This window comes from Orbicella franksi, chromosome 6 (assembly GCF_964199315.1).
Source record: "Orbicella franksi chromosome 6, jaOrbFran1.1, whole genome shotgun sequence".
NCBI classification, from domain to species: Eukaryota; Metazoa; Cnidaria; class Anthozoa; order Scleractinia; family Merulinidae; genus Orbicella; species Orbicella franksi.
Window position 1 is genome coordinate 16,854,159 of NC_138150.1, and position 70,949 is coordinate 16,925,107.

Here is a 70,949-nt window from a genome sequence, read left to right on the forward strand (position 1 = left end):
ACGATGAAGGTGTGTTAAACGATGACGAACTTCTACTCTTGTACGATTTAACTGAACCGGTCTAATGATCTCGACCAACCTTATGATTCCTTTCCTGATTTTAACTTCGATGGTTTGAAGACGACGAATGCCTGTCCGAATTTCGCCTCCACAAACGCAACTTGCCCCTTCTCGCTGAGTTGTACAATGAAGTAAATGAACTTATTATCAGCAGATGTTTAATCAGACTGGCGCGACAAATCAGTGTGCCGACTGATAAATATCTAAGTAAACCACTGATCTTACGACTGAAAATGGAAACAGCTACACGAGTTTTAATGGTATCTACCCTTTTACATGTGTTAGAATTTCACCATAATGAGCCATTTGACATTTGAGTATTTCTTGAAAGGAAAAATTTCGATTGAAATTCGTGTAAGTTGTCTTTATTTACATAAGCTTTCAAAAAGATATTTCGCGGTACTCACATGTTCGTCGACTGGCTTGAGTTCGCTTGAGATTTTTCGACGTTTCTATATAAAATGAAATATCTCACGTAACAAGAGAAAACAAGCATTAAAGTTCCTCGAAATTAGTAACACGGGTTATTTAACGTTGACACAGCAGAGGAAACGAAAGCGAAAACTCACGTTTTCAGACAACGCGAAATGAGCTTCCCTCGCGTCGAGCCCGAACACAGAACGTCAACCTGTTTCCCGCCAGTCATGCGCAGTGGACCTTTTGGCTTTTCCCTGATCTTACGGCGTTCCCGTCGCCGTCCGCGTTGTTGTTGCTTAAAGTCCCTAATGATATAAACCTCAGTACGTTGGTGTGACGGGTAGAACTGAATTAGGCTGTGTTTAACTTAAATCTATCCAGGACGACCCACAAACAGACAGAATTTTTTACTCACCACCACTTATTTCCCTTAAACACGACAAGAATATCGGCAACTGTTTAGCCAAGCTCTCGCAAAGCTGAAGAATAGCCAGAAACGTTATTTTAAAAGCTCTCGCGCGCGTGATCTAATACTTCTCGCTTTCTTCTGAAATCTGTCAACGTGTCCGGTCCGAAACACTCAATCAAAATTACCGATGGTTTCGCTTGCACATTCATCTTGCAATGTCAGTCTACTGCATAAGCTTGCACTCTGCAGAAAATGCCTTATGTTAGTGGAACGGGAAGAAGACTGATACATCCACCTTCAGTATCATCATGATCAACCCTGATCATGTGAATATGTCGAGAACGTTGGGTTTTACAATAAATTTTCTTTTCCAGTTTTAAACGTTATACATATAAATTTACCATCACAATCTTTTACCATTTTCGAAAATGACAAGAGTTTTTAGGTTCTCACAATTTTTCAAAATGTCTAGCGTTTTAATGTCAACGTTTCGAGACCGTTACAAACTCTGGCCGACAGTTTATGTGCTCTAACCATACATTACATTACATTACATTACATGCTTGTATACAATGAAGACATAATTTACATATGCGGTTACACATGCAGTCACTCCGTTACAGGCCTGGCTCCATGAATAGGATCGTATCCAAAGACTCAAATGGATATCTATACTTTTATTGTCGCAGGGCGATTAGTTACACAAAAATCTCAAACAAATACACCTTTGAGTAATAATTTTTTTAACACTTTATTTATAGGGATAATTGAATAACTCATTAACCAAAGATTATTTCAAATTATCAACAAGTTAGCTTAAAGGAAAATAATGATACTGATATGATATCATACAAAGTACGATCGCTTAGCAATATGTAAAAGCAAGCAAGGCAAGCAAATAGAGTCAACCAACAGGGTAATCTTTGTTTGCAATATTGTACATAAGCATGAGCACTTCATTTACTGACCGAGCTACAAAAATATCAACTCTGAATATTGAAAGGTCATGACACAGCAGACTATATCAAGGAATTGGTCAGAACACTTATCCAAACTTAATTTTATGGCAATCGCAGAGCTCAGTCAAAGCAAAACGAAAACAAATACTCTGTTTACAAAGTCAGTCCAAACTTTTCTAAAGCCATTAATTTGCTAAGCGATTTTTCTTACGTGCAGTTTAATACATTGTCATCAGTGGAAAAATAATTGGAAACCGTTATTTGAAGTGAATTTTAGTTGGAATTCTACAAAAAATTTAGATTCTTCCCTCTCGATTTCTACCAAGTGATAGTTGATTCGACCATAATTAGCTTCGGCCTCATCAGCTATCACCTCATAGAGCCTGATCTCGAGCTCATAACCTTATTGTGAAATATTTGAGTTATGTTAGCACTCGCATACCTAAAGGAAACAGACTTTATGACGCAGTCTTCATTCGGCGCGCCCAAAATTCTTCCATGGTCGAGACAAGTCAAAGATTCAATGCGGAAATTGGCAGAACGCCGAGCCGTTTAGTGTTTGATTTGCTTTTACTCCAGTAATGGCAGGAAAATACACAATCCATTAGAAGGCTACAACCAGAATCACGGATCTTTGTGGTCAGGAGTGTGGCATTTAGCCTGCGTAGCAAGCGTTTCCGTGGGGTTTGGGAGTAAAGAAAGACCGAGGAACGGGATTTTCGGTGTTTTGCCCGCGCGAAAAATGGGGCGAGAGCCAAAAAACGAAAGACGGGGTGGGGGAGGGGAAGGAAGGAAACGCTTGCAGACAAACCCCTGGATTTTGAAAACCTTCGTTCATCAGCGAACGGAGCTCGTGATTGGCTCGGCTTGTGGAACATTATTGACATGTGTCGATCCCACCCCCCTCTTTCGGTTTTTGGCTCTCGCCCCATTTTTCGCGCGGCCAAAACACCGAAAATCCCGTTCCTCGGTCTTTCTTTACTCCCAAACCCCACGGAAACGCTTGCTACGCAGGCTATGTGGCACTGTTCGGCTCGAGCGGCTTGCAGCTCAAAATCTTTGTGATCTCCAGTTTTAAGCAAACGGCATTTTACAAGGTTGATTTAAAGGGTCTTCAAAACGCTCATGTGCCATATCTAAAAGGTTTTCGCTACTGGCCCATATGGCTGATGAAATAGTAGCTACAAATGCCATTAAAATGTGTCTTTTCCATCTTCTTTGCCAAACAGCCATGACAGCTATATTCTGATAGCGAGTCTCGATCGCTAGAGACATGCTGGTGAATAACCACTCGATCACCAGTTGAACTGAAGTTGTCATAGCAAAAGACTGCAGCAGTTTTAAAAAGGAATCGTCTTTTAAGTATGTATATTGATACAAATACAAAACGCCGTTAACAGACACTATAGCAGTTGATTCATACAACATGCTCATGATAGCGATATCAGCCATTAGTCTCTCACGGCGAGGAGTACGAAAACTTCCCCAAGGAGCTGATGTTCTTTTGCAAATCACATGACAAATGTGATCAATCAAAACCATTGTGCTTCGTTCTATGACTTCTGTAGCGCCGTGAATCAATCCAAGGACAGACATGGATTGTAAACTGTCAAGATCTGCCTGCAGCACTCGGAACATAATCGCTGAATGACAATATGCGAGGCAAGCAACCAGAATCAATTTTCCTTTCACCCCCATTAACTGGTGTGGGCGAAAAAGAAATAAGGGCCATAAAAAAAACGAAGCGTATTGAAAACCAGAGGCGATTGCATCAGAAATTAATCTCATCCATTGGACGTTTACTGGAATGGACATCTTTGGGAGAAATTCACAGTTGTGTATAGTTTTATAACACAAATACGAGATCAACAAGTATACTGAACCTATGATTGTAGCAGTCAGTAAAGAAATCAAAGCTCCAATGTACATTGATTTACAAACCGTTCTGAGAGCGGATGGTCTGAGTCGCTTCCAAGCCATTGCTCTATCTTCATCTTGCTGATCTTCTTGTGTTTCTTCGTTCTCTTCTGGTAAACTTGCGTCTGTAAGGCTTGCATTAATTCTGCTGGAGCTTATGAAGTCTAAAGTTGTGGCTTCTCTGTCGCTGTATTCTTGATAAATACATTCCTCATTAGGATCTCCGTGACGATACCATTCATGGCCTGCCCTTTCTAGAGGACTGTAGCCAAAAGACTCTACTGTGTATTCAGGTTCTTGTGGGTTGTAGTGCTCTGTCACTCCTCGTGTAAAACTGAACACGATATGACCAAACACCTCTATCAGTGTTCTGCTACTCATTGCTCCTCAGAGACTCGAGCCGGACAAATGCTATAAATAATGAACTTCGTCCAAAGTGAGAAAAAATTACCAGTGCAGGATGTAACATGTTCGTCTTATTTACTCCCTCTCATTTCCGCCTCATGTGATCAGTTTCGTTTCGAAAGTGATATGAAAGACATCATCGTGGTATCAGCTAAATTCATAAGAAAGTGTAAGTTAGCGAGTACATGTATACTTCAGTTGACTTGCTATCGCACTTCGATCAATGTGTTGCTACTCATTGTGTTTGGTTAGGAGATCATGCAGTTGAACAGATATTTTAAAACCCAAGGAGTAGATTTGTCAGTTCAGGAGCCCGTTTCCTAACCCACACTTGGTTAGTGATGGTCTTAGGAGTACAGCAAGCAGCTTAAATGAAATTCGGTGACAATCGCAGTTGTCAAACTATGTCTTCCTGTGTTATTTGCTTCAGTATCGTTCCAATCCTTTTGTGGAGAAACCAGCGGGCCGTATCACTGTTGTGTCTGTTGTGTCTTGTGTAGTTATACTTTCGAATATTCACTTTTAATAAAGCGGGCTTTTGTGACAAACTATGTCTTCCTGTGTTATTTGTTTCAGTATCGTTCCAATCCTTTTGTGGAGAAACCAGCGGGCCGTATCACTGTTGTGTCTGTTGTGTCTTGTGTAGTTATACTTTCGAATATTCACTTTTAATAAAGCGGGCTTTTGTGTTCCGCCTGTTAATTAAACAAGTACGAAAACCCTCAATTTTCGACTTTAAAAGCTAAGAAAAAGCATTTATACAAATAATGATCAATTTATTAGCAATTAATGTTAGGGTTTTTTATTCGGCAAATCATAGAGTATGCATTTTCTTGCTAGTCTAGAAAGTCGTTTTCACACAAAGTAAAGCCAGGTCTTCGTGTATCCTACATTCAAAATTTCCAGCCAAAAAACTTGAATTTAATTTGTCGATCTGATAGCATGATAACTTGGAATGAATGGTTAAGCAAAAGGAACTGTCTTTCCAAAGTGCTCTCAAACACCTGTCAGTGTTTCGAACTTGGCTGCATTTCTGTCAGTCGCTAAATTAAAGTCCGTCTAGGTCTCGACCCGTGCGTCCATGGATCGAAACTTATTTTTCTTTTCAGTTTTTTCTAGCTTTCTTTCAAGCATGATGAGGAATTTTGCCTCACGTAAAACTTAACACAGTGAACCCTGATCATGAGCAACTTCATCAGCGTGTTACTCGTGTCCGGCTGGTTTAATAAAGAAACATTGGAAGTCACGGTTTGAAGTTTTCAAAGTGGATTGACTGTACCCACAACAACAATACCTACTCTTACGTTTAGCTGAATAACTGAACAATTCCGAGATTCAAAAACGTTTTTTAAAAACTTATGGTCGTCAACTTTGAAACCGTTATCTTTCAGGTGAAGTTGACGTGACTTACAAAGAACGTGAAATGTTGAACTATAAGTTATCCTTTTAGGCGATATTCGTTCGTAGCTTCCTTTGTCACGTAAAATCATATTTATCATTTTGAAAAACTATTTGATTAGCATTCAGCTTACGAAGTTTCGATCAGTATCGAAGCTGTGAATAATAAAGAATCGCTTCATGCTTGTCATTTCTACTTAGCCTGCTTCAGTCAAATTTTGTCTGGATGCAGTAGGAGTTTGTTGAGCCCGAGAGAGGCACTGGGGAAAAGTGGGTCAGGAGACTTATGATATGATCAGCTACCTGTTTGAACTAAGAACTTCAGTGCCGGCTAAGATGGACAGGTATAGACATGCGGCTCTAGATCTGGAGACGTAAATGAGCGTAGCCAAGAGTAAATCTAGATTTTCGAGTGCTCTTTAAACTTTCAAGTGTATCTATAACTCGATATAAATCCAGTTATCAACGTGAAGAATCCGGCCTTTGAGTAACAATATCTCATGACAGTGACAAGTAAAAAGCTCGGTATATTACATATATAAGCAAAAAAAATCAACAAGTTGGCTAAAAAGAAACTAATGGTAGTGATATTATGTTTGATACTATAATCGCATGGCAATATTTACAAATGTAAAACCAGCAGATAAATAGAGTCCGCCAACAGGGTAATCATTGTTTACAATATTTGCACATAAGCATGATTATTTCATTTACTGGTGACCGAGCTACAAAAATATCAGTTCTTAATATAGAAAGGGCGCGACGCTTGTCGAAACTTGATTTTTTTAAGCCAATCGCAGAACTCAACCAAAGCAAAACCAAAACAAATAATCCCTTTACAAAGTCATTCTAAACTTTTCTAAAGCCACTGATTTAAAATTAATCAAATAACAATAACAGCTTTATTGAAGAGTCAATGTATTTAGTATTAACTACCAATTGGGAATACAACAACAACACCAACAAAGTTAAAATTATTTACAATTAAAAAAGTAAAAAAAAAAAAAGTGTATATACAATCAATCTGCAAAAATGCATGTATAAGTAGTACATGAAAACGGTAGGCATATTATAGGTGGTCTTTAAGAATTACAGAGGTTACAACAAATATTGTTGTTGTACAGAAATGACGTGAGGTCTTTTTTCCTAATGTTCTTTTTGAATGATTCGATATCCAGAGAGCCTTACAATTTATTATCTAGTTTCGATCATATGCGCGGTCCTTGATATCTAAGAGAATGTTTTCAACAGTTTATAGTATTAAAAGTAGGGATATCAAAATCACTATTTCTAAGTGAATAACTAGTTTCTTTCTTCTTATATAGTTCGTTAACAATACTCGGCGCAAGGCCATATTTTACTTTGTATATTTAACATTGCTATTTTAGCCTAAAGTACACCGAACTAAGGATCATACTAGGAAACACCCCATCAGAAAAGTCACACTAAAAGCCGGCGTATTTCTCTAACTCGACTTGAAAGACAGAAATAGCACGAGGTCTTAACGTGGTGGTCGCATGGGAAACTAGAATTTACATTTTGGTACTCGAAATAAACGACCAACTTTTCGTTAGTTTTTTTTTTTTTTGTCTCTCTTTTTTTGTCTAAGAGTAACAAATAACATTTTCTTGGTGTTTCTACTGAGTTATAGAAACACTTGTGAAAGCTTGAGAGAACCGTAGAAACACTTAAAGGCTTGTCACCTGTCCCATGATTCTGACCTAGACAGTATTTCTCAGGCTTGATCTGCAGGAACGTTTCTGTTAAACCTCTCACACTTAACATGGCACTAAATACAGAACAAGCTTTAAGAGACAGCCACCATCAAGGCGATTCTGCTGTATGTTTGGTCCAAGCTGTGTTAAATTACGACTGAGAGGTTTTAATAATAGTTATGCAATGCTCTCTCGTGTTATTAACAATTATAATCCATCAAATATTTTCGCTCCCGCGCGATTGGTCTAAATGCGTCACGTGACTGAATATTCTACAGCAAAAATTGGGAAATGTCCGAGTGATATTCCCTAATTTTCAAAACCGCAGGTGTTGCGAAAAACATCTGAAGGATAAGATACACAATAGCCTCCATTTGAGGCGAAAATATGCTCGTATATTTGCTCTTGGACATGATCTTTTCCTCAAAACTCACAGTTTTCTTTCACACTTTTCAAAAATTACACTTTTCTTCCCGTCGTTTTCGCTTCTCGGAACAGCTAATTTTGGCGGACAAATATCCGAGAATATTTTCGTATGAAATGGAGGCTATTGTTTATTTATTCCACGAGCGCGCGTTGGATTTGAGATGGAAAGTAGCCAAGAGGCACCTAGCGCCGAGTTGGCTGTAATTATCTCATATCCAACAAGCGCGAGTGGAATAATTGTCAGTAACTGAAAACGCTCCAGTAATACAGAAAACTAATCTGAAATAAAAACGCCCAAAATAATCACGCGTATACGTACGCTTATCATATTTGTAGAGCACGGTGTAATAAGCACTTAATGACTAGACTACGAGCAGTCCCTCTTTCGCTTAGTCCGTAGTGGGTGACGCGAAAGAAAACCGCGAGAAAAAAATGGCTGCGCGAAATCCTGGGGGCGAGGAGCGCGCGAAAGGAGGGACTACCACCGGCACCTAAGCCCAAGAGTTTGCCCTTTCACGGGCGAGTGATTTTTCGGTGTAGGATTTCTCATCTTGACGTCCTCTTATTATCGCTTGTTGTCAATAAGCCCGGGAGACATCCTGAATAAAATTGCAAAAACATATGCCGTGAGAATTATATCTTCGTTTAGTGTTCTTTCAGCGTAATTGCCAAAGAAGTTTTAAAAAGAAGACTGCGAATGAGGCATCTTTTAGCGATTTTCGCTGCGTCTGTAGGTGTAAATCTAAAGGTTATTGCGAAAATTTCAAATGCAGAGTGTCAACCGAGAATTTACATTATGCATTTGACATAGGAGACCAACCAACTGCGGTGAAATGTTTGCCGATAGCAGCGGAAAATTTCAGGTGAATGTCCGGTTTCAAGTGAAAGTCCGGTTCAATCTTTCAACTGGACGGCAGAAAGGCCAATCTCAGAAAACTTATATTCGCTGACTTGGACGATGCTGTTGAACGGCGAAATCATTAACACGCTTGCAGCCGGGTTGGAGACGGAAAGCTTTGCCAAACAAAACACTGGATAAATTTAAATCTTTCGAAAGCCTGCTGGCAGATTCGCAAGAACATCACGGCTTGCAAAGCGCGATTCCAACGCTTCGCTTTGCTCTGGTACCGCCTCGATTTGCTCCGGTTCCAAAACATTCCTGCAAGACGTCATACGTATCTCGAATGTTGACAACACGTTGTCAACGCCCCTAACATAAGCCAATAATATTTTTGCGTTGTGAGAGCAACGCATAATTCAAACACTTGGGCTTAGGCGGTAGTCCCTCCTTTCGCGCGCTCCCCGCCTCCAGGATTTCGCGCAGCAATTATTTTCTCGCGGTTTTCTTTCGCGTCATGCACGACGGACTAAGCGAAAGAGGGACTACTTGTAGTCTACTTAATGACTGGCCCTAAGGGAAATAGTGAGTTTTGTTTCCCCGAGACCCTCGATGTACCCCTCGGCTGCGCCTCTGGGAACATTGAAGGTTTCGGGGAAACAAACTTCACTGTTTTTCTTGGCGCCAGTCATTAGGTGTTTTGTCATACCGCCCAAATTAAAAGATAAAAACAAAAAAATTTGCCACACAAATTTTTCACAAATTTGCCGCTATTTCAAGGAGCACGACTTGATCACGTGCTAGTCGAAAGTTCAAATTGTTGTTTCCCTAAGGAGTTTGTGAGTTTTGTTCGTCCTAGGGAGTTAGTGAGTTTTGACCCACGACACGGGACACGCTCTTCTCCAATCGGAAAACGTATTTGCGTTGCGAGGTATAACAATGGCTCATAACCCATGATGGCTAAGCCAATGAAATCTCTCGAATTGCATTATCTAATGATCCAGTTTTTAATAACATGGAATATCCTAAGAGACATTTGTATTTTCTCGGTTGACACACAAGCCTTTAGGCGAGTGTGTTTACCAAGAAAATACAAGCAACGAATGGCATATTCAATGTTATTAAAGATTGCATCATTAAATAATGATGTTTGAGAGTTTTTATTGACTTAGCCATTATGGGTTATGAGTTATTATACTACGCTCTACAAATATGGTAAGCATGCGCGTAGCATTTGGGGGAAGCTTTTATATTTGTTTTAGTTTATTTCTCTATCTTTTGAGGGTGTTTTTAATAAAACAACTATTCCACTAGCGATTGTTGGATATGAAAAGATTATAGCCCACCCCTACGCGCCTCGTTGGCTATCCACCATCTTATATCCAACGCGCGCTCGTGGAATAAATGTTAAGCATACCACGAGAGAGTGTTGCATTAAGTGGTTTTTAATTGAGTGTCGTAAAACCAAAATCAAACCAATTACTTACCAATTAGACTACTCAGCCAATCTCAAACCGTAGTAAAACCAAAACCAAAACCAAAACCAAAGTAATTGTCTAATTACTTTCGACACTTAATTGAAAACCGCTCTATTACTATTATTACTAACAATTAAAATACATTGGCCAACACAGTCAATGCGACATACGCGCGGCGCATGATGGGAATGTTGAATGTAACACCGTCCAATATAAAACGGCTCTCCTGTATTCTGATTGGCTGTATTTTCTATGGCATGGTATAAATCGTAATATTTGAGTTATGCTCTCATACAACAGCAAAAGGACTTTAAAGTTCCCTCGCGGGCTTAGATTCTTCCTTACTTAAGAGACATTCCAGGCTTGGGACGCACCAGTACGCTGAGACGTTTTGCGTCTGGTTAACTGTTTACTAACAATTTCAAGCCCATTAACAACCAGAATCACGGTTCTCTGTAGTCAGCCGTGTGCCGGTACCGTTCGGATTGAGCAGCTTCCAGATCTTTTCGAACCCTAGCTTTAACAAAAGGGCATATCACAAGGCGGATTTAAGGGCTCTTTAAAGCGCGCATGTGCCATGTCTAAAAGATTTGAACTAAACCATAGTCCTGAAGACATATTAGTTACAAATGCCATTAAAGTATGTCTTCCATCTTCTTTGCCAAACAGCCATTACAGCTATATTCTGATAACGAGTCTCGATCGCTAGAGAGAGGCTGGTGAAAAACCACTCGATCACCAATTGAACTGAAGTCGTCATAACAAAAGACTGTAGCAGTTCTAAAAGGGACTCGTCTTTTAAGTATACATATTGATACAAGTACAATAATCCGTTAACAAACACTATAACAGTTGATTCATACAACATGCTCATAATAGCGATATCAGCCATAAGTCTCTCACGGCGAGGAGTACAAAAACTTCCCCAAGGAGCTGATGTCCGTTTGCAAATCACATGACAAATGTGATCAATCACAACCATGGAACTTCGTTCTATAACTTCTGTAGCGCCGTGAATCAATCCAAGAACAGCCATGGATTGTAAACTGTCAAGATCTGCTTGCAACACTCGAACAAAATCGCTGAGGCACAATACAATGGCGTTAACAAGACACACGAATATCCCGGATGCATAATACTCCCTAGCCGTTGAACAACTATTCGTGAGATTACTTTAAATAGCACTCCAATGAGAGGAGACCCCTGAAAACGACAAGAATCTCGGCAACTGTTTAGTCAAAGCCGGGGGGGGGGGGTACTCCCTTATATGGGCTATATAGGTATATGCGGCCCCAAAGGGTATGGTTTTTCAGCCGTTTTGGTCATAAATAGGGTATAGACTTTAGCTGATTTTGGTCATAAATAGGGTATCGTTTTTGCACTCTAGCCTTCATATGGGTAAGTTTTTAAGAAGAAGCCACTTTTTCATCATTATCGAAAAGAAAAACAACAAAAGCCCTTCACAAATTATGTTTATGGTAACTTAACATTGGTCTGAACTAGGGAACCAATAATAACGCAGGTCTAAAACAAGGTTTTGATTTAAGGGTCAGGTCATAAATAGGGTTTCGAGTTTTTGGTCAGGTCATAAATAGGGTAGGGAATACCGCAGAGTTTGGTCATAAATAGGGTAAGGGTTTTGAGAAGCGGGCCGCACACCCCCGCTCAATTTTTCTGGAAGTACCTCCCCCCACCCCCTCTCCCCCCCCCCCCCCCACGAAGTCAAAGTTCTCGCAAAGCTGAAGAATAGCCAGAAACGTTATTTTGAAAGCTCTCGCGCGCGTGATGTAACACTTCTCGCTTTCTTCTGAAATCTATCAACGTGTCCGGTTCGAAACATTCAATTAAACTTACCGATGCTTTCGATTGCACATCCATCTTGCCATGTAATCTACTGCATAAGCTTGCACTCTAGCTGTAGAAAATGATTTACATTAGTGAGACGGAATGAAGACTAACGTATCCACCTTCAATGTCCTCATGACCAACCCTGATCATGAGAATATGTCGAAAACGTTGGGTTTTACAATAAATTTTCATTTTTAGTTGTCAGCGTCATACATATAAATTAACCTTCACAATCATTTGCTACTTTCGAAAATGACAAGACTCTTTAGTTTCTCGGAATTTTTTAAAATGTCTAGCGCTTTGATATCAACGTTTCGAAACCGTTACAAACTCTGGCCAACTCTTTATGTGCTCTATCCATACATTATATTGCATGCTTGTATACAATGAAGACATAATTTACACATACGGTTACACATGCAGTCACTCCGTTACAGGCCTGGCTCCATGAATAGGATCGTATCCAAACACTCAAACGGATATCTATACTTTTATTGTAGCAGGGCAATTATTTACACAAAAACTCTCAAACAAATACACCTTTCAGTAATAATTTTTAAACACTTTATTTACAGAGATAATTGAATTACTCAGTTACCAAAGACAATTTCAAATAATCAACAAGTTAGCTGAAAGGAAAATAATGATACTGATAGGATATTATACACACTACGATCGCTTAGACAATATTTAAAAGCAATAGAAAGGCAAGCAAATAGAGTCAACCAACAGCGTAATCTTTGTTTACAATATTTGCATATAAGCATGAGCACTTCATTTACTGACCGAGCTACAAAAATATCAACTCTGACTATTGAAAGGTCCTGGCATAACACACTACAACAAGGAATTGGTCAGAACACTTATTCAAACTATGCTTTAATTTTTAAGGCAATCGCAGAGCTCATTAAAAGCAAAACAAAAAGAAATCATCTATTTACCAATTCCGTCCAAACTTTTTTAAAGCCATTATTTTTCTACGCGATTTTTCTAAGGTAAAAAGTTTAAGGGCCCATTAACCGATTCATGCGCGCGCTCGTGCGCGTTGCTAAGAAGGTGAAATTTCACTTCCGGTCACTTACGTCAGCCTGAGCACGGAAAATAAAAACAACTCAAAAGCTTGCAAATTCGCATACATTTTAGATGTTTTTCTTTGTGTTTCACAAAATGCAAAGTAAGAAAAGTACAAGCAAGACAAAATAAGAGAAATACAGAAAAACAAGAGCAATAGAAAGAGAAAAACTAACTCCGCGTGGCTTTGTGTGAGCTCACCGAAGTGCGCTGGTAGGGTAAATTGCGCACGCGCTGATAGGGTAACTTCCAATAGATATCGGGCGCACTTCCGGTGTCTTTAAACGCTAAAGGAAACGCGGTTTTTCATTAAATCCAGCCTTTTTCGACGAATTTCGATTAAAACCAACGTTGGCAACATAGCTATGCATTCCTTTTTCGAAATCATGCTTTTTAAAGAAAATTACGAATTTTTCAATATTTTGAAATGCTCCCAAAATCTGACCTTTTAGAAATGAAACAAAATCGATGCATGGCGTAATCAGGATTTAAATTAAAATATTAAATCAATGGAAACAATCCCGAGAAAGTAATTTGGCTGGGAGCCTTTGCATTTTTTCTGTATTAGTCACATGTTCAAGGGCGTGGCCTGATGAAGTCATCACTAGTGTTACTGGTCATGAAAAAGTTGAAACACATGAAATAACTCTGAAGTAACTAAAAATGAGGAGGTTAGATGAGACTGGAGATCACAATATCGGTTAATGGGCCCTTAATACATTGTCATAAGTAGAAAAATAATCAGGAATCGTTATTTGAGTAAATTTTGGTTGGAATTGTACAAAAAAATAGGTTCTTCCCCCTAAATGAGCCAAGCTAATGACGTAGCAGAACGCCGAGCCGTTTAGTGTGTGATTTGCGTTTACTCCACTAATGGCACAAAAATACAATCCATTGGAAGGCTACAACCAGTATAACGGATCTTTGTGGTCAGCAGTGTGGCACTGTTCGGTTAGAGTGGCTTGCCGCTCAAAGTCTTTGTGATCTCCAGTTTTAAGCAAACGGCATTTTACAAGGCTGATTGGAGGGCGCTTCAGAACGCTCATGCGCCATGTTTAAAAAGTTTACGCTAACCCATGGGGCTGATGAAATAGTAACTAAAACTGCCACTGTAATGTGTCTTTTCCATCTTCTTTGCCAAACAGCCATGACAGCTATATTCTGATAGCGAGTCTCGATCGCTAGAGAGACGCTAGTGAAAAACCACTCGATCACCAGTTGAACTGAAGTTGTCATAGCAAAAGACTGTAAAAGTTCTAAGAGTGAATCGTCTTTTAAGAACATATATTCATACAAATACAAAACGCCGTTCATAGACACTATAGCAGTTGATTCATACAACATGCTCATGATTGTGATATCAGCCATTAGTCTCTCACGGCGAGGAGTACGAAAACTTCCCCAAGGAGCTGATGTTCTTTTGCAAATCACATGACAAATGTGATCAATCACAACCATTGTGCTTCGTTCTATGACTTCTGTAGCGCCGTGAATCAATCCAAGAACAGACATGGATTGTAGACTGTCAAGATCTGCCTGCAGCACTCGAAACATAATCGCTGAATGACAATACAATGGCGCTAACAAGACACACGCATAACCCGGATGGGTAATGCTCTCTTGCTGCTGAACAAAAATTCGTGAGATTACTTTAAATAAGACTCCAACGAGAGGAGCGAAGAATGCGATTACCAGGCGTAGTACACTTTCCTTACTTTGCTTGTTATAAAGTGGGTAAATAATACATTTCACAGCATCGGCAAGAATTATAATAGATCCGAAGGGAACTGTCATTTGTAAAAACAAAGCCATCTTCTCTCTCCTTGTCCGTCGCTGACGGAAGTGATTCGTTAGAAGATAGGCTTGCCAACATACACCCATAAAAAACAAAACATAGAGTGGAAGTTTTTGCAAAGTCGAAAGCTTGGAATGAGATATTCCCAGGCCTTGTAGAACCACTCGATAAGTTGTGTCCAAGAAATATGCGAGGCAAGCAACCAGGATCAATTTTCCTTTCACCCCCATTAACTGATGTGGGCGAAAAAGAAATAAGGTGCATAAAAAAAACGAGGCGTATAGAAAACCAGAGGCGATTGCAGCAGAAATTAATCTCATCCATTGGACGTTTACTGGAATGGACATCTTTGGGAGAAATTCACAGTTGTTTATAGTTTTATAACACAAATACGAGATCAACAAGTATACTGAACCTACGATTGTAGCAGTCAGTAAAGAAATTAAAGCTCCATTGTACATTGATTTACAAACCGTTCTGAGAGCGGACGGTCTGAGTCGCTTCCAAGCCATTGCTCTATCCTCATCTGGCTGATCCTCTTGTGTTTCTTCGTTCTCTTCTGGTAAACTTGCGTCTGTAAGGCTTGCATTAATTCTGCTGGATCTTACGAAGTCTAAAGTTGTGGCTTCTCTGTCGCTGTATTCTTGATAAATACACTCCTCATTAGGATCTCCGTGACGATACCATTCATGGCCTGCCCTTTCTATAAGACTGTAGCCAAAAGACTCTGCCGTGTATTCAGGTTCTTGTGGGTTGTAGTGCTCTGTCACTCCTCGTGTAAAACTGAACACGATATGACCAAACACCTCTATCAGTGTTCTGCTACTCATTGCTCCTCAGAGACTCGAGCCGGACAAATGCTATAAATAATGAACTTCGTCCAAAGTGAGAAAAAATTACCAGTGCAGGATGTAACATGTTCGTCTTGTTTACTCCCCCTCAGTTCCGCCTCATGTGATCAGTTTCGATTCGAAAGTGATATGAAAGACATCATCGTGGTATCAGCTAAATTCATAAGAAAGGGTAAGTTAGCGAGTACATGTATACTTCAGTTGACTTGCTATCGCACTTCGATCAATGTGTTGCTACTCATTGTGTTTGGTTAGGAGATCATGCGGTTGAACAGATATTTTAAAACCCAAGGAGTAGATTTGTCAGTTCAGGAGCCCGTTTCCTAACCGACACTTGGTTAGTGATGGTCTTAGGAATAGAACAAGCAGCTTAAATGAAATTCGGTGACAATCGCAGTTGACAAACTATGTCTTCCTGTGTTATTTGCTTCAGTATCGTTCCAATCCTTTTGTGGAGAAACCAGCGGGCCGTATCACTGTTGTGTCTTGTAAAGTTATACTTTCGAATATTCACTTTTAATAAAGCGGGCTTTTGTGTTCCGCCTGTTAATTAAACAAGTACGAAAACCCCCAATTTTCGACTTTAAAAGCTAAGAAAAAGCATTTATACCAATAATGATCAATCTTTTAGCAATTCCTTTTTAGGGTTTTTTATTCGGCAAATCATAGAGTACGCATTTTCTTACGAGTCTAGAAAGTCGTTTTCACACAAAGTAAAGCCAGGTCTTCGTGTATCCTACATTCAAAATTTCCAGCCAAAAAACTTGAATTTAATTTGTCGATCTGATAGCATGATAACTTGGAATGAATGGTTAAGCAAAAGGAACTGTCTTTCCAAAGTGCTCTCAAACACCTGTCAGTGTTTCGAACTTGGCTTCATTTCTGTCAGTCGCTAAATTAAAGTCCGTCTAGGTCTCGACACGTGCGTCCATGGATCGAAACTTATTTTTCTTTTCAGTTTTTTCTAGCTTTCTTTCAAGCATGATGAGGAATTTTGCCTCATGTAAAACTTAACACAGTGAACCCTGATCATGAGCAACTTCATCAGCGTGTTACTCGTGTCCGGCTGGTTTAATAAAAAATATTGGAAGTCACGGTTTGAAGTTTTCAAAGTGGATTGACTGTACCCACAACAACTATACCTACTCTTACTTTTAGCTGAATAACTCAATGATTCCGGGATTCAAAAACGTTTTTTAAAAACTTATGGTCTCAACTTTGAAACAGCTATCTTTCAGGTGAAGTTGACGTGACTTACAAAGTACATGAAATGTTGAACTATAAGTTATCCTTTTAGGCGATATTCGTTCGTAGCTTCCTTTGTCACGTAAAATCATATTTATCATTTTGAAAAACTATTTGATTAGCATTCAGCTTACGAAGTTTCGATCAGTATCGAAGCTGTGAATAATAAAGAATCGCTTCATGCTTGTCGTTTCTATTTAGCCTGCTTCAGTCAAATTTTGTCTGGATGCAGTAGGAGTTTGTTGAGCCCGAGAGAGGCGCATAACTTGGCATAACTTGGCACTGGGGAAAAGTGGGTCAGGAGACTTATGATATGATCAGCTACTTGTTTGAACTAAGAACTTCAGTGTCGGCTAAGATGGACAGTTATAGACATGCGGCTCTAGATCTGGAGACGTAAATGAGCGTAGCCAAGAGTAAATCTAGATTTTCGAGTGCTCTTTAAACTTTCAAGTGTATCTATAACTCGATATAAATCCAGTTATCAACGTGAAGAATCCGGCCTTTGAGTAACAATATCTCATGACAGTGACAAGTAAAAAGTTCGGTATATTATATATATAAGCTAAAAAGTCAACAAGTTGGCTAAAAAGAAACTAATGGTAGTGATATTATCTCTGATACTATAATCGCATGGCAATATTTACAAATGTAAGACCAGCAGATAAATAGAGTCCGCCAACAGGGTAATCTTTGTTTACAATATTTGCACATAAGCATAATTATTTCATTTACTGATGACCGAGCTACAAAAATATCAGTTAATATAGAAAGGGCGCGACGCTTGTCGAAACTTGATTTTTTTAAGCCAATCGCAGAGCTCAGCCAAAGCAAAACCAAAACAAATAATCCCTTTACAAAGTCATTCTAAACTTTTCTAAAGCCACTGATTTGAAATTAATCAAATAATAATAACAGCTTTATTGAAGAGTCAATGTATTTAGTATTAACTACCAATTGGGAATACAGCAACAACAACAACAACAACAACGTTAAAATTATTTACAATTAAAAAAGTAAAAAAACAAAGAAGTGTATATACAATCAATCTGCAAAAACGCATGTATAAGTAGTACATGAAAACAGTAGGCATATTATAGGTGGTCTTTAAGAATTACAGAGGTTACAACAACTTGTTCTTTTTTAATGATTCGATATCCAGAGAGCTTTACAATTTATTATCTAGTTTCGACCATATGCGCGGTCCTTGATATCTAAGAGAATGTTTTCAATAGTTTATAGTATTAAAAGTAGGGATATCAAAATCACTATTTCTAAGTGAATAACTAGTTTCTTTTTGCTTATATACTTCGTTAACAATACTCGGCGCAAGGCCATATTTTACTTTGTACATTAAAAATTGCTATTTTAGCCTAAAGTACACCGAACTAAGGATCATATTAGGAAACACCCCATCAGAAAAGTCACACTAAAAGCCGGCGTATTTCTCTAACTCGACTTGAAAGACAGAAATAGCACGAGGTCTTAACGTGGTGGTCGCATGGGAAACTAGAATTTACATTTTGGTACTCGAAATAAACGACCAACTTTTCTTTAGTTTTTTTTTTTTTGGTCTCTCTTTTTGTCTAAGAGTAACAAATAACATTTTCTTGGTGTTTCTACTGAGTTATAGAAACACTTGTAAAAGCTTGAGAGAACCGTAGAAACACTTAAAGGCTTGTCACCTGTCCCGTAATTCTGACCTAGACAGTATTTCTCAGGCTTGATCTGCAGGAACGTTTCTGTTAAACCTCTCACACTTAACATGGCACTAAATACAGAACAAGCTTTCAGAGATTGGCACTATCAAGGCGATTCTGCTGTATGTTTGGTCCAAGCAGTGTTAAATTACGACTGAGAGGTTTTAATAATAGTTATGCAATGCTCTCTCGTGTTATTAACAATTATAATCCATCAAATATTTTCGCTCCCGCGCGATTGGTCTAACTGCGTCACGTGACTGAATATTCTACAGCAAAAACTGGGGAATGTCCGAGTGATATTCCCTAATTTTCAAAACCGCAGGTGTTGCTAAAAACATCTGAAGGATAATATACACAACAGGCTCCATTTGAGGCGAAAATATGCTCGTATATTTGCTCTTGGACATGATCTTTTCCTCAAAACTCACAGTTTTCTTTTACACTTTTCAAAAATTACACTTTTCTTTCCGTCGTTTTCGCTTCTCGGAACAGCTTATTTTGGCGGACAAATATCCGAGAATATTCTCGTGTGAAATGGAGGCTATTGTTTATTTATTCCACGAGCGCGCGTTGGATTTGAGATGGTAAATAGCCAAAAAGACGCCCAGCGCCGAGTTGGCTGTAATCATCTCATATCCAACAAGCGCGAGTGGAATAATTGTTTCATTAAAAACGCTCCTGTAATATAGAAAACTAATCTGACATAAAAACGAACCAAAAAATCACGTGCGCGCTTACCATATTTGTAGAGCTATCATGGTATAATAAACACTTAATGACTGGCGTCAAGGGAAATAGTAGGTTTTTTAGTGTCGTAAAACCAAAACCAAACCAATTACTTACCAATTGGACTACTCAGCCAATCTCAAACCGTAGCAAAACCAAAACCAAAGGAATTGTCTAATTTCTTTCGACACTCAATTGAAAACCGCTCTATTACTATTATTACTAACAATTGAAATACATTGGCCAACACAGTCAATGCGACATACGCGCGGCGCACGATGGGAATGTTGAATGTAACACCGTCCAATATACAACGGCTCTCCTGTATTCTGATTGGCTGTATTTTCTATGGCGTGGTATAAATCGTAATATTTGAGTTATGCTTGGATACAACAGCAAAAAGACTTTAAGGTTCCCTCGCGGGCTTAGATTCTTCCTTACTTAAGAGACGTTCCAGGCTTATGACGCACCAGTGCGCTGAGACGTTATGAGTCTGATTAACTGCCTTTTACTTACAATGTTAAGCCAACAACCAGAATCACGGATATCTGTAGTCAGCAGTGTGGCAACGTTCGGGTCGAGCAGCTTGCAGATCTTTGCGATCCCTAGCTTTAAGTAAAGGGCATATCACAAGGCTGATTTAAGGGCTCTTTAAAGCGCTCATGTGCCATGCCTAAAAGATTTGAACTAAACCATAGTCCTGAAGACATAGTAGTTACAAATGCCATTAAAATATGTCTTTTCCATCTTCTTTGCCAAACAGCCATTACAGCTATATTCTGATAGCGAGTCTCGATCGCTAGAGAGACGCTGGTGAAAAACCACTCGATCACCAATTGAACTGAAGTCGTCATAGCAAAAGACTGTAGCAGTTCTAAAAGGGACTCGTCTTTTAAGTATACGTATTGATACAAGTACAATAATCCGTTAACAGACACTATAGCAGTTGATTCATACAACATGCTCATGATAGCGATATCAGCCATTAGTCTCTCACGGCGAGGAGTACGAAAACTTCCCCAAGGACCTGATTTCCTTTTGCAAATCACATGACAAATGTGATCAATCACAGCCATGGTGCTTCGTTCTATAACTTCTGTAGCGCCGTGAATCAATCCAAGAACAGCCATGGATTGTAAACTGTCAAGATCTGCTTGCAACACTCGGAACATAATCGCTGAGGCACAATACAATGGTGCTAACAAGACACACGAATATCCCGGATGCATAATACTCCCTAGCCGCTGAACAGCTATTCGTGAGATTACTTTAAATAGGACTCCAATGAGAGGAGCGAAGAGTGCGATTACCAGGCGCAGTACACTTTCCTCACTTTGCTTGTTATACAGTGGGTAAATTATGGAGACCACGACAACGGCAACAATTATGAGAGAACAGAAGGGAACTGTCATTTGTAAACCTAAGGCAATCTTCTGCCTCCATGTCCGTAGCAGACGGAAGTGACTCGTTAGCAGATAGGCTTGCCCACATATACTCATAAAAAACAAAACATTGAGAGGAAGTTTTTGCAAAGTCGAAAGCTTGGAATGAGATATTCCCAGGCCTTGCAGAACCATTCGATAAGTTGTGTCCAAGAAATATGCGAGGCAAACAACCAGGATAAGTTTTCGTTTGATCCCCATTAACTGATGTGGGCGAAGAAGAAATAAGGTGTATACAAAGAACGAGATGTATAGAAAAACACAAGCAACTGCAGCAGAAATTGATCTCATCCATTGGACTTTTACTGGAATGGACTTCTTTGGGTAAAATTCACAGTTGTTTATAGTTTTAAAACATAGATAGTAGATCAACATGTATACTGACCCAATAATGGTGGCAGTTAGCAAAGAGATCAAAGCTCCAATGTACATTGATTTACAGACCGTTCGGAGAGCAGATGGTCTGAGTCGCTTCCAAGCCATCCCTCCATCTTCGTCTTCGTGATCTTCTTGTGATTCGTCTTTTTCCTCTGTTGAGCACGCGTTTACTAGCCTGATTGCCTGGCTGTTAGACCGCGCTCGATAGTCCAAGCTTGTGGCTTCTCTGTCGTTGTATTCTTGACAAATACACTCTTCATCAGGATCTCCGTGACGATACCATTCTTGGCCTGTGCTTTCTAGAGGACTGTAGCCAAAAGACTCTGCTGTGTATTCAGGTTCTTGTGGGTTGTAGTGCTCTGCCACTCCTCGTGTAAAACTGAACACGATATGACCAAACACCTCTATCAGTGTTCTGTTACTCATTGCCCGTAAGAGAGTCGAACAAAAGGTGATAACCTTGAATTTGGTCCAAAGGGAAAAAACGCAGCCAGAGGATGTAACATCTTCGTGTTTCCTATTTCCTCCTCATTTCCGCCTCATGTGATCAGTTTCGACTCCAAAGTGATGTGAAAGACATCATCGTGATATCAGTAAAATCAGCAAGAAACCAGTTGACTTGTTCAGTCGCAAAGATTCGTAAGTAATTTCAGCTGTAACATCCTCTGCACTCGAAAATAGTGACTCGTCGAAAGTCGACGATCATTACTTATGATTGATTGAACTGATAAAGTTTTCTCAAATCCAACGAATAATGAACCAAGCACTGCACTTGTCTTTTCTTCCTTAAAGCTGTTAGCGTGTTAGGTCCGAAACTCTCAATAAAAATCACCGAGGGTTTTGATTGCACTTCTTACAATGTAATCTAGAGCATAACTTTCACTCTGTTTAAGATGTTTTACGTAAGAAATCGTTTCCGCGAATATCATGCATTACGGTAATACTTTGTGGGACCAGAAAATTCAGACCCATAGAAAAGTTGGCAAGACCTTCAGAATCATCAACCCTGATGATGAGAATATGTCGAAAACGTTTGGTTGCGTAATAAATCTTCTTTTTAAGTTTTTAGCCTTGTATGTTATCAATTTGTATCGTTTACTATTTTCCAAAATAGAATGCAAGGAATTGAAGGTTCCCGGCTTGGCTTTAAAGAGGATCGTAGCCAAAGACTCTCATAAGTATTTTTACTTGTATTTCATCACGGCAATTATTTCCCCGATAATTTCAAACGAATAGAGCCTTTGAATAATACTGAATTTTCAAAACTAAACTTTATTTACTATAGTGAGAATCGAAAAATACATTACGGAAAGTGTGCTTAATTTTATGGCAATCGCAGCACTCTGTCTCAGGCACAGAAAAACTAAAAGAAATAATCTTTTTTCAAATTCAATCAAAAGTCAGAAGCCATTGATTAATTTGAAATTGCTATTTTAGCCTAAATAAGACGCTAGCACAGAAACAAAGAACTAGAATGAAAGTTTTGCCGTAATGATGGCGTGACACTGAAAGAGATTTTACATTTAAGTAATCAAAATATACGAACAACTTTCCCTTCCCGTTTTTTTTGTTTTTTTTTTTTGCGGGGGGGGGGGGGGAGGGGGGAGGGAAGTGTTTCCTAAAAGCAATACCCACGACTACCTCTAACTATAGTGCCTTTGGATAAAATAACTGAAAACTGAACTCGGTTAAAAAAAAAAAACAAAATCAACCAGCTAGTTGAAAAGAAACTAGCATTTTCTCGTTCTCCATAACTTTCGCCCATGTTTCTATTTGATAATTAGATTAAGAGCTCGGTTTTTCTAAGGGGTAAAAGCTGAGCCGAATCAAGTATCTAATCATTTAATAAAAAGGAGAGCGAATAATCTAATTGTTTAAGTAAAAACCCGACAAAATTTCCTTCAATTAAAATTTTTTAATATTTCCGTCTACCTGTACAAATTTTAAGTAGTATTAAACCCTTTACCCTTTGGCAAAGTCAAGCGCGACATGAATTGTAGTTTGAAACTTACTAAGCACTTAATGACTGGCCCCCGCGGGAAACAGTGAGCTTTGTTTCCCCGAGACCCTCAATGTTCCCGAGGTTGCGGTCAAGGGGAAACAAAACTCACTGTATCCCGCGGGGCCAGTCATTGAATGTTTTGTTATACTTCTCAACTCAATAATAAATTTAAAAAACCGCAAAAAATCAATTTGCTTTCTGAGGCCGGCTGGCACACAAATTTGCCGCGGTTTTAACGAATCACGACCTGATTACGTGCGAGTCGTTAGTTCAAGTTGTTGTTTCCCTAGGGAGTTAGTGAGTTTTGACCCACGGTATACGTGACACGTTCTCCTCCAATCGGAAAACGTATTTGGGTTGGAAGGTATAACAAACCTGTGTATTCGCACTCATCAGTACATTAAACAATTTTGCGGTTTTAAAACGTCGCAAAAGGGGAAAATTCCTTTCTTGGCCTTCCTAGAAATTAAATTATCCAGTAATATTTCTAAATTAATAAGAAGAGGAGAAAACGCCACCATTATGTAGAGGAACTCCAGCCAATTCTCTCTAATTAACAATTTGACTACGAGCGTGAGATTTCTATGAGCGAATAATCATCGAAGCGTAGCCGAGTGGACTTTCGCTCATAGAAAACGGGGACGAGTAGTCTAACTGTTTTAGTAGACACTCTAATTACAGAGTAAAACCTTCCATTTTTAAGCCTAAAATTAGAAAATGACCAGAGAATCAATCAGATTGGCGGATTTCCAATATAACACACCTGAGTGGCTACTTTTTCCTGATAGTGTACGTTACCTCAGCCAATCACATTGAAGTATTTGTAGTGGAGTAGAAATCTACCAAAACTCGATCAAAAGCGGAAAACGCTTTCCATTTGTTATTTTACGATAACTACAGAAATTCTCGCGCGCAGAATGGCTAATTTTCATTCTCAATAAGCGGACAGACACATGAATTCATATTTAATGCGATGCGTCAACGAGCGAGAGCGGACAATTTAACAACTTGTTATCGTAAAAAAAATTGATTAAAATTATGACAGCTGTGAATATTGTCTTGTCAGCAGGCCGGTGAGATTTAAATATGTGCAAGAGTACGAAGTCTTACGTTGGTGCGCCTATCACCTTTGCCCTGATTCTGACTTAGACAGCATTTTGCAGGCTTGATCAGTAACGATTAAGGTAATCAGAACCCCCTATAACTAACATGGTAACAAATGCAAAACAATCTTAAAGTACTAAATCTTAACATTTGAGTATAAGCTTGACTACAATCCATCAAATATTTCGCTCGCGCGTGATTGGTCTAAACACATTAAGTGACCGAATATTACCCAGCTAAAACTGGGAATATCCTAGAATAGCTGCAAATTTTTCCTTACTCCAGACACTCTGATATTCGATCCAAAAACTCGAAGCCGATGTCGAAACAGAACACTAGGACGTTTTGTGTTAATTAGTACATTAACACATTAGTTGATTGTTCACTTCGATGATGGCGTGAAAATTCACAATCACTTCCAAGCCAACAACCAGAATCACGGGTCTCTGTAGGTCTCAGCGGTGTGGTATTGTTCGGGTTGAGCAGCTTGTAGCTCAAAGTCTTTGTGATCGCTAGCTTTAAGCCAACGGCATTTCACAAGGCTGATTGGAGGGCACTTCAAAACGCTCATGTGCCATGTCTAAAAGGTTTGCGCTAACCCATAGGGCTGACGACATAGTAGCTACAACTGCCATTAAAATGTGTCTTTTCCATCTTCTTTGCCAAGCAGCCATTACAGCTATATTCTGATAGCGAGTCTCGATCGCTAGAGACACGCTGGTGAAAAACCACTCGATCACCAGTTGAACTGAAGTTGTGATAGCAAAGGACCGTAGCAGTTTTAAAAGAGAATATTCTTTTAAGTATACATATTGATACAAGTACAATAATCCGTTAACAGACAGTATAGCAGTTGATTCGAACAACATGCTCATGATTGCGATATCAGCCATTAGTCTCTCACGGCGAGGAGTACGAAAACTTCCCCAAGGAGCTGATGTCCGTTTGCAAATCACATGACAAATGTGGTCAATCAGAATCATTGTGCTTCGTTCTATAACTTCTGTAGCGCCGTGAATCAATCCAAGAACAGCCATGGATTGTAAACTGTCAAGATCTGCTTGCAACACTCGGAACATAATCGCTGAGGCACAATACAATGGCGCTAACAGGACACACGAATATCTTGGATGGGTAACGTTGCCTAGCCGCTGAACAGAAATTCGTGAGATTACTTTAAATAAGACTCCAATGAGAGGAGCAAAGAGTGCGATTACCAGGCGTAGAATACTTTCCTTGCTTTGCACGTTACACAGAGGATAAATGATAGCGACCACAGCAACGGCAAGAATTATAATGGAACAGAGAGGAGCTGTCATTTGCAAGAACAAAGCCAGCTGCTGTCTCCTTGTCCGTCGCTGACGGAAGTGATTCGTTAGAAGATAGGCTTGAACACATACACTCATAAAGAAAAAGACATAGAGTGGAAGTTTTTGCAAAGTAGAAAGCTTGGAATGAGATATTCCCAAAGCTTGTAGAACCACTCGATAAGTTGAGTCCAAGAAATATGTGAGGCAAGCAGCCAGGATCAGTTTTCCTTTCACCCCCATTAATTGATACCGGCGAAAGAGAAATAAGGTGTTCACAAAGAAGGAACTGTATAGGAAAACACAAGCCACTGCAGCAGAAATTGATCTCATCCATTGGACGTTTACTGGAAAGGATCTCTTTGGGTAAAATTCACAGTTGTTTACAGTTTTAAGACATAGATAGCAGCTCAACATGTATACTGAACCTATGATTGTAGCAGTTAGTAAAGAAATCAAAGCTCCAATGTACATTGATTTACAAACCGTTCTGAGAGCGGATGGTCTGAGTCGCTTCCAAGCCATTGCTCTATCTTCATCTTGTTGATCTTCCTCTATTTCATCGTTCTCCTCTGGGAAACTTGCGTCTATAAGGCTAGCATTAATTCTGCTCGATCTTATGAAGTCTAAAGTTGTGGCTTGTCTGTTGCTGTATTCTTGATAAATACACTCCTCGTCAGCATCTCCGTGACGGTACCATTCTTGGCCTGTGCTCTCTACAGGACTGTAGCCAAAAGACTCTGCCGTGTATTCAGGGTCTTGTGGGTTGTAGTGCTCTGTCACTACTCGTGTAAAACTGAACACGATATGACCAAAAACCTCGATCAGGGCGTTTCCATTCATCGTGTTTGGTTGGGAGACCAGTTGAACAAATATTTCAAAACCCACCTAGTTTTTTGTCAGTGCAGGAGCCCGTTTTCTAATCGACACCTGGTTAGTGATGCTCTTAGGGGTACAGCAAGCAACGTGACTGAACTTTGGTGGCAATCTGCATTTGACAAACTATGTCTTCCGGTGATATTTGTTTTTCTTTCGTTCGAAGCCTTCTGTCGAGAAATCAGCGGGCCGTATAACTCAGTGTTGTGTCTTGTGAAGTTATGCTTTCAAATATTCACTTTTTATGAACACTTTTTTGTTCCGCCTGTTAATTACTATATATCTACTAAAACCCTCAATTTTCGACTTTAAAATCTAAGTAAAAAGCAGGTGGTCAATAATGATCTATCTATTGGCTGTTCATGGAAGGGTGTTTTACTTGACAAATCATAGGGTACGCATCTTCGTGCGATTCTAGAAAGTCTTTTTCATGCAAACCAAGGAAAGATCTCCCTGCATGCCACATTCAAATTTTCAAGCCGAAAAAATTGAATTTTATTTGTCGATATGATAACATGGCAACTTCATGAATATTTAAGCTAAAGGAACTGCGGTCTTTTCAAAGTGTTCTCAAACATCTTTCAGTGGTTCGAACTTGGCTGCATTTTCTGTTTTTCTGTCAGTAGCTGGATCGAGGCACGTCATTCCTCTCTCGACCCTTGCGTCCACGGATCGAAACTTATTTTTCTCTCAGTTTTTTCAAGCTTTTTGTCCAGCATATGCAATTGTGCCTCGAGTTAAGCTAACACAATGAACCCTAAACACCTCTATCAGCGTGTTACTCATAACGAAAATGTTTGGCTCGGAAACTGCATCAGTTGAATGTACTCTCAAGAACTATAGCTACTCTTACTTTTAACTGAAAAACTGAAAAATTGCGGGGATTCCAAAACGCTTTTTAAAAACTTTGGACAACCACTTTGAAAACATTACTTATCAGGAGATCAAATTGACATGACTTATTGAAGTACATGAAATGTTGAACAAGGTATCATTTTTGTCCGAAAATCATCATTAATTTTTTTTTGAAAAACTATTTGATTAACATTCAGCTGAGGAAGTTTCAATCAGTGTCGAAACTGTGAATAAAAAAGAATCGTTCAATGCTTATCGCTGTTGCTCAGCTGCTTCAGTCAAGTTTTTTCTGGATACAATGATTTGATCGACGCGTAGGTCATTCTCGTCTCCGGCAGAGCCAACTGTCACTCTTAGCTTAGCACAAAGGAAAGATGGCGCTGAAGGCACAAGATCAGCTAGTTGTTTGAATTAATAAGAGTTTCACTGCCGACTATATATAAGATGGACATGTATAGACATGCAGCTCTAGATCTGGAGACGTGAATGATCGTAGCCAAGAATAAATCGAGATTTTCGAGTGCTATTTAAATTTTCAAGTGTATCTATAACTCGATATACATCCAGTTAACAACGTGAACCTGTTTTTATAACAATAACAGGGAACCTGAACTGTCTGGTTGAATCTCTCTGTTCGAATTGCTGGTTTTCAGTGTCACGTAATTCAAAATAGATCAAAATAAAAATTAAAACCGGTCAATAGATAAAGTCCAGAATCTGGGAAATGAAAGAAGGTAAATATGCGAAGACTCTCGCCAAAATTCTGGTCACAGCAATTTTTCTTATGCGAGATATGCCAAGAAATTTTTTACCCAAATTTATAGAGATTTGTATGGAGACGCCATGCTGGTGCCCATCCGTATGGGCACCAACATGGCGGCCGGAAACCAACAGAAACATCTGACACTGAGTTTTGCAACAAAAGAGTGAATTTATCCCTCAAGGAACTCTAAAACATTAAAATAATACTTTTTCTAAGACATGAACTGTTCAGACAGCCAAGTTCTCCGAAATAAGTCACTCTTTTAACCATCATTACAGCTCTCTAAGCCGTCATGTAAATGCCGCGTCACGCAAAAGCTTAGAAATTTAAGCGTAGTGTATCACAAAACCAAGAACCCATTCGGAGCGAAAATTTGTGTGAACATTAGTTTTCAGCTGCTCTTATACATCATTTAAGTAAAATCTCAGGAAGATCAATAGTTTTGTAGGTCGAATTTTAGTGACGTCATGTGAAAACCACCTATTAGTTGCATTCGTGCGTCCGATAAATTTGCATAACGAAATACTCCTCTGTTAAAATTTTGTGAGAAGGTCTGTGAGGCTAGAAAATCCACACATGCAGCCAGTGACACAGTCTCGGTTTGAGATTTTACCGTTAAGGCCCCACTCTCGGTTTCACCCAATATGATCCAAGCTCTCGTAAGCGACTACCTAGGCTTGAAATTTTGGGTGGTCGCTTACGGGAGGTTCGACTGTAGTTAATAACGCTTTTTGGTGCACAAGGATTTGAATAATAATAATAATAATAATAATAATAGTAATAGTAATAGTAATAATAATAATAATAATAATAATAATAATAATAACTTTATTACCGTGTTAATTACATCTAGCAGTGGAGAATCCCCACTGCTAATAGAAAAGTCCTATAAGAGAAATTATGAGTTACAAAGATGACAGCCACTACATCCATCTAGGATGTTGTCTAGATCTGGCCTCCGTACGTGGGTCTTAAACTGCTTGAGATTTATCGCCGATCTTTCTTTACTTGTTAGTTTGCTCCACAGTCTTAGGCCTAGATATCGAATTGAATGTTTTCCATACGTACCAGTGTTAAATCTAGGTAAATGAAAATCTCTCTGCCGTAAATTAGAAGTGTGGCTATTAGCATAAAACATGTTACAAATAGTCCGCAGGCACAAATTATGTTCAACCTTATACATTAAAATACATATGTCTTGTAGTCTCCTATTATACAATGTTGGTAGACTGGCTTTCTCTAACAGCTGCTGGTAGCTAGACAACTTAACTCTAAAAACAGCACGCAGTCCTCGCTCCTGTACTCTCTCTAATCTACGAGTGTCCGAGGCTCTGCAAAAATGCCACACTAGGTGGCAATATGTAAGATGAGGGAGAATAGCTGCTTTGTAGAGGTGTAATTTGGCCTCAGTTGGTATAAGATTCTTCCACCTCATGATCACTCCAATTCTCTGGCTACCTTTCTTACAGACATTACTTATATCTATTCTCGGGTGGTTGAACTCCTTCACAAACGTGTCAAGAGCCAGACTGGATCCACCGAAAAGGAAAATGGCTGCAGCCAATTGGATACGGTTGTTTCCCGGGGGGACTTCCATATGAAAAGGACGGGGGTGCTCTTCGGAAATTTTGAAAAAGAACCCCTAAGAGGTACCACAATCTTGTTTTGTGGGCGTGGCTTGAATGTTTTTTCACCCCTAAGAGGTACCAATTGTAAAACAGCGCATTAACTGACTTTCATTATTTCTAACAGCAATAAAGACGATTGCTTCGAATACCTTCCACAGTCTGTACTCATAAAGTTCGAAAATTGTCCAATATCTCTTGTCACATTTTTTGTTTTTTTTTTTGGCTCAGTACCCTACCAGATAGCGCAAAAGCTCCTGCTGTGGAACTTTTGAGGTTGAGCACCCTAAGAGGTGCCAAAACCGCCTTACCTTACCCCTACAAGGTACGACGAGCACGCACGTCCTTTTTATATGGGAGTCCCCCAGGGGGGTTGTTTTCGTTTCATCGACTATTTTATGTCTGCCTATTTATGTCTGCTTGTACATGCATAGAGAGTTCTGGAATAAATTGGTCACCTTAAGTTCAGTCAATGACCGTTTAAATTCAGTTGACTAATTCTCGGGACGTTTCCCTCTACTAGCATCTATCATTAGATTATCATCTCTTGCTTCTATAAACCGGAAAGCGTTGAATGCATGGTACGTTCTCGACAGGAGATGTTCGTTACAGCGTTAGCCTGAGGGTTTCAGTTGCACCTTCTACAAACTGAGAGATTTCAATTTATTTGGCTCAAAGAGTTCATGGACCCGTTGCTAACTTCAATAACATACTTTTTACTTTAAACCATTTTCCATGGTATTCAAAATGAAATAAGTTCCAATACAGTGATGGTGTCTCAGTGGAGCTAGCAGTTCTAAACGAGCCAAGAAAAAGGGCATTAATAACTAAGAAAACAAGTTTCGATCCTCTTCAATGAGAACGCCGGGAGCAGACTGGTATCCACATCCTGTTGACAAGGTTTTTCGGTTACCAGCTCTCAATGATACAGAACAAGATATTCCAAAATTAAGCAGCGCTGGAAACCTAAGGGGAAAGAATTGTCTTGTGTCCGTTTGAATCTAACAAGAAAAAAAAAAACGTTACTAAATAATTTTTCCACACAATTTTTCCTTCCAGATGCAAGTTTTACTTCCGAACCAGATGTTTACCACATAACTAGCAGGGAATCTATTGTTCTCCAATAATGCTTTCTAACTAACTCAGCAAGATGACTTAAAAATAAAGGTGGGTTCGGAATGCTCGGAAAATGATTTGCTTGTCGTAATTGTTCCAATGTATCTTTGACATCATGCCTCAACTCTACAATAAAAAAACTATTTCACAGCAGTTTTAATGAGTATCATATTATTAATTGAGACTTTCAACATAACAATATCTTTGGCTTGGGTTTACTGAGGCGAATCACATGAAACAGCCCCACGATCTATAGACTATTACTGAATAATGACAATAATTTTTAGTTTCATTTATGCGTACTTGGTTCCAAACAATCGTAAATTAATGTTTCAAAGTTCGGTAGCAAATAGGACTCCCAAAGAGCTTTAAAATGCCAAGGAACACAGGAATATTTTAGTTTACCTGTTCCAAGTCATCGTGGAGTACACAATTCGGTTTCCTTCATACAAGAAACCCGTCAAATTACACTGACAAAAATTTTCTTTACATTCGTTCGGTATTCGAAGCAACAATGAGTAGCAGTACACTGATAGAGGTTTTTGGTCATATCGCGTTCAGTTTTACACGAGGAGTGACAGAGCACTACAACCCACAAGAACCTGAATACACAGCAGAGTCTTTTGGCTACGATCCTCTACAAAGCACAGGTCGAGAATGGTATTATGCTCCTGTTGATGAGCTCATTTATCAAGAATACAGCGACAAAGACGCCACAAGCTTGGACTATCTAGCGTCTAACCACCCAGATATAAGGGTTATAAATGCGTGTACGCCAGAGGAGAACGAAGAAACACAGGAAGATCAGCAAGATGAAGATAGAGCAATGGCTTGGAAGCGACTCAGACCATCTGCTCTCCGCACAGTTTGTAAATCCATGTACATTGGAGCTATGATTTCTTTACTAACTGCTACAATCATCGGCTCAGTATGCATTTTCATCTCTTATGTTTGTTATAAAACTATAAACAGATGCGAATTTTACCCAAAGGAGACCATTCCAGTGAAAGTGCAGTGGTTGAGATCGATTTCTGATGCCATCTGTGTTGCTTTTCTGTATGGATCGGAATTGTTGGTTTTTCGATTTCTTTTTCGCTCATATCAGTTAAATGGGGTGAAGAGACAACTGATCTTAGTTATTTGCCTTGCATATGGTTTAGACGCATCTTATCGCATGCTCCTACAAGCGTTAGGAGTGTCTCATTCCAAACTTTCGACAGTGCAAAAGATTCCACTTTTCGTTTTCAGTACTCTAAGTTCATGCCGGCAATTTTATCTTCTAACAAAACACTTTTTCGACCGCTGCTCAAGGAGACAGCAGGCGTTGTTTTTCTTTCAAACGTTAATTCTCGTGTTTTCTGTTGTAATTATTGTCATTCCTGAAGCCGAAATAATTTACCCAGCCTATAACAAACAAGACAAGGATGGTAAACTTCTAATCGCACTTTTCTCTCCTCTCATTGGAGTCCTTCTCAAAGTAATCTCACGAATTTGTGTCCAGCGGTCATGGAACATTACCCATCCGGGATATTCGCATACCTTGTTAGCACCTTTGTGGTGCATGTCAGCGGTTATGTTCCGAGTGTTGCAAGCAGATCTTGACAGTTTGCAATCCATCGTCATTCTTGGAATAATTCACGGCGCTACAGAAGTCATAGAACGAAGCACCATGGTTGTGATTGATCACATTTGTCATGTGATTTGGAAAAGAACATCAGCTCCTTGGGGAAGTTTTCGTACTCCTCGCCGTGAGAGACTGATGGCTGATGTCGCTATCATGAGCATGTTGTTTGAATCAACTGCTATAGTGTCTGTGAACGGCTTTCTGTACTTGTATCACTTTATTTACTTACAAAACGATTCCCTTTTAAAGTTGCTGCAGTCGTTTGCTATCACAACCTCGGTTCAACTGGTAATTGAGTGGTTTTTCACCAGCGTCTCTCTAGCGATCGAGACTCACTATCAGAATATGGCTGTCATGGCTGTTTGGCGAAGAAGATGGAAAAGGCACATTTTATTGGCAACCATTGTTGCCGCAATAGTAACATCATGGACCAGTACATTCCTTTCATTAATTGCTCATGGGCGCTTTAACGAATCTTTGAGCCAGCCTTGTAAAATGCCGTTTAGCTAAAGACGCTACGCAGAAGAGCTACCACATCTTGAAACCTTTAGCCAAAGGAGATAGTTTACTTGAGAAAAACTGATTTAAAATGTACTATTATCTAGGGGCCTGTCTGTTTACAAGAAGAGAGGGTTACCCTAGCACTCGCACATTTCCTGTTTTATTTCTTCGTCGTATTTACAAGGCTGCTAGGGTTACCCGGGTAGGAGGGTTACCCTATCTGCGTGCGGGGGTTGCCCTGGCAGGTAGGTTAACTTTTTCCCTTGTAAACACTCCAGGTAGGGTTAACCCGCCTACCCGGGTTAACTTTCTAATTGTTTCCAGACCCTTTAAGTGTAACCGCCCATTAAGTTGTCCCGGGATGTAGGGTTACCCTACTTGTAAAATTTTGCTTGTAAATCCGGACTATCTTTTGCCCTCCAGCTAGGGTTAACCCGCTTGCTAGGATAACCCTCCCTCCTTGTAAACAGGCCCTAAGGGCTTAATCTGGGGGCTTTAATTATCTAAGACATTTATCTAAGGGCTTGATCTAAGGTCTTCATCAGGGACTTTATCTAAGGGCTTTATCTAAGAAATTTTTTAAGGCCTTTATCTAAAGCTTTATCTAAGGGCTTTATCAAGGACTTTATCTAAGGGCTTTATTTAAGGACTTTTTTTAACATGTAAGGGCTTTATCTAAGGGCTTTATTAAGGGCCTTATCTAAGGGCTTTATCTAAAGGCTTTATCTAAGGGCTTTTTTAAGCGCTTTATCTAAGGACTTTATCTAAGGGATTTTTTAAGGACTTTATCTAAGGACTTTATCTAAAGGGCTTTATCCAAGGGATTTTTTAAGGGCTTTATCTAAGGGCTTTTTTAAGGGTTTTATCTAAGGACTATCTAAGGTCTTTATCTAAGGGTTTTATCTAAGGGCTTTATCTAAGAGCTTTTTTAAGGGCTTTATCTGAGAACTTTTTTAAAGGCTTTTCCTAAGGGCTTTTTTAAGGGCTTTATCTAAGGACTATCTAAGGGCGTTATCTAAGGGCTTTTTTAAGGGCTCTTTTTAAGGGCATTATCTCAGGACTTTATCTAAGGGCTTTATTTAGGGGCTTTATGTAAGGACTTTACATCAGTAAGGGCTTTTTTAAGGGCTTTATCGGAGGGTTTTTTTAAGGGCTAGTTTATCGAAGGGCTTTATCTAAGGGCTTTATCTGAGGACTTTATCTAAGAGCTTTATCTGAGGGCTAAACTGCCGCTTAACTAACCATTAGACGCAGTGGCCTAATAGCTAGTTCACTTGACCCAATATCTAGCGGTCAGCCTTCCAGGCCCAGCCAGGGTTATTATTTTGTGTTTTTAGGGAAGAAGTTTTACTCTTTCAGTGCCTCTCTCCCCCCAGGAGTATAAATGGGTACCGGCGAATTGTTGGGCCAACCTAATAGAATGTTGTAGAGTAACCAGCAATGGACTAGCAACCCACCCAGGGGGAGTAGACGCAAAAATTTTAAGTCACATATATTGGAGATAAGCGCCAAGAGGTATGGGTCAGCTTTACATCAAATTCACCAGAGGACTTGAGGACATAAGCTACTGAGGACAGTAGAGACTCTGGCAACCATCAGGAAGACTTAAAATGTTGAAACTTAACTTTTAGTAAGCAAGTGACTGAGTAAGTAACCACGGTAGCCCATTCAGCAACGAGGCTGGTATCCACAGGGATCCTGGGGAATAAAGATATGTACAATCTATAAGATCTAAAAAATTAAGTACAATTTAGAAATTTGAAATTAGAGTAGAAATAATAAAAACTTTAAAAAAATACTTAAAAGGCTAAAATGTACAAATATGATAAAATGTTTATAGATTTCCAAAGGATAAAAATTACAAATAAAAATGCTTAATTATTAAACTGTTCTGCTGTTTTGTCCTGCATTTGTTGCATTAACTAGAGTAAAACACAGCAGTTCATGCACCAATCACCCTTGAGGAAATTGTAAATGTTATGATTAATGTGTGTACAGTAAACGTGGGAATATTGAGCAGCTAAAATGAAAGTAAGCTGGCTATAGGAAGTATGTACGGTGGTCTTCTTTAGAGACAAGTATTCTATGTGCAAGTGTTTGGTTTGTTTTCCTTACTGCCAGTAAGTTAATCAATTCATAATAGAACTTTACTTTAAATATCGTGATGAAAATTGTGTAGAAATATTTTACGAGAGTTTTCTTTGTCATCGCTTAGTTAGTTAAATGAAGTATGTTCTATACCTACATACGGTTAGTGTTTCAGGAGAAAGATAAAACAAACAGCGGTTACAAACCGATAACAAACGGGTTTCTTATGGTATATTTTAAAAACTCTACGTTTTGTATGCTACAACATGTGTAACCGCTGTTTGTTTTATCTTTCTCCTGAAATTGAAATGGCCGAAAAACAAGAATTTTTTCGGCTAGTGTTTCGGTAGGTCTGTATTATATTTGTAGCACTCGTTTTGCAACTTGATGTACTTTATGTCTCTCTGTTTCTTTTTTTTTATTATTATTATTATTTATTACTATTTTTTTTATTTTTTATTTTTTATTTTGCACGTGTGAAACTCAATAAATCCAACATTTACATATGTACTCTAGCCAAAGTAATAGGCACTTTCGGGTTCAATTAGACAATTTGTGCTAGATGTACATGTATCTTAATGTAAGAAACAAGGACAGTGCAGGGGGGTGGTATTTGACCAATGGTTGGGTATAGGGGTGTCGCCGGTGGTTTGAAACCCTGACCCAAGACAAAGAAAAATCCCTGACGAGTAGGACAAGACTATCTAGAATCCTGTTTAGGACAAAAGATTTGATGAGATTAGAGGATATCGACAACAATACAAGTACTGCATAATCCTGAAAATTGAGTGGTGCTGACTAAGTAGTGACCATCTAAACACCGGCAAACGTCTCCGATTTCGGCTTGTAACATACTGTTAAACCACAGGTAATGACAGCAAACGTGCGATCATACCCTGTTCAGGATGGGTTCAGACCCCTGTTAGGACAGATTCTCATAAAATTCTATACCTTGTTCAGGGTAGCGAGGCCAAAAACAACACCCTGCACGTATATAGGTAGATTTTATTGTGGATAAATTCCCAACGCAGCAAAGATGACCACAATACCGTCGTGAAAACAACACGAGGGTGTAGGAGGTTTGAAGCCGAAACCTTTTCGCCAACGAGGCCTGGCGGTGAATTTTGAGCGTGTGACGTAGTCATGTATGAAGTCTATTCACTAATAATTCGCCGCACTGCACTATGGCTGGGATTGACCGCATTTGTCAGTGATAGAATTTTAAAACGATCGTTAGCTCTGTGGGGACGGGAAGGTCTGTACTCCTCGCCAAAAGATATTAATGACTGACGTCGCTATCATGGTCATGTGGAAATCAACTGCTACAGTGTCTGTTAACGAATTTTTGTACATGTGGCAATTTATTTACTTACAAAACGATTCCCTGGCAGTCTTTTGCCTTTCATACTTCAGTTTAGTTGGTGACTGAGTGGCTTTTCCCCAGCATTTTCAAAGTGATCGAAACTCCTAACAGAACATGGTTATTATGGCTGTTTAAAGGGCATTTTATTGGCAACTGAAACTGCAGTATCGGTGGCGTTGTGGACTAGTACATCCCTTTGGCATTTATACATGGACGCGTTAAAGAGTCTTTAAGTCAGCCTTGCGTGAATATTCCGTTCGAGAGATTACATTTTGAACACATATAGTGGTGGGCATCTCATCAGAGTCAGGGTCTCTCTTGGCCTGCGGGGGCGGGATAGGCTCTGTGAATGATGTAATATATCCACCACGAGAGAGTGTGTTTCGTCGGGATACCCAAACGCCGAGAAAAGAGTTGAGAATACGACGCGCAGCGGAGTAATTTTGACGAAATTCGAGGTGTTTGGATAGCAGATGAAACACTATCTCGAGTGTTTGATATACTGATCTTCTCAATCGAAACAAAAACTAAAGAGTAAACGGAGAACTAAAATCGTGAAAATCTATGCTAATTAAGACCGGGTAATGATTTTCTTTGTTTTAACTTAATGAATTATTAAGAGTTTGAGAAATGAAGGTGAACGTCGTTTCTCGTTCCTTTGTGAATCGACCGTTGCCAGGGAACGCCACTATGTCAAATTGTATTTAAAATCCATTACCACCTCCGCATTCACTCACGTAGCCATGATCTAAAACAAAGGTCAAAAGTCATTTTAAACTTGAACGGATTTCAATTTCAGTAAAGGTCTCTACTCACATAACAGGTGTACCCCTCGCTTTGGAAAATTATCGGCAAAATTTCCGAATACAGGAAAAAGAAAAAGCAGTCAAGATTGTACGTAAAACTAAACCTGTTGAGACTTAGGTCTGAACAGTGGAACGGAATGCGGTTTCCTGGTGTCCATGCTGTGGAAGGGTTTCTATCTAATGACCATGAGTGAATCCATAGCAAACAATAAAACGCTTCTACTTCTTTGCACTGATCACAAGTTACCATTATCGAGTCGCGTTAAAGCACTTTAAAACAACACTTGACTCGCACCAAGAGTGTCTTCCTCATCCCCGGGGAGGTCCCATATATAAAGGACGGGGATTCAAGTCGTACCTTATAGGGGTTAAAAAGCGGTTTTCATATCTCTTAGGGTGTTCAGCCTCAAAGGGTCCACAGCGGAAGCTTTTAAGGTATCTTTTAGGGTATTGATCAGAAAAACGTATGACAGGAGATAACGAGTTGTTTTAGAATTGGAACTTAGGGGTTTAAAAAAAATTCAAGCCACGCCCACAAAACAGGAACTTGGTGCCTCTTAGGGGTGCTTTTCAAAATTTCCGACGAGCACCCCCGTCGTTTTTATATGGGAATCCCGCCACGGGCTTGCTCCTCACGTAATCGGCATAAAGAGCGGAGGAAGTCAAGAATGAAGATTAAAAAAGGTAGTAATTTTCTTTTTTCATATTCTAGCTTTCGAAAGCTAATATTCCACTAATTTACATTGAGGAAGCCCAAGCAAGTTCAAGCAGAAAATCTATGCGATTGGAAAATCTGGGGCAAACCATTCGATTCGTTGGTGGAAGTTTCTAACCAGAAAGCATTTCTGAAAGCGCCTTGAAGAAGAGTTTCCACTTTCTTAAATCTTCGCAACGATGTTCTCTCAATACGTCAGTTCAGGTTTTAAGGCTGTTAGCATTGTAGACATTAGACATAGTTGTTACTGGTTTGATGACAAGTGAGATGAGTAGCAGTACAGTGATAGAGGTGTTTGGCCATATCGTGTTCAGTTTTACACGAGGAGTGACAGAGCACTACAACCCACAAGAACCTGAATACACGACAGAGTCTTTTGGCTACAGTCCTCTAGAAAGGGCAGGCCATGAATGGTATCGTCACGGAGATCCTGATGAGGAGTGTATTTATCAAGAATACAGCGACAGAGAAGCCACACGTTTAGACTTCATAAGATCCAGCAGAAGTAAATAAATGCAAGACTTATAGACGCAAGTTTACCAGAGGAGAACGATGAAACACAGGAAGATCAGCAAGATGAAGATAGAGCAATGGCTTGGAAGCGACTCAGACCATCCGCTCTACGAACAATTTGTAAATCAATGTACATTGGAGCTTTGATTTTCATTTTTACAGCGACCACGATAGGTATAGTATACCTGTTGCTCTCGTATCTCTGTTTTAAAACTAAACTCCAGTGCGAACTGCACCCAGCAACATCAATTCCGTTGCAGGTTCAGTGGATGCGAACAATGTCAAATGTCATCTTTGAATTTTTTTGACACATTTGGTTCTTCACAAGTTTGTTCTTACTTTTCCGTCCAAATCAGTTAATGGGGGTGAAAAGGAAACTCGTGTTACTCTACTAGCTTTAAGAATGTCTCATTCAAAGTTAACTTCGTTACAAAAGCTTCCGCTCAAAGTTTTGCTTTTCATCGGTGTTTGTTGGCAAGTCCATTTGTTAACGTAACATCTCTGCACACGGTCATCAAGAAGAAAACGGATAACATTGTTCCTACAAATGACACTGATGGCATTTTTTTATTTCTTCACTGTAACTACCGTAGAATTCTTTCTTTATCCAGCATATAGCAGGGAAAACGAAGAAGGAAAGCTACTTATTGCAGTCTTTTCTCCTCTCATTGGGGTCGCTCTCAAAACAATATCACGAGTTGGAATTCAACGGTGCTGAGACCTTAGCCATCCAGGATATTCGTATGTCTTACTAGCGCCATTGTACCTTGGCACGGCAGTAACTTTTCGAGTTTTACACGCGGATCTAGGTACCTTGCACTCCATTGCTCTTCTTGGAATAATTCATGGCGCTACAGAAGTCATAGAACGCAGCACCATTGTTGTGATTGATCACGTTTTTCATCTGTTTTGCAAAAGAACATCAGCTCCTTGGGGAAGTTTTCGTACTCCTCGCCGTGAAAGACTAATGGCTGATATCGCTATCATGAGCATGTTGTATGAATCAACTGCTATAGTGTCTGTTAACGGCTTCTTGTATTTATATCAGTTGATGTACTTCCGCGAAAAAGATCATCCTTTGACGTTGCTACAGACTTTTGCCATTCACACTTCAGTTGAACTGGTGATCGAGTGGTTTTTCACCAGAGTTTCTCTAGCGTTCGAGACACACTATCAGAATATGACTGTCATGGCTGCTTGGCGAAGAAGATGAAAAAGACATATCTTGGTAGCAGTTGTAAATGTAGTGCCAATAGCTTTATGGACAAGCGCCACCGCATTAGTAAATGTCCGTTTGCATTTTAACGAAACCATCTTTACACAGCCCTGCGAATTGCCATTTTCACGAGTTTAGAGAGGCGTCCTAGAATCCCGGCTTTGTCTGAACTAAAACGAGAAACACCGGAATACTCGTTTGATCTTCTCTACAAACTTTTAGCTTACACTAGTTGCCGCCGCGGTGAGCGAGCCTGAAGCGAACGAACGAGGCAACATTCTCTAATCGGGAGAAGGTCACATTGAAGGGGCCCTGAACGCGTTTTTGCGAAACGCAAGGAATTGTGGTAGCGGTAAGATCAGAGGCGCAAGGAATTGTGGTTATGCGCGAATGGAAAAATTGATATGCGCTGTTTTCCATGTGCTCTCTCGCGTTGAAGACTGTTCGGAGGTGAGGTTTTCTCAGCTGAGTAAATTGTTCTGTTTTTTTTTACGCTTGTTGCTGGGTTTTTTACGCTTTTGTTATCCTTTATTGCTGCGCAGTGAGTGAGCCTGGACAACAGAAACATCAGTTAATACAGAAAAGAAGAAGTTTGAAGGGCTAAGGCGCCCGCCGTGATAGAACCAAGTCAGTTTTCAAAATTTTATCGTTTGCTTACCGTAAACATTAAAACTCTCAAAACTAGATTTGTAGAAGTAAACCAGTTGAAAAAGGTTCGACGTTGTATTGTGCTATTGATGATGTTTAATTGTGCAAAAGCAAAATTTTGATTTATAACCAGGCAGGTGTTTCATAGTTTGAAGCAGAGTTCCCTATAATTTTCAGGTGTTATTTGCGATCTGTTGAAGCTAATATTATTTTTGAAGTCACAGATTTTACCGGTACCTTTTATATATTCCACCTGCACAACTTAACTCAACATTTTGGAAATCACACGGGGAAAGGATATACTTCAATCAAATCCTTCGCAAAAATCACGGCTTGTTGTTATTAAAAATCTCCAAGTCCTTCAGCCGTGATCTAAAACCTTCTGGAATGTTGTATTTCTCATGTAATATTCGTATAATTTGTATACGAATGTATAATTTAGAAACCTTGCAACAATGCTATTCAATTCCTTTGAGAAGTTTCTGGAAACTCTCAGGTGTACTTGTATAAGAGCGCGAGTTTCGTCCATAAGAGAACAATGAAAATGTAATGAGGCTTAGTGCTGCATGCAGCCGAGTGCTGTATTCCGAGAAGTTAAATAAACCAGTTTGTTACTGTTCCGACAATCCTGGGCTCTATATGGGAACAATCCTGCTCTGCACACTCCTTACATCCTTCTTCCCTTCGGCAGCACTTTGTACCATTTAGGAAAACTAGTTACTTAGCAATAATCAATCAGGAATCATTGAAATCCTTTGCCCAAAACTAACCTACGGCGTATTCCGCTTCGGGTCTGTTATGTTTAGGTCCATGCCCAATGAGTGAGTACAGGTGTAGGTGTTCACGTGGCTGTTTGTTTGTCTCGTGCCCGTGCTCGCAGAGAAACGAAGAGGAACACGTGACGACATTTTAAGGAGGGAGTGCAAATTGATGAATGTGCGGAGGGTGGAGGTTGGGGTAAAGTAGGTTGGGAGTAAATATCCAGAATATTAAATAAATCATAAGATTTACCATCTGAGGTGTTTGGTTAATTCATTGCGCGCATTTTTCCTCTTCTCTGGGTCGAAAAAGTACTTACACTCCCCTCCCCCCTCCAAAAAAAATTATAATCTAATGGTCCAACTCTAAAATCTGAGGGCGTCTGTGTTCAAGGCCTCCCGATTTCTTTCCTTAAATGCGTGGAAAGCGACTAGTAACCGTTTTTGGGATGTCATGCAACGTTCCCCGAGCGTTGCGTGACTTCCCACATGAGAAGACTAGGAAACGACTTGATTGGTTCATCGATCGTTTTCTGTTTAAGTCATGTTGTAAATTGTCGAAGTAAGTGCTTTGCGTTTTCGCTATGGCTTCTTTTATCGGTCTTGCGGAAAAATATCTCGAGATTCGAGAGATGGCCGTAAAGGCCACAATGTAGATTTGGTACATTTTGTGAGTGAGATTCTAATACATTTAGAATTTTAAAGATTCAAAACAAAATTAACAGAGATAATCGAAGAAATTATTCCTCACGTGTCCGTTTTCTGTTTGTGAACATTGCAAAGGTCATAACTGTTTCAAGTGCAGAGAGCAATTTCCTTTGTTGTCTCCGTGTGTCATGACAGATGTCGTGACACCGAAATGGTTTAATCATTAAATCCATGGACAGTACCAATATTTCTTGAGGGCTCTCTTGAGGAGAGCGGAGGCTTGTAACACAAACCAGATAGGTCAAAGTTACGGGGGCCCTCTGGGTGTGGAATCTACATAGAAAATTTATACAAAACACTGGGCAGTAAGACCTGAGAAAAAAAATCCTTCATTGTGACTGGTTGAGAGTAGCCAATTTATCATTAATTCTTAATTTGCACTGCAGTACAAATTAACGCCCGCGCGTTCGCAATTTTCTCAGTCATATACTGTAAATGAGTAATCGTATGAAAGCTCGAGCAATTAAGGATTTACACTACTCGTGATATTTATAAATTCTTTTAACCTACACTCGCCTAAAGGCTCGTGCAATTTTGAGAGAAATTTTAAATATCACTCGCAGTGTAAATGCTTCATTGCACTCGCATTCATACTAATATTACCATAATGATTAACGACGCTTGTATCTTGTACTCTCTTTTTGAATTAATTTTAGAACACCGAGTTTAAACCTTTGTTATCTTGCACTCGTTTTCTTTCTGAATAAAAGACAGCCGTGTCAGATCACAAAATTCATGTCCCTGTCATGTTATTAAAATAAGGCAACATGCCTTGATTGTCTGCTGAAAATCACGATCCTATTATGCTTCAAAGGCGTCACTATTATACTCCGTCATGCTTACATGTAAAAGATAAAGCTTAACGCTAATTATATTGAGGCGTGAGCGACGCCATTGCTCTGGTGGGTTGAATTAGCAAAACCTTATTGTGTGCTGAAGCCCAATTTGACCAATTTGGAAGCTCTCCTTCATGCTGAGACCAACAGGTAGCTATATATAGTCACAAGTCAGTCACGACTTGCCCAGGCACCTGCCAAGACCCAGGCCATCAGCCAGTTTCAGTGTCTCTATTATTCCGGCAAAATGATCGATTCTATTGCCTCACATTATGCTCAAAATAATGCCGGCATAATGTCCAAAACTCTATTCGCAACGCTTGCGCCGCATGACGTGCAGAAAGCACACGACGCAGCAGAGGCTTTGCATGCCTCCTGATTGATTATCACCTGATTATCTGAACCGAACCAAAAAACATTCACACAAGCACTTTTCCTAATACTTCAACTCCTAAAATGGTTAAAAATCACGAGATAAGTGTATATTTTTCGACAAACGCGATCTTAGCTTCATGTCACGCACCGCCATAACTCCGAAATTTAAAATGCACTGGTTTCCAAACGAAAGACGCTATTGAGCTGGAAACTTGTAAGCGGATATCAATTTAGTACCTCTTATGTCTGACCTTTAGGGGATCTTTAGTTTTGGATTTGAGAATTTGATGACGTCACGTGAACACACTCTATTCCACTAACGGAGTAGAGCTGAGAAGAGCGAATACGTTGTGGTTAGAGAATGATAATCCCCACCCCTACCCCTGCTGAAAAATTTTCACTTTTGCACCAAATTGAAAATCACGAAACACGTTTTTTTCGCCTGAAATCGTATGTGCAGGTCTTACCGAAACATGGCTCGAGAAGGAAAGATTTTAACCCGATATGCTTTGGTAGTTGTTCTCGCCTGTTTCATGTACCCAAGTTTGCTCTACAAGTCGATATCGCCCATGACACGAAAAACTGATTTAGTACTTGAACGTTCCACTCGAGAGGCGAGATCGACCGAGCTTGAACGAAGCAAAATCTCAGCGCCGCCTCAGAACTGCGTTAAACCCTCTATAGACGAATTCCCCGATGATTTTATGACTCAGTACCAGCGAAGAGAGCAAGGAGGCGTCGTTATTCATTTCCTTCTGGCCATTTACATGTTCGGTGCCTTGGCTGTGGTGTGCGACGACTATTTCGTTCCTTCATTGGAACAGATCACCAAAAAGTTGAACATAGATTCTGATGTTGCCGGTGCGACCTTCATGGCTGCTGGAAGCTCTGCCCCTGAGCTGTTTACCTCAGTTATTGGCGTTTTTATTACAAAGAGTGACGTTGGCCTAGGAACTATTGTGGGATCCGCGGTATTCAATATTCTTTTCATTGTTGCGATATGCGGTTTGTTCGCTGGATCTGCGCTTCGCCTTACGCCTTGGCCTCTGTTGCGTGACTGTACATGTTACTTGTTGAGTATCGCGGCCTTGATCGCAATCAGTTACGACAAGAAAGTTTACTGGTACGAGGCTGTAGTCCTGGTGACCATGTACCTCCTATACGTGGTTATCATGTACTTTAACACAAGCCTTGAAGGTTGCTTTGAGAGGCTAACAAGAATTAACAATGGAGAAACTGATATTGAAAGAAATGGCAGAGGTAGCGATGAAGAGCAATCCCTCTTGAGAGGCGATGCTGGGGATGGCGAAGAAAGGTTAAATCCTTCCGGTGCTGCAGAGGAAGTTAAAATTATCGACCAAAGTGACGAGTCGCCATTTTCAATGCCCCAGGGGTTCGTTTCACGAGTCTTGTGGATCTTGGCGTTACCAGTCGCATGTTTGTGTTACGTCACAATTCCCGACTGCCGCAGTGACAAATGGGAGAAGTGGTATCTCGTCTCATTCTTTGTATCGGTGGTGTGGATTGCGTTACTCTCCTATGTTTTGGTTTGGATGGTGACAATCATAGGCTTCACACTTGGAATCCCAGATGTCATCATGGGCCTCACATTTCTGGCTGCAGGGAGCAGTGTGCCTGATGGGATATCTAGCCTGATTGTTGCACGTCAAGGAGATGGTGACATGGCTGTCTCTAACACAGTAGGCAGCAATGTTTTTGACATTTTACTGTGCCTCGGACTCCCTTGGCTACTGAAGACGTCAGCTGTGGACCCAGGAGGTTATGTTGCTGTCCTGAGTGGCAGCATAATTTACACATCAATATCTCTATTTGGCACTGTGTTTGTGACCATATTTCTGGTAGTAGCAAACAAATGGCATTTAAATAAGTGCCTTGGAATGGCATTTCTTATTATTTACTTAGTCTTCATTACAGTCGCAACTCTCTTTGAACTTGATTTGATTGGGGATTATAACCTTCCAACATGTAAGACATAGCAGAAAAGCCTCCTATGCAGACATCCTTTGGGCTCATCACGCAATCTTCCTCACCCATGAGGAAGATTGTGTGACGAGCCCAAAGTGCATCTGCACAGGAGGCCATAACCTCTGCATCCTAAGCAGGGCCGAGTTGTTTGAAACCTGATTGTGTGGTTCCAGAAAAATTAATATCCATACTCCCCCCACAGAATGGGATTGGAATTTCCTGGGGGGTGGGGAGTTCTATGAGACTAAAAAATTTAAAGAAATGTATGAAGCTTAACTGGAATTTCCAGAGGGGTGGGGAGGTGTTAGAGAAAATCCCTTCTGTGGGGGAGGTATAGATATTTTTCTGGAACTACACATTAATACTGATCCAGGATAAAAAGTTGATTAAGGACTTCATTTTTCCTGCACAAGGTTTCTAATGTTTTTTTGTTTTGATTTGAGGCAAGCCAACATAAAAGAGGGGGGTGAACAGGTTTTCAGATCGACGGATTTGGCCTTAAAAAGTGCACGGATTGTGGATTTTTACAGTAAATCAAGCAGATTTGCGGATTTTGAAAACACAGTGGATCATGGATCAGCTGTGAACTTTGGTGCGGATTCCGGATCGTGCCCGTCTTGATGTTCAGATCTTGGGTCCTAATTGCAATTTGGATTATAGATCTTCCTTCAGCCTTGGTCAGTATGTTAACGAGTTCATCCAAACGATTTCTTTTTTCGAATGAAGCTCATTTTAAATCAGGTGTGAGATTGTTATTGGAATTGTACAAATGTACTGTGTTATAGTCGTCAAGCATGTTGCTTTCTTTACTATTTGGGCAAAATTAACAATAGCATTCACATTTACCAGTTTACCTTTGAACTTTTACAGTTCTGTTTCCGGATGTGGTTGTGGCTTCGGATTTGAACAAAGATATTGGCAGATCAATGGATTTGGCAAAAAAAAAAAGGCACGGATCGGCAGATTTGCATACCCCTATCCACCCCCCTCATAAAAACTGAAGGAAATGTGTTGATCCAGGAATAACCAAACACCTGCATGGAGGACGTTTTGGTTTGAACCCCTTCCCCGTCCCTCTGGAAATTCCAGTTTTGGTTCACATTTCCCTTTAAACAATTTCCCTTTTAGACCCTCATCCCTTTGGAATTTTCAATACCCAATATCCCTCCTTGGGTGGTTATGGATATTTTCTAGGACCACACAATGTGAAAAAAATAACTCAAGGTAAAATGTCGTAAACTAGAATAAACATCCACACTGATCTTGGATCAGCCTAATGGACCTTTCACGAGGTTTCAGATAAGTTTTCAAGGCAAGGTGTTTATAAGAAATTCCAATAGTTCAATCCCCACTACCCAACCAAATCATTATAAATTTTCTATTAATTTTTCAGGTCATGTAGCTGATCTTGTCGGTTTTTTTTTACCCTCACTTATCTGGAACTCTGCTTTCAGGGACCAATGTCATGCTTTTCCAAATTTTTCACTGAAACAAAAAATAAGCCTCTCCACTCGATTTTTCATGCCCAGTTTAGTAGATGTGCAAAGTTTCACGAAAATCCATTTCAAACTCATGAAAAGCTTGCCAAACTTGCCAATTTTTACAAGGAAATGTATGCCAGGGGGTCAAAGCTTAAATTGATCTACGGAGGTGGTTTTTTGAGTATATGAAAAATATAAACACTGTTAATATTGCATGAAAGCTACACCAAAGAAAAGATGGTGAGTAGCCCAGCCACTAAGACAACAGCATTTGTGATACAACACAAGTAGTTTATTTTAATTTAGTCTATTAATTTTACAAGGGCTAGCTGAAAACACCTAGTGGTACACTACTGCCTTTATGTTTAAATATCGTTATTACAAATCTTAAGTGGTAATAAATAGCCCATCTTACAGCCGTGTGCTTTATAAGTGATGAGGTCTTTCAAAGCAGAAACAAGGTTATAGTTATAGTTACTCTGTAAGACAGAGATTCCCCTCTCTTTATGCTCAGTGAGAGACAAGAAATCATGACATAAGTTCACGAAAGTATTTATTGTTTTGCCCTCTATCACTACTTTTTGTTTGTAGTATGTAATTATTTGAACTATTTTTTGTTCGATACAGATATAGAAGCAGAAAATACGCCATAGGATTCCCATATGAAAATGTCAGGGATGCCCGTCATCTCGCTTAGGCCCTGAGGCACATTTCAGGCAGAATACTTCCTTAATAGAAGGGTAAAACTGATCTGCTAGTAACATTAGGCTGATCTAGGTGGGTTAGTTATCATCAGATTACTTATATTAGATGACTTAAATAATGCATAAGACTAGATAAGAAAAAAATAAGTCCCATGCTAGATAACTTGAAGAATATACAAGGTGAAAAGAATGACATGCAGGCATCATCCATTTTATCAAGTTGAGTAGAGAACAACAAGTCATAAATTAAGACTTAACATTTAGACTATGACAAGTCATATTAAGACTTGAGAGGATTTTGATTTCCTATTGTGCATTAATGAACTACGTCAGCATGTTGCATGTGTTGTGCTTTGTCATGCAAAACCTTCACATCAAATTTTTCGTTATTTCCAGTTCAACTTGAGCAAATTACTCGAATTCCAACTTTTCCACCGTTTGTTAGAGAAACTAGAGAAATTTCTTTTTTCTCTTAAGTACAGGGCGTCTAAGAAACCCATTGGCAAGTTACTGACAGAATCCCGTACCCTGATCTGACTAGAAAATCCAAAAGCCCTGGACTATCAGACACAAGTTTCTTTGCACACTACATGCTCTTTTGACTCTTGTTTTTGAGTTGAGTGTAACAGTATGAAAAATGATACAAGTTCTCACAAAACTGGTTTGCCTTAAATTGTCTTGGCAGAAAAAAAGATCTTGGTAACAACAAGAGATTAATCATAATCTCTTGGTAAAAATAGTTTTCCTGACTTGATATTTGGTATAATTGGTCATAATTGCTATTTCGTAGTCAGAGTTTCTAAGTCAGAAGGGTGTTATGAGAGGTTTACCATTAGCTGCATATCTCTTATTACCTTTGTTAAATATTCATGTAAGATTGAACCTTGTACCTTTGTACAAGCTGCTCTTCATAATTTCTTTGTTGGATATTCATTTTCCTGCCACTTATATATGCTTTTTAATGTAATTGTGACACGTACGCCCCTTTCAAGGGGAGCTCCTGCCTGTTGTCATTCAGTTAGTGTAACAAAGAAATCACAGCAGAAAGCAGAATTTCACGAAAATTTGAAAAGAATAACTTAAGCATCTTTTCCTTCCACACTTGTGTGGCATTTGCTCCCTTTAGGGCTGCTTGGGGGTGTGGCATTTGACAATTTAGTCAAATACAAAGAATTGTAAATCGGTACTTTTTAAAAATAAAAGCCTGCTTCGTTAAACATTAGATGTTACGGCTGAGCTTGGCTGATGGGCCCTTGATGTAATATGGGGGAACTTGCCTGTAGTTGATACAATTCCCCCACTCACCCATAAGGTAACAAGTTTGTTATGTGTTTGTTATGTGTGAAGGTCAAGGCTACCGGTGAATCAAAACTTAATGACAGCCCTAATGGTCAGCATCATTTTACATCCAAAAAACTATCTGGCATCAAAATTTCCTACCCCGAAAAATACAACACTTGGATACCTCAATACTATGTCATTATTTTTTCCAGAACTCACACGTTGCTGAAAAAAAGTTCAAACGAATAATCTTCAGATCCACTGAATGCAGCAAAAATTTCGCTCAGAGATGTAAAAGCTCTCCAAATACGGCCGCATACTTTTTTAAGACCTAAAAAAATATGTGACAGATCTCAACCCCAAAAAATACAGAGGGTATAAATTTCAACCCCCCAAAATACTTCAGACTCCCTTCCCATCATGTATACTGCAAGTACCCTCCCTGGGACTTGGGTACATGAAGCAGGCAAGAGTAACCAGGAATGGGAACTGGGTTAAAATCTTTCCTTGACGATCATTTCCCAAACTGGTTGTTTACATTAACAGGGGAAATTTTGTGGATATCTGGGCTTGTTTGTTACGAGAGTATCGTTATTTGAATGGACACTGGATTTATAGCTAAGCTTTGAGTGGAACTCGTGACATATTTGTACTCTTATTTAAATGAACCCTTCATCAGTTACTACTAGAGGAAATCTCCTGACTAACTCGCTGATGACAGCCTTGATTCTTGAGCCAAATTTTTGCCACATTAATTTTCAGTCAATATTGATTTGAATAATTTTTCCTTTATTGAAGTCTGTTTCCTGTTCATGATTTCCTGGTACACTGCGAGGATCTAGTTCAGTGGTCTCCTCTACGGACACCAAGGAAGAGAAATAACTTGGTCCAACAGTAGTTTATTCTGTACTTGTTAATGTTGGGGATGTAATCATCAATGTACTTGAAAAATGTTTACAATATAGCTCGCTTATATCTTTTCTTAGGTACAAAGTACAACCTGTCAAATGCCCATCAAATGCCTGAGGGATGAGTCACCTTTGATGACTGAGTGACTGAGTTAATTTGCAACCCTAATGCCCAGAACAAATTAACTAGACACAATCATAACTAGCAGACAGTACGTTTCTGATTAGAAGCTTTTCAGCAGTTTTCCCACACAACATTGTGATAATCGAGGTGAGGTGGGCTAAGCTGTTATATAATATAATATGTAGTAAAAAAAAATAATGAAAATGTGATCAAATTGCATGCTTCTGTACTTTGCCAACTATTTGTTTTGACATTTTGGGTGCTATTTATCATCACAGCTGTCATAATGATCACCCCGGGGGCATAGCTAGGGGGTTGTGGGGTGCCCGTGATCCCCCCTTTTGTAAGCCTTTTTTAAGCAACAACAGGTGACGAAAACATCATGATGATATCTTGACCATTGTTAAGAAGCCCATTTTGATGCAGTGTGACCCCCCCTCCCCACCCTTTGAAAAATCCTGGCTACACCCCTGGATCACCACCTGCCCTTCCAAGAAAACCCACCCCCTGACAACTCTCATGTGCTCATATTTACATGATTCTTCCAGTTATAAGCCGGCTTTCATTAGTGAACAAGTCTCATGTCTCATGTCATTGCATCATGCTCAACAACATATAAGTTGTTACTAATGACTGCAGAACCTGTTTTGCGTTTCATAACACTTATGTGTAGAGATTTTTACTATAGTTGAAGAAATGAATAAAACATGAATGGAATTTATCTTTCACTTTAGTCTCATTTTTTACCAGGGGGAGGAGTACTCTCAGATAAATTGGGTGGGGTGTGCAACCGACTTCTCAAAACCCTAAACCAAAATCTGCAATTTTCCTAACCCTATTTATGACATGAAAAAAAACATTGAAACCCTATTTAAGACCTGACCCTTAAATCAACACCCAATACCCTGTTTTAGGCCTACCTTTAAAATGTAAAAGTTGCTTCTTCTAAAAGCAATACCCAATTCATAAGTAAAGTGCAAAACCACACCCTTTTTGAGACCAAACTGACCAAATTCAATACCCTATTTCTGACTGACATTAACAGCCAAAAAAACCTTACTATACTCATTGGGACAGTACATCCTATATAGCCCATTTACACAAGTACCCCCAGGGCTTTTTTCCTACTCCGTGTATTGTTGATGGCGAAATGTAAACCTCGAGCTCAGATTTTGTTTTTGCGACAGTGGATTTTTAGCTTAAAACAAAACAGCAAAAAGAAACACTCTGCGTCTGATAAGGAGTCCCTATTTAATTCAAATACGATAGCATACATGTCATTCATAGTCAGCGTCTCCTGCAGTGTTTTGAGCCTGTGTCAGTGGTGCATGAGGATGAGCGTCTTGGCAATGTAAAGTGGAATTGACTGTGTAAATGCTGGTGTGGGTGATCAGACAAGTGTGACATGAAAGATCACTTCTACAAGCTTCTACAGAAAGCTTCAAGATAGGAAGTATGAAGAAGGCAACAACATTATGGATTTCTGCTCCCCCAAGTATTCTGTCTTATACACTTTAGGAAAGTCCCCCCCCCCTGAAAGGCACTGTTGAAAAACCAACCCCCTCCCCCCGAAAATCATCATAGCCCCCCTAAATATTAAATATTTCATGTGTCAATTCATCAAATTAAATTACCACTTAAAATCTGTAGGAGAGGGAAGAGCACACTTTAGACTGCAGTACTGTTAGGGGCCAATTTACTCAGTACAACTTTGTCACATGAGGCAAGTCGTACCATGTAAGTCAGCCCTTTCATCAACTGTTATTCAAACTGGGATTTACAGGCACTTCACTCTCACAGTGGCTTTCTCTACCCCAGAATATAAATGGGTAGCAACGAATTATGTAAAACCAGGGAGTAATACAATGTAAGTACCAATACCACCAAAAACCAGGATAAGCTTTCACTAGATGAGACAATTAATTTGCCTCGATGCAGACTTTAAAGGAGAAGATCACTCCAAAAAACATATTTTTTTGGTCAACGCAAATAAAAATCTTGCACTACGTTTAGCTACTCACTGAAGTTTCGGCCTCTAAAGTGCAGATTTTCCTTATGAAATTCGTCTCCAAAGAAGTCCAAAATTTGACATTGTTGCCAACATTTTGAACAGTATTCAGCAGCCTGGCCACATTTTCATGACATCATTCTGTCCAAGGGATTTCTGACAAACTACCAATCTACTGGTTATGGCTGCTCTTGAGCCATATCGTTTCAAGGCGAACGTGCTCCAAACACCCCAAATGATAGCAGTGAAGATAGTGAATTGGGTAATTGGTTAGAAAGGAATGAATTTTTCTGACCTTGTGAAGGATGCCAAGTCAGTTGCAGGTTTTTCTGGTTCCCACCAATTTCAAGCTGGATCAAATAACGTCACATAAACATGGCCTGGCTGCCAAGTACAGTTTCAAAATGGCGGCATCCAAAGTCAAATTTTGGCCTTCTTTCGAGACAAATTTCTTCAGGACAGCAGGCAGTTTAGAGGCTGAAGCTTCGGTGAGTGGAAAAACCCAATGTTAACTTACTATAGGTGGAGACAAAAAAGTAAGTTTTTAGGAGTGACCTTCTCCTTTAAATTAGCATAACTTATTTGACGTCCAAGCCCCCTGTGGTTGTACCTGCCCAGTTGGAGACCCAGCCACAAAAACAGAACTTTAACTTTGTGATCAGAGGTTTCCAAAAATAATTTAATTACAGAATTCTATATGTCTAAAACTGAGGATACTAATTGTTAACACACATAATAATAATATTCATAACAAATCACTCTATCTGTGCTTTAAGCCATCCTTAATTGAAAACATATGAACACATAAAATTAATTTACAAACCTTTGGTCATTACACAAAATAAAACCTTGTGATTGCATTGATCTTATCTAGATATTATATTCTTAGTTCCTATTTTTGAAACTACCTAAAAGTTATTATTATATAGTAGAAATTTGTTTCCCCAACAACATGACACTCTCTCATTGGCTTTTTTCCAGGTCACATGGCACTTAACAATAAAACTTTTTCCTCCCAAAGGCCTCTGGGTAGGTAACACTGCAAAATCTATGATGTCAGAGTGTAACAGTGCGCTCTTACCCTCTGTGACCACCAACCGCTTTTGCATGTCAATTATTTTCATTTATTTGTTATGCTATATAATGTTAAACACTTATTGGCTGGTCCCTTGGGGAGCCATTCATTTTGCTTCCCACATGTCTCCATGTTTCTCAAGTACAGAGCTTCTCGGGAAACAAACTGAACTGTTTCCCTCAGGACCTGAGTCATTAAGTGCTTTTTGTTTATAGATCCATCTGACTCAGACTTGAACACTGATTCAACTGAAAAAAAAAAATCCCTGTGCCGGCAAATGTTGCATGGTACCTCATGATTACATGTACATCGCCTGCAGATACCTTAAACCCTATATCTGTTAAGGCTGCCTTACAACTCTTGAATTAGCTCTCTGAATTATTGAATTTTCTGTAAGTCTAAACTGGAAGGTACATGTATAAACCACCTTTTTGAGGTCCAACTCAGCATAATTTTTTTGGGGGGGGGGGATTTTTTTTTTTTTTTCGAGGTCAGGAACTCAAATGCCTAAAGATGATTTCCAGTCCGTATTGTGCACTCTCAAGAGTTTGTTTACGAATTTTGTTTTGTTTCATGTAAGACATCACAAAATGTAAACATTTTGCAACAACTTACATGAAGTAAATTCAAAGTTTCATGTCAACCACCATTATGATGCGAAGCTTTTTGCTTCATTCTTTCTCATATCACTTAATGAAACAACTTCACAGCTGTAAAAATTCAATGAAGCTATTGGAAAAACAATTTGAAAGGCCTCAAAGATAAGGTATGTGGTTTGTAATGAATAACATCGATTCGCATTCCATCGAGTGAGACTTCTACTGTTTATAAACATTAGGGGGCTGAGATTGCACAGTATGGACTGGAAATCACATTTAAAAAACATGTTGTGGTTTTCCTTTGTTCCACTGCATTCAAAATTAAAGTTATATATAACATCTTCAAAATTGTTGTCACAAGTATGGAGTGACTGCACAGAAATGACTCCCAACGAATTAATTTCTAGAATACATTGTATTTGTCCAATTTTCCAACATGCTTTTGTTGGAGATAAGGTTAATCTTAAACTTACCAAATTTCAAACTTCAGAGTGTGACCATCCAGTGAAAATAAAGTTTTAGGAAAACAACAATTAGCTGTCAATCAACAAGAACCTTTAACTTCCAGAAGAAAACAACTGTGTCCATTTTCGTGATAAATACAAGTAATTAGTCTTTGAATTCCTTTTTCGTCTGAAAGCTCATACTTCAAGGTTTATTTTTAGAGAGAACAGCAAAAATTGAATTTTTTTCACTCTGAAGCTAAGCATGTGGTATTAACATTAAAAGCTAAATCTGCATGTACAGTTGTAAATGTAAGCCATAGGCATATACATTGTGTGCTTCCAGAAAATATTCATAACCATCCCAAGGAGAGTTATTGAGGGTGAGGGGTCTCAAAAGCCAAAATTGAGGAACTGGAATTTCCGGAGGGATGGGGAGGGGTCTAACCAAAAAACCCTCTGTGTGAGAGGTGTGGTTATTTTCTGGAATAACACATTTTGGAGGGATTATTATTGCACCTGAGATAATAAAATTATATTTTGATTAATTTTCAGGGTGGGTCAGGGGAGGGTATTAAAAGTTTATAGTACAATGCATGTACATGTACATTTGTACAGTGCAACCCTGTTAATCCAGTCACTAACAGGCCACAAAAATTTGGTTGTATTACCAGGGTGGTCATATTAAAGGGGCTTTTTACATAAGAAAATGAATGGCTGAGCTTTTGTTTGGACCAGAACAAAGTGGCTGTAATAACAAGGTGGCCATACAAATGGGGTGGCCATAAGGCAGGGTTCCACTGTACAAATCAGAATCACTCAAAATCTTCCAAACAAGTTCAGTGGCAGTAAATTTATAACATTGTCACGTTTTTTCCTCTTTAGCAGGAACATGACATTCTATCTGGTTTAGCTAAATAAAGCTATGGTCCCTGTATTAGTTAGCTTCTTTTGTGCTAAATACTGTTTAACATGGTGGGAGGTTAAAGTCCCCCAAAATATTCAGGTCTAAAAGAGTCGCAACTGAAATGAATGCTAAGTAAACAATAAGAAATACTATTCCAGCGCACTTGTTTAAATACCACTTGTTTAACATTAACAGAAATATTACCACAAACACAGTGCCAAAGAGAAAAAGTGATGAGTAAATCATACTGCCACTCTTGACAGGGATATAACCACCGAAGTCCACTACTGTTGTCTTCACTAACCAGGGCAATCCAAGGCACAGTAAAATGTCAAATAAATTGCTTCTTACAGCATTGGCGACAGCCATGTCGCCATTTCCTTGTCGTGCAACAATCAAACTAGATATTCCATCGGCCGTGCTATTCCCTGCAGCCAGGAATGTGAGACCCATTATAACATCTGGGATTCCAATTGTGAAGCCTATGGTTAACACCATCCAGACTAAGGCATAGGTGAGTAATGCAATCCACACCACCGATACAAAGAATGAGATGAGATACCACTTCTCCCATCTGTTACTACAGCAGTTAGGAATTGTGATGTAAAACAAGCAAGAAATTGGTAAAGTTAAGATCCATAGGACTCGTGAGACAAATCCCTGGGGCACTGAAAATGGTGAATTATCACATCCATCAATAATTTGAACTTTTTCTTCCAATAGATTTAATTTTTCTTCATCGTCTTCATAATGGCTTTTCAGGAGGGGTTTCTTTTCATTGTTACTTCTCTCATTGTTTACAACATCAGGGTCTCCTTCTTTAGCTCCTTTCAGTCTATTTAAGTAACCTTCAACGCTTGAATTAAAGTACATTAAAACCAAATAAAGGAAGTACATGCTCACTAGCAAAGCACCCTCATACCAGTAAATAACTTGGTCATATGTAACTGCAACCAGAGCTATGATACCCAGAATGTAACATACACAGTCACGCACCAGAGGCCAAGGTGTAAGTTGTAGCACACACCCAGCAAACAAACCACAGACTGCTGTAACAAATAGCATATTAAATACTGCAGACCCCACAATGGCTCCTAGGCCAAGGTCACTCTCTGTGATAAAAACGCCGATAAATGAGGTGAAAAACTCAGGGGCAGAGCTTCCAGCTGCCATAAGGGTTGTACCACCAACATCACTAGTCAACTGAAACTTTGTGGTGATCTCTTTCAGGGAAGGAATGAAGTAATCATCGCAAACGAAGGCCAACGCAACGAACAAGTAAATTACCAAAAGGATATGACAAACGACACCTCCATGCTTTAGTCGCTGGTCCTGAGTCATAAAATCACCCGGGAAGTCATTAATAGAAGGTTCAACGCAGTTCAGGTTCAGATGTGGCGCCGGACTTGATCCCAATTGCAGTTTTAAGGTTTCGTTACGTTTAAGATCGATCCATCGCGAAGAACTTCCCCATATTGACTTAAAGAGCAGACTTGGGTACATGAAGCAGGTAACAGTTACCAGGAATGCGAACTGGGTTAAAATCTTTCCTTGACGATTCATTTTCAACACTGGCCGTTTATACTAACAGGGGCATTTCGTGAATACCTCGGCTAGTTTTCACGAGAATGAACACTTCTTTTATAGATAAGCTTCGCGAGGAAATCTTGTGACATTAATTCGATAATTTATCGCAGCACGTGGAGACCTTGAGACTGAACAACCTTACGTAGCCGGATTTGCTCTCGCTCTTGCCTCGGCACGCAGGCCACGGATCACGGGCAATGTTTGAGTCTCTTTTAAGCCCATGTTCATTTTAATATATTTTTTTTCTACATTCTATATTTTACATTTTTCCAGACATAGCATTAAGCTTAGATGTCTTACGGTATGAAGTTCTTAAAATTTCCTCAAATCGTTCAGCTGCTAAATTATGACTCGATCTGTCAAAATTTCGCGGCCAGTTGCCGCACTCGGTTTTCAATAATTCTTGTGAACAAAAAGGATATTACTCACCATCAAATATCTTTGCAGGCCTTTCATTCTTCTTGTAAACGAGTGAGGCAGCACTGAATCTTCGCAGATCACGTACAACAAACTCGTACAGCAAAACAGGGCTGAATACCGTCTGCGCATGTGCGAGAGGTCAGCACAACAAAATCAAATTTCGGCGCGAACGACACCGCGGAAATACGTTTTTTGACGTCACAGTAACTGGTCAGTGGTCATCACCATCGGGCTGTGCTATCCTTCGATCGATCAGTTCTGTGAGATCGGTGTTTTGCTTCGTTTTAAGGTCGAAAATATCCTTGATACTTCTCGTTATTGGTGAGTTTGACGTCCTTAAATGGGTTTTTAATACTCAAGCAATGTTCGTAAAGAATAGCGGTACAGGGGAGTCATTTTGTGTGGAGTAATGTGTAGTTTGCTGACTCGAGCCAGCTGGAGCGGACGAAGCGTGGATCGTGTTGCTTCAGCCGCCCTCGCCTCAGAATTGCCAAAATCAACGATGGATATCCAGCAAAGCAGAAGATTGGTCCTATATGCATCTTTTGCAAGGATTTTGAAGACTGGTTGGATTTAAAGTGTAATTTGCACGAAATGGTGAAGGCACTACATGTAAGTCGGGACCGTTTTATTCACACTCACTTTGCGCCGACATGTGGTGCTTGTTCATTGAGATTATATTTCGCAACGCGTCAAAGAAACTTTGATAAGAATTTGTCTTTAAAGACTGGCGTTTTGGCGTTTCTATCACCTTTCTAACTTTCTGCGCCTTTTGGAACGGGTGAAATAATTTTTTTGTACCTGCCGTTTGGTGTCAGAATGAAACATTTGTTCATTTCATTCACAAGATATTTCTCAATCATTAAAGATTGTTTAAGCCTACATTTATATAATGGTGGCGTTTGCGAAGGGAGTAGAAATCGAAAATATTGTGATTTGTTGGCTGCAGCGAACGCTGGAAATACTGAAAACATTCAAGACCGCTCAATATCTTCGGTTCGCAATTCATTGACAATTTTTCCTTGCTTGAGGTCTTTTTTGTTTACATCGATTAAATGTTGATAGTACATGGAAATTTTCAAGGCCGTTTCCTTGTACATGTATGCACATGTAACTAAATATTTTAAAATGCCCAAACATCTGTATTTGTTTACACGAAACCGCTTCCACTTATGGGATGTAGTCAAGTTTCACTACTTTTGATGCTGAAAAGACATTCAACATTTCAGAGAGGCAGTAATCAACTCCTTAATGAAACCCACTAGTTTATTTTGTTTACTCAGTCATTTGAAGCTTTTCGATTTCTATTTCTCTATCTTACATGTGCATTGTATCAACTTATATAAATAATTGACTGTTGTTGTTTTTCCTTGCATTTGATTTAATTCAGATGAGCTTTGCTCAATCACTACAAAATAATTTTTACATTGTAATCATACATGCACATATCACGTGCTTTGAATCAATATGAAATAAATTATGATCCCTTTAGTAACAATATTGTATCATCCTCCCTTCTGTAAGATTCTTACTTAACTTGTAACCACTTTATTACAAGACACTATAGCACCTGATGGCAATAAATTATATATATATAATTATATGCATTTATTTTTTTTCCTGTGATAAATTGGCTAACAAGTGGGTTTGTTTATGCCACTGTCTCTGAATTGGCTTACTGTCATCTACAAACCATTGGTAATATATCTTCACTACATCTAACTCAGATACTAGACACAAAAGCATGTATTAAAGAACAGATACTCTTCTTACAAATTAACATTTATTGCATTTAGTTCATCACTTAAGTTCTACAACATTGCTTTTCTCCAGTGAGAAATTTTGTGCAAAGTCTGAAGTTGTAAGTTGCAAAAACAAGTTCCATCAGTAGTTGTGAATCATTTAAAATCAGGCTTTGGTACTGTAAACTGAATGGCAGAAAGCGAGGAAATTAGACATTGTCTCAAATACACAAGCGATAAAAGAGGTAAACTTGACTGAAATCTACAGACTCCTTTTTTTTAGGTTTAGGGTTAAGGTTAGGCCTAGGGGACAAGGTGGGAGGTGCAGTGGCCTTGTGATTAGTGCGCTCAGCAATGGATGGAGCGGTCCGTGTTAGAGCCCTGGTCAAGGACATTGTGTTGTGTTTTTGGGCAAGACACTTTTACTCTCAGGGTGCCTCTCTCCACAAAGGTGTACATATGGGTACTGGTGAATTTAATGCTGGGGGTAACCCTGTGATCGACTAGCATCCTATCCAGGGGGTAGTAGAAATACTCCTAGTTGGTTCATGCTACAGAAACCGAGATAAGCCTGGCCTGATGGGCCACCTGGCTCTATGTAGACTTTACCTTTTACTTAGGGACAAGGTACTGCATCAAGTGGGGGAAGGGACAGTGGAGTCAGAACCTCTCACTTCCCATACCCTGTTCTCCCACTTCCCATACCTCTATCTCTTCACTCCCACCCTTGTTTGTCCTGCTCCTGTCCCCTGTAAATTAAGAGACTCAAAACACATCATCATTTAGCTGTACAGTCCTTAGGCATTTCCTTTTCCTTTTTTCCTTCGTTTTCAGCCTTGCTACTCGTACCCACATCTTTCTAGTGAATGACCTATGATGTAACCACTGTCAAAGGGTTTCATTTTGAGCCTCATTTTGAGCCCAAGGGTGAATTTTTCTTTGCCCGTCGGCCTAGAAGTCTCTAAAGACACTAAATGAAAGTCAAGTAACATTTTCAGTTCTTGTTTTTGAAAGTGTTTGAAGCCTTAATGAATGACAAAAATTAGCATTTTGCATTTCTCTCCAGATTCCTGCCCCTATTCTCCCGGGTCCTGCCCCCTATTCTCCTGGGCTCCTGCCCCCTGCCTCTCCCCACCATCAACAGATGGCTGAATGTTCAGGAGAGGAGTTGCCATATGGAGAGCATTGGTCAGTGTTCTCTCAGTTGGTGTTTTAACAGCATTGATGATGTGGAAATCATCCATGGACAGTATTTAAAAGGATTTTTGCCGAGCCAAAATAGAAAAAAAATGTACAATAGAAGAAGTTTTCTATAGGGAAATCCAGATAATAGTAATATGTAAACAAATATTAATTTTAGAAAGTTATACAGAGTCTCAGGCTCCAAGGTAATGTGGTCAGAAATTATCTGGGTGGCCTTATAATCAGAGGATTGTTGTGTGAATACATGGGGGATAGCCTATTTATAACTAAAAATGAAATTCATTTATTGAGTTTTAACTGGAAGTTGTTATTACCCAGATTTTATGGTATTTTTATTGTCTTACAGTAACACATGCATGTATTTTTAATTACCCTTTTAACAGCTTTGTATTCCATATCTTCTGCCATCTTTAGATAATCAGATGTCATGTACCTCTTGTGGTTTTTTCTAATAGCTAAATAGCTTTTTTTCTAAACTCTAATAGCTATGCAACTAGTTTAAAATAATTTTCACACTTTAGAGGCGCTAAAAGCAAAATACAGAACGGCAACAATTCGAAATTATGACAAGAAACAAAGAAACAATAATAAACTTGTAAATTTAAAATTTTATTTTCGCCAGCCTCAAGCTTCCTGAAGTACAGTATAATTAAAATTGGATATTTTATTATAAAACATACCTCGGTGAATTCTTCCTCGAGTTGAGGCCAGATTTTGAACCCTTTTGGGGATTCAGTCCTGCACTTGTTACACCAACGTGTCCAAGATTTATACGAAGCACTGCTTCGATTTCGGCCAACTTGGTCTATAATTCGGTGATACCGAGTGAGGACAGGATGACCGTGTTTACCTACGTGAGTGTCCCCAATCGAACAAGTGTACGAACACGAGCATGTCTTCCCGACGAATTTGATCAAAATGCCGTTGACATACCGATTCATACGGTTCAAGTCCATCAATTCAACAAACTTGAGAATTTGATGTCCTCAGAACACCGCTACAGCAACACAAAAGCTGCCTAGGTTTAGCCTTAGCCCACTTCGTAACGTAAATCGCCATTGGCTCGCCGCTTACGATCATGAACTCTCACGAAACAACAACAATTTCACACCGTGTGCAAGTTCAGTTTTGCTTTGGCACAATACATAATATTAACTAAGAACTAATCAACAAACGAGCGGAGTCTAAAAGCTAAGTTTACAGTGTGCGCTCTAAGTTTTGTATCTTTTTGACTGTCGACAAGACTCGCTGCGTAAACAATGTAAAAGTTGCAGACATTTTGTAGTTTTGTTAAGGTATACCGCTGACCAGCAAAATACTGTATCGCGCCCCAAAAAACGTATTTCCGCGGTGTCGGCGCGAACGACAGAGCTGAAAAACGACTGCGCATGCTCATTCGCGCGCGCCGAGAAACTGGGAAAGACAACATAAAACCATAGCAACGTATACGTAAAATGGCGGGCATTTTTGAAAAATTTAAGAGCGCTGAGAGTTTTCGCTTGGGCTAAGGAGTAAGTAAAAAGGTTAAGCTTGAAACTTTCCTTTAAGACCGGTCGATATTAGTTCTAAAACATATCTCCTGAACACCACACTTCCATCCTTGAACACTCATCGAAATTTTGCCGCGAAGTCGGAGTTCGTGCCGCGAAAATGCGGCTCGTGTTGCAGATTATGTTAATGAGTTTGATGTTCACGGAAACTTCCGGTGAGCGGACCTGTTGGTACCACAGAAAAACTAGAAAAGGCGAGGGATGCAAAGGGAAAATGCGGAGGTTCAATGCGGCAATAGCAAGGTATGTCGGTGGCACTACGAACAGCTAGGCATGTACTCGACACTGGACCAGAATAAACTGCGAAGTACATGGTTTTTGTGCATGTCCACTTCCTGTGCACTCAACTGATATTTCAACCAACATACCAGCGAGGTTTTATGAAATGTTTGACCGCATCGGACGTACTACGAGTGGTTACTGTCCTGGTGTGCGATGGTGTTCCAGTTGTAGGAAAAATGCAGACCAATTGTTTAAAGATGAACAAGATTACAGCCCTCCTCGAAAGGTATGGTTACTGGGAGGTTACAATAAGAACGCCCTTTAAAATGAGTGGCACATATTTCCGAGTTTCTTGTGACATGCAAATGTAAGACTGGTACAAATAAGTTCCTTTTGATGATTTCAGAGAAAAAGTACTGATGTGACATTCCATCACACCTCACCCATGCCAAAACAGGTACTTCTCATAATTTTGTATCATATTTGATGCCAGCTATGTAAAATCAGTTCGAAATAACAAACCTCTTGTTGTATTCTTCCTAGAAGTCACCGGAGGAAATGGATTTGTTGCTCAGAAAGGAGACAAAAAAGTGCTGCACCTTGCTAACACAGCTTCATGTGGCAACACAACACCTCGCAGAGATAAAAGGTGTTTTTACTGTTTTGAAGCTGCTTGAATTAAAATTTAGCATCATAACAAAAACTCTGTACTTCTCACAAAAATATTTTAATTTTTGTCATGGTTGATTTTTCTATTACAGAGTCAACAATTGAAAAGAAGTTGGAAGCATTTCAAAAGGCCCTGTACAGACATCAAATAACCACCCCAGACCAGAAAATTTACAATCCAGAGGCAGTGAAACAGTTTACAGACAAAAATAGCCCTGGACTCTTTGAGGACATCCTTAACTGTTTAAGTGGAAGAAAAAGCTTGTCCAACAGAAGGAGAGAGATGCAAGAGCAGAGAGTGGCGTCCCTAATCCACATAATGGCCTATTTTAGGTAACAAACTTTAAATGAAGTGAGCTACCTGTAAGAAAATTGTTTTTCATTCATTGTTCATAGGGGTTGTAACAATAGAAGCAAATTACTTTTACCTACATGACAGGTCACAAAAAACATCTGCATTGCAAAAGGACAGTGGCTTATACACAGCTAGTTGTGGCATGTCCTTGCAAGGCCTATCTACTGGTCAGATTTTTGGATACAGCACCACGCCTAGGAACGTGCAGCAGTTAAAAGCAGACATTGCTAAAGATCATGCCAACTACATATCACAACAGTTGCAGAGAGTAAATGAGGTCAGTCTGCAAATAAATAAGCAATTCCAATCAACAAATGGCTTCATGCACACTACCAAAAAAATATCATTGAAAAAAAAGCCATTTTGGCTAATTAATTTAATTTAATTTCAATTATAGCCTTCCTCAAAAGGTATGGTTCCTGGGAGGTTACAATAAGAACGCCCTTTAAAATGAGTGGCACATATTTCCAAGTTTCTTGTGACATGCAAATGTAAAACCAGTACAAATAAGTTCCTTTGTCCAGTCCTTTGTTCCACAGTACCACCATGGTCAGCAGAGTGAATCCAACTTGTGGCTTATTACAGGGAAAAGTGCAGAATTTCTTCTTGATCTGTTTAAGAGCATTTCACAGAACTGCCACAAATCAGACCAGGTAACAATCCTGAAAAAAAAAAAGTCATAAAATTAATAAATACAGAAGTCTAAACCATTTATTATACCATCATAAAACAATACGAGAATTTGATGATGCAAAGAAAGCAAGCATTTTCCACATTTCTTAAGTATTGTCAAATTCCTGAGGTGTGTTAAGACAGTTTAAGTAAAATGCGTGGTTTAGGCTTCTTTACATGATTCTTAGATATGCAGGATAAGGATATGCAGACATAGATATAAAATGTACCAAACAATAGAATGAATATTAAAATGAACAAACATAATTAATGAATACTGATAACATCTCTGACTTAAAAAATGGAAAATAAAAACAAACAAACAAAATTACTAACATCATGTTTTCCTCATAATAAATGTACATGTACTACTGACATGCACATAATTTAATTTTTCAACATTTCATTTATCGTTTTTCAGCTCTGTCGGCGCGAACGTGATGTGTGGTTCTTTCGTGTTCAGTTGAATGACGACAAGAAAGGAGCAGAAAATTTTCCATTATTTTGGCACCTAAACGTAAATATCTCCTTTTTATGCTTTGGAAAATGACAATTTGAGCAATTCGAAGTTTTTGTTCCCAAAGAAATGCCGAGAAATACAAGAAAACTTGTAGTTAACGCGGTAAATATTTAGAGCTTCGGATTCAACCGCCACGATTCAGCGTCGTTTCGATTGACAGTCGTTTGCTTCGTTTGAGAGACAAATGATGTTTGGGGGACATTGACGGCAACACGAGAGTTTGGAAAAGTGTCGCCAGACGTGAGTATTACGATCTTAGTTTGTTTTGTAATCAAAATGGCACCTTTCTTTAGCGAGTCGTAAAATTTATTTTAACACAAACGCTGTGGTATGGAATTGCTGTCGTAAAACTTGTATGGCCAGCACCTGCATGCCCTCGTAAGCTTACTCGCAAGACTTAAAGCTCAAAAAAAGCTTTCTCCAGGAACGTATATTGTTGGCTACATGTACCTATAGTATACAACTGTAGAGTACTTTTATGTACAGAGTTTGCTTATCTTAATCGATCCGGATCGATATATTTCATTATCTAAATGAAACACATGTTACTGTTCCTAAATTATGTGGGATGCTGTTAATCGTTTTAAACCATGAAAGCAGTTCAAACGCTGCATCGTTTGGGGCCATTGCCAAAAATGCTCCACTTGTCCCATGGTAATGACTGTCAAACACAGTTATTCCATTCTGTGTAGGGATGAATGCCACCGTTTTGTCATTTATGATGAAGATACATGCTGTCTTGGTATTGTTCAGCTGGGCTTGGTTTAAGTGGTACGGCAGGCTTGCTGCTGGAGTTTGCTCTCTGATGATACTGACTGGCAACTCTGCAGAGACATCAAAGCTATCAAGGGCTTTTGTCTGCTCCATTTTAGTTGCTGCTTCCTGCACACCATACAGCTGCCCACCACTGTTTCCTGCAGTGCTGTCGTAAAATTGGTTGCCAAGCATGATAGCTGCAAGAACTCTGTAAATCCAGGTGTTGCTTAGTGGCCTGCTGCTGTCAAGAGGTTCAGGCGAGCTGAAGTATAATTTACTGTATGTAAGGGCAATAAATGTGCATGCGTTACTCCCTAGTCGGCCAAGTAAAGTTGATTGTGAATATTCAGGTGGGAAGTGCCAGCTTGTAATTCTATTGGACTTGGTAGGACTTACAGATAGTTGCTGAACAATAGAGCTAGTTTGAACCACTGAGGACTGAGACTGAGTGTGTGCATGTGAGGCTTGAGCATTAGGATGTTGTGGTTGGTCAATCTCTCCGATAGCTGAGAGGCTGCTATTTACTTTCTGCTCCCAGAGTTCAGAGGTGTAGTACTGCTCTGCATTTGCATCTGTTGTTTCGCTGCGCCCCACAGTTGCTGTGTCATCTTCAGTTTCAGAGTCACTTGATTCACCATCTGATTCTGTTCTTCCATTTTTCAACAGTCCTTCATTAAACTGAGAGACTTTATTCCTTATCATTTGTTCCAAAGGTTCTTTGCATATACTGCAGCAGCCATCTCTTGATAAACAGGACACATGGAATGTGTGGTAACAGGCAAGGCGAACAAAGTCACCACCATAATTTATTGTTGTTGCAGTCAGGTAGGTCACAACAAACTTGTGGATTTGGCTCTTTTCCCAGAGTTTTACTTAGGTTGTTCAACAGAGGAAGACACTTGGTTTCAGCTTTGATACCATATGTTGGGAAATTGAACTTTGGCCAACTTTTAGGTTTACCATTACTGTAACAATCACTTGGAATCTGGAATATACAAGAGTAATTTTTAGGACAGTATTTGTGAAACCATGTTTTGATTATTGCAAGAGTTCAGTGGTAATTGGATCTCTTTTACTGAAATTCTAGACTTGCTTTAAACAATTTTATATCAAGTTACCAAGGCATTTTCATCATTTTGTCACATTTTTGTGAGAATTTTTTCATCTTTCATTCTCGAAAGCCCCTTTTCATTTAAAATTAGTAATACTTACCACATGAGCTTTTTTGGTATTTTTGGCTATTTCTGAAAACAATTGTAGGATAAATTCTGCTGATTTGCCAGCAATCTGCCAGAAGTTAAAATTTGATTGTCCCCTCATGTAACCTGGTACAAATGCTCCACAAAAGTTGGTCAGAAATCCAGTTGATGCTATGGTCTTCGCTAGCCTCTCAATGTTAGAGGCATTGTCGTGGCTTTGAGTGTGAGCACGTAGCATAGAATGCCATATCTCAATCTTTTTTTCAACAAATAGGTAAAGCCAGTGCTGTTTGCATTTCCAGTAGTCGGGACGAAAGGTCTTTTGGTAATCAGAGTCACTAAGGAAAGAAAGCATTGATTTGTCATAATGCCTTCTGCACCAAATGTTAAAAAGAATGGCCATCTGTGCCATCACAGACATATATAACTCTAAATTTCCTGTTCTGAAAATTTGGTATTGGAAGTAAACCAGCGGAATAACATCTTCCAGTAGGTAAAGAGTGCAAACGAACTTGTGACTCTTGCACAAATTAAACTTCTTTAGCACTTGTTCCCGTACCATAAGCCAGCCAAGTAAAGCTGCTGTAACACATAGTGACGATTGGTATGGACGTGGCTTCTTTGGTAACAAACCACCAAATAAACATGAGAACAGTTTGTCAAAAAAATGCTTGAAGATAATCACAGTAACCTCAACAGCATTTAAGGCAACATGAAATTGGCCTTGTTCTGGTATTAGTGAGGTGTACTTTCCAGTGGAGTTGTTAGCTATTAGTTTTTTTGAATAGTACCAACCAGGCCAGTCTGCAGGGAAGGGAAGAAGATTTCTCTCTAGATAATTGTTAACATCAGGATATTTTGAAAACACGTGTTCTAAAGACTCTTTGTAATTCTTTAGACTTTTCAAATCTTGCTCGCACTCCTCTAAAAGCTGGCAGGATTGTAAGCTTTCAATGTCTTCATCACATGGCTGATGGTAAACCCTAGAAAACATGTAAAATACATGTGGTTGTTTAAATAATTGCCTGTATTACTTCAGAGATTTTCATGGATTCCTTACATATTTTGTGCTCTAGATTTTCCAGTCAATGTTATTCTAATGGCAAGGCATACAATAATAATGAAGAAAGCCTATTACCTAAAATTTTGCACCAAATTATGGAAATTCCCTGGATTTAGATTTTTCATTTGTGCCGGAAGCTGATCGATGAAGTGATTTCTCGTGTCATTGAGACCCCTGTTGATGTGTAGTAACACAGCAGAACTGTCTGCTCCTCCAAGGCACATCTTGTTTTCCCCCCTGATGTTTACTTTGACTTGTCGATGTGGGCTGACAATGGTTCTCTTTATCGCTGGGATGTGTGGATGTATGTCTAGCATGGAGGAGGCCATGTGTGCAATCTTGGTTTTTTGCAGGTCAGTTGGAACATGTTTGCTGTGGATATTGTGATAATCATCCAGGAGGTTTATCATGAAGCAGTCAAGCTGAAAAATGAAAATGTGTGTAATTATAGTTTGTCACATGTTCATCATTCTTGAACCAATGTATGTGTATCTGTGCATGTATTGATATAAATGTTGTGTCTTGGGTACAATGTATGTACATACAGCATTAAATTGTTGTAGTTGTTTAGTAACATGATCATTGTGGGTCTTGGCCATGTCTGTCTTCATGTTCTGGACTGTTCTGGGATTAACTGAGAAGCCTAGCACTGGTCCAGGAGACAATCCCTGTAATGATAATCCCCCAATTGATGAGTATAGACCACTGTCCTTTTGCAGCTGGCATGTCTTCTGTGACCTGTAATTTTTAAAACAATCAAATCATGCTACTACACAGTATATCATGTGGCTTTAGAAATTCCTACTTGACATACTGTATTAACAACTCTGCACTCTTCCTTGTCCAGGAACAAACCAAATTAATTAAATTGTAAAGTACAAACCTGACGTATGATAGAATGTGTAACAGTGAAACTGTTCTTTGCCTTTGCAGGAACTCCCTATCAGGCAATACTCTGTTGTCATCTCTTGTGATTGACTTCAGTAGAAGATCGAAAAGCCCAGGAGCATTCTTCTCACAAAACTCCCTCATCAGAGCTGGGTCACAGAGTGGTACTTCTGGTCTGCTTTCATAGTATTTAAACATAGCGGTCTGGCACTGAGTGACCAACTGGTCAAAGGTAAGGGCTACAAAATATAATGTACAATGTTTATTAAAAGCTTTTCTACTGCATCTGCATGTGCGTAAACACTGATTCGAATGGAAGAACCATTTCTAATTATTTATAACTATTTTTTAAACATTAATTAATGCAGTGGGGGATGGTGTGGAGGGAATGTTTAATCAGAAAAATCATATCATTTTAGAATATACAAATTTACTCATCTGTCGTACCTGCATGTTTCCTCTTGTTGCAGTGCCTCCTCAGAGTTATTTAGTTTTAATTAGTAAATACATTATACAAACAGTATACGTGTACTTTATCCTACAGGAATAGTAAATTTGCTGAAACTTCTACATGTATACCTGAAGATGTTATTTCCTTATTTTCCAGTGTTTTCCCAAGTTGACTGACCATGCTTTGTGAAGCATTCTCCTAAGAAGATTCATACCAAAACATTATCTCCATGTTGTTATTACTGACAATTTTTATAATTAGAAATTGATTATTATCATATTTATTTATTATATGTACATGTACCTGTCTGCCATCAGGCGACTGAACACTGGTTGGAGAGGAGGTTGACGGTTTACTGTTTCTCTGAAATGTAAAAAGGAGATACATGATAAAATATTTTAGTATAGTTCTGGAACGATTTTTTGTGATAAGAAAGTAGCAAATATGCAGGTTTTTTTTGGTGGGTAGAATTGGCAAATAAACAAACGAACAAAATATGCCTCCAGCCTATTTTGTGTGTGTGTGTGGACTTTGTGGGACTGGTGTTTCAGTTTCAGGGGCGTCAAATATTAGTTATATATTGTATAATTATCTCAATGTTGCATTAGACGAAAACAAGCACTTCACTTACTTGTACTGGTGGAACATAGTCTGGTTCACTGGAGAAAACACTATCAGCAATCATGGAACACTTATTACACCATCGGGTTCCGGGCCGGTAAGTAGGGACATTAGCTCCTACCCGATCAAAGAGACGGTAAAACCGCCTGGGGACTTTTCTTTTCGACAGCTCAGTGGAGTGCTCCAAGAGTGGAGACGAGCAATATTCATTCGCTTCCCGAGTGGCTCTCATCCAATGCCGAGTACAGGCCCAGCAATTTAAATTCCCGTCCACGAACCGAGCAATGGCCTCGTCAAACCGCCTCAATCGACCTTGGCATGTTTCTCCAGCTCGTGTTCGCTTAACAAACCAGCAAGTCCGCTCATTTGGTTTTGCATGTTCCCCAAAGAACAATAGAATGGACGTAAATAGAATCCAAAACACGGCGAAAGATGTCATCTCGGAAGTCCTCGATAAATCTATCGTGTTCACGCGCTGTTTTCACCAATTGTACAAACTTTAAACCCCTGTGTACAAAAAGGTATGTGCCGGCCAATGGTCGAGGGAACTAGTGTAAAGATTTCTTTCTACCGTTTTTAGTTTGGCTCTACTTTTTCACCATAAACCGGGCGCTATACGAAACTTTTTGAAAACTCCGCCATTTTTTCGAGGTTTGTTATGGTGCCCAGGCCGTTCGCGGCAGCGCGAGCCATGAGATCTCGCACATGCGCAGACGTTATTCAGCCCTGTTCGTACAGCATAAACATATAAACTAGTGTCCATTCCTCTTGCAGCCACTAAGAAGCGCGCACGACCCGTTTCACGTAAAGCAAGGAATGGTCCTATTTAAGAGCCCGTCATTACATTTAAAAGTGCTCGCAAAATTTGGTCTTTGCTTGAATTGCTCGCAAAAGTTAGATGTGTGCTCGCTTGCTCGTGCTTGCAAAATTTTCGCAACTGCTCGCATGCTCGAATTTTTGTTCAAATTCTCTGCCGTGTAGTGGCAGAGAATTTGAACTAAGAAAAGTTGAACTAAGAAAACACTAAGAAAAGTTGGGGAAACATGCACGCACTATATGAATGTTAAAACATGTTTCCTTGTTTTATTGAAACTGACAGGCGGAAGAATTATTCGTGAAAGGCACCCGCAAAAGGGAGAAAGTAATCTATAGTCATGATGACATGAAGAAAATTACTATTATTACTGTTTGACCTTCAGAGCCTGTCAGAGCCTACCAGAGCTGCGTGGCTGCAATTGGTTAGATCATGGAAGCCTCCAAATGAAGCTTCATTGCGTTAAATCTTTTTCAGTCAATCAGTGGGAAACACGGTTTGCCGATCATCAAGAGCTAGAAATGCTTGTCAGACTAAATGCCACGTTGTGTACATTTCCTAAGAGTTATATAACCAAAAAGAAACATATTTTTTTATGTCACAACTCTTCAAAGTCTGGGAGCTTTTAACTTCTTCTCGTGGTGTGTTCACAACGTCAGGAGATAGGGTAGCCCTAGTGCATGCTAGGGATATGTACGGGTCCACAAATGATCCCAGGACCGCAAATGATCCCGGACCGCAAATGATCCCCAAATTGGACCGCAAATGATCCCAGACCGGAAATAATCCCCGATAGGCACTGCAAATGATCCCGACTAAAAAATAGAGAATGGCATGGATGGTGGGATGGTGTGGATAGGGAATTGGCGTACGTGAATACCGATGTTTTTATTAAAGCCATCTTATAATTATAATGGCTAACAACTTACTTTTTTTTCATACTTTCGACTAAGTTTTGTTGCTAACTACGATGTTATGAATATACCACTCAATCATCAAAACACGACTTGGCTTGCATTTCTTTGCAATTCTCAGTAAAATTATGATCAGTGTAACATATGCTACATATCCTGCTTTGTTAAACATTGATATTTCGGTGTTATAGTTAAATCACATTTTATCAGCCATTAACGCCACTCGTCTAAAGTTTTCAACTAAAATTTAACCACGAAGCAACTATTAAGGAAGGCGCTGTCACCTGAGTAGACCCACAAGCCTACAACGCTTCATCACTCTGTAAAACACCTAGTGTGTAGCCCTGGAAATTTGAACAAATTTATTTTGTAATTTTTCCTTGCTCGTATTTTGGCTTTAATTCCTCAGAAATGACTACTTGAGTATTCTAAGAAGCCAAAATTCCAAGCTATAGTTATGAAGTTCAGCCTCATGACCAAGCAAGGCCAAGGCTTGCTCTTCGCTTTGATAAGTTAGCTGTTCGATAGGTGTTTGATACTATCGCCACCGGGATTTCGAGAATGTTTACAAGTATGTGTTTTTCTAAGACTTCTAATTCAATAGATCGACTTCACGTGACGTGCTTTTATCCTCATCAGGCATGAGAGGCGGTATATTTATATCTGTTTACAATTAGCGTACTTCGTTTGGAAACCAGAGCATTTTGAATTTCAGGGTTATGGAGGTTGCGTGACACAAGGCTACGATCGAGTTTGTTGAAAAATATATACTTATCTCATGATTTTGAGCCTTTTTAGAAGTTAAAGCACTAGGAAAAGTGCTTATGTAAATGCTTGTTTGTTTAGTACCGATAATCAGTCGCCTAGAAAGCCAAAGTAAGTACCAGATGTTTACACTATATTCCCG

The 70,949-nt window shown here is 39.4% G+C and overlaps 8 protein-coding genes, 1 long non-coding RNA gene and 2 pseudogenes across 9 annotated transcripts; 4 read left to right on the plus strand and 7 right to left on the minus strand.

Annotated features, from left to right (window-relative positions):
* Nucleotides 1–1,866: 1,866 nt before the first annotated feature.
* LOC145491070 (uncharacterized) lies at nt 1,867–5,378 on the minus strand. Its single transcript, XM_081470211.1, has one exon. The coding sequence runs from the start codon at nt 4,141–4,143 to the stop codon at nt 2,920–2,922; it is 1,224 nt and encodes a 407-aa protein (XP_081326337.1). The 5' UTR covers nt 4,144–5,378; the 3' UTR covers nt 1,867–2,919.
* Nucleotides 5,379–11,740: 6,362 nt separating this feature from the next.
* LOC145491007 (uncharacterized) lies at nt 11,741–17,362 on the minus strand. The gene has a single exon (XM_081470137.1). The coding sequence runs from the start codon at nt 15,564–15,566 to the stop codon at nt 13,935–13,937; it is 1,632 nt and encodes a 543-aa protein (XP_081326263.1). The 5' UTR covers nt 15,567–17,362; the 3' UTR covers nt 11,741–13,934.
* A 2,152-nt stretch (nt 17,363–19,514) lies between these two features.
* On the minus strand, nt 19,515–21,827 carry LOC145489983 (uncharacterized). The gene has a single exon (XM_081469072.1). The coding sequence runs from the start codon at nt 21,505–21,507 to the stop codon at nt 19,873–19,875; it is 1,635 nt and encodes a 544-aa protein (XP_081325198.1). The 5' UTR covers nt 21,508–21,827; the 3' UTR covers nt 19,515–19,872.
* Nucleotides 21,828–22,686: 859 nt separating this feature from the next.
* LOC145490902 (uncharacterized) lies at nt 22,687–27,343 on the minus strand. Its single transcript, XM_081470021.1, has one exon. The coding sequence runs from the start codon at nt 26,335–26,337 to the stop codon at nt 24,706–24,708; it is 1,632 nt and encodes a 543-aa protein (XP_081326147.1). The 5' UTR covers nt 26,338–27,343; the 3' UTR covers nt 22,687–24,705.
* Nucleotides 27,344–29,091: 1,748 nt separating this feature from the next.
* LOC145491564 (uncharacterized) lies at nt 29,092–34,549 on the plus strand. Its single transcript, XM_081470805.1, has one exon. It carries the CDS (start codon nt 31,244–31,246, stop codon nt 32,861–32,863), a length of 1,620 nt encoding a protein of 539 aa, XP_081326931.1. The 5' UTR covers nt 29,092–31,243; the 3' UTR covers nt 32,864–34,549.
* A 674-nt stretch (nt 34,550–35,223) lies between these two features.
* On the plus strand, nt 35,224–44,880 carry LOC145491565 (sodium/potassium/calcium exchanger 3-like). The gene has a single exon (XM_081470807.1). It carries the CDS (start codon nt 43,333–43,335, stop codon nt 44,875–44,877), a length of 1,545 nt encoding a protein of 514 aa, XP_081326933.1. The 5' UTR covers nt 35,224–43,332; the 3' UTR covers nt 44,878–44,880.
* A 7,712-nt stretch (nt 44,881–52,592) lies between these two features.
* On the minus strand, nt 52,593–56,537 carry LOC145491566 (sodium/potassium/calcium exchanger 3 pseudogene; annotated as a pseudogene).
* Nucleotides 56,538–61,275: 4,738 nt separating this feature from the next.
* On the plus strand, nt 61,276–62,831 carry LOC145490767 (uncharacterized). Its single transcript, XM_081469867.1, has 3 exons — nt 61,276–61,406; nt 61,527–61,577; nt 61,664–62,831. The coding sequence occupies exons 1-3, from the start codon at nt 61,284–61,286 to the stop codon at nt 61,865–61,867; spliced, it is 378 nt and encodes a 125-aa protein (XP_081325993.1). The 5' UTR covers nt 61,276–61,283; the 3' UTR covers nt 61,868–62,831.
* A 448-nt stretch (nt 62,832–63,279) lies between these two features.
* LOC145490353 (uncharacterized) lies at nt 63,280–66,299 on the minus strand (annotated as a pseudogene).
* Nucleotides 66,300–66,704: 405 nt separating this feature from the next.
* LOC145490354 (uncharacterized) lies at nt 66,705–68,941 on the plus strand. Its single transcript, XR_014049689.1, has 3 exons — nt 66,705–66,791; nt 67,288–67,474; nt 67,850–68,941. It is a non-coding gene; the product is annotated as an uncharacterized LOC145490354 (long non-coding RNA).
* Nucleotides 67,468–69,275, minus strand: LOC145490352 (uncharacterized). The gene is made up of 2 exons (XM_081469481.1): nt 68,325–69,275; nt 67,468–68,056 (listed from the first exon to the last, which is right to left on the minus strand). Exons 1-2 carry the CDS (start codon nt 68,751–68,753, stop codon nt 67,892–67,894), a joined length of 594 nt encoding a protein of 197 aa, XP_081325607.1. The 5' UTR covers nt 68,754–69,275; the 3' UTR covers nt 67,468–67,891.
* Nucleotides 69,276–70,949: the final 1,674 nt, after the last annotated feature.

Bases quoted from the DNA above. Each gene is read 5' to 3' on its own strand.
- LOC145491070 (XM_081470211.1), bottom strand. From the start codon at position 4,143: ATGAGTAGCAGAACACTGATAGAGGTGTTTGGTCATATCGTGTTCAGT.
- LOC145491007 (XM_081470137.1), bottom strand. From the start codon at position 15,566: ATGAGTAGCAGAACACTGATAGAGGTGTTTGGTCATATCGTGTTCAGT.
- LOC145489983 (XM_081469072.1), bottom strand. From the start codon at position 21,507: ATGAGTAACAGAACACTGATAGAGGTGTTTGGTCATATCGTGTTCAGT.
- LOC145490902 (XM_081470021.1), bottom strand. From the start codon at position 26,337: ATGAATGGAAACGCCCTGATCGAGGTTTTTGGTCATATCGTGTTCAGT.
- LOC145491564 (XM_081470805.1), top strand. From the start codon at position 31,244: ATGAGTAGCAGTACACTGATAGAGGTTTTTGGTCATATCGCGTTCAGT.
- LOC145491565 (XM_081470807.1), top strand. From the start codon at position 43,333: ATGTGCAGGTCTTACCGAAACATGGCTCGAGAAGGAAAGATTTTAACC.
- LOC145490767 (XM_081469867.1), top strand. From the start codon at position 61,284: ATGTTTGACCGCATCGGACGTACTACGAGTGGTTACTGTCCTGGTGTG. The intron at 61,407-61,526 runs GTATGGTTACTG...TGATGATTTCAG, and splicing joins ATTACAGCCCTCCTCGAAAG to AGAAAAAGTACTGATGTGAC. The intron at 61,578-61,663 runs GTACTTCTCATA...TATTCTTCCTAG, and splicing joins CCTCACCCATGCCAAAACAG to AAGTCACCGGAGGAAATGGA.
- LOC145490352 (XM_081469481.1), bottom strand. From the start codon at position 68,753: ATGACATCTTTCGCCGTGTTTTGGATTCTATTTACGTCCATTCTATTG. The intron at 68,057-68,324 runs GTAAGTGAAGTG...TTTACATTTCAG, and splicing joins ACTATGTTCCACCAGTACAA to AGAAACAGTAAACCGTCAAC.